Source organism: Somniosus microcephalus, chromosome 5 (genome assembly GCF_052327205.1).
Source record: "Somniosus microcephalus isolate GS21.2 chromosome 5, FLI_Smic_1.0, whole genome shotgun sequence".
Lineage (NCBI taxonomy): Eukaryota > Metazoa > Chordata > Chondrichthyes > Squaliformes > Somniosidae > Somniosus > Somniosus microcephalus.
This window is the reverse complement of record NC_140991.1, coordinates 199957849-200029937: the sequence shown is the minus strand read 5'-3', so window position 1 is coordinate 200029937 and position 72089 is coordinate 199957849. Positions and strand designations below refer to the sequence as shown.

General features: G+C 48.5%; 1 long non-coding RNA gene across 1 annotated transcript; it reads right to left on the bottom strand.

Moving 5' to 3' along the window:
- Positions 1–14632: 14632 nt before the first annotated feature.
- Positions 14633–70318, bottom strand: LOC147117518 (uncharacterized). The gene is made up of 2 exons (XR_015078461.1): positions 70157–70318; positions 14633–18396 (listed from the first exon to the last, which is right to left on the bottom strand). It is a non-coding gene; the product is annotated as an uncharacterized LOC147117518 (long non-coding RNA).
- Between the last annotated feature and the right edge of the window lie 1771 nt (positions 70319–72089).

The window sequence follows — 72089 nt, the reverse complement described above, 5'->3', positions numbered from 1 at the left end:
CCTCATCTCAGTCCTAAATGGCCAACCTCTTATTCTCAGACTGTGACCCTTGGTTCTAGACTCCCCAGCCAGGGGAGACATCCTCCCTGCATCTACCCTGTCAAGCCCGGTAAGAATTTTGTATGTTTCAATGAGATCACCTCTCATTCTTCTAAAATCTAGAGAATATAGGTCTAGTCTACTCAATCTCTCCTCATAGGACAATCACCCCAGGAATCAGTCTGTTGAACCTTCATTGCACTCCCTCTATGGCAAGTATATCCTTCCTTAGGGAAGGAGACCAAAACTGTACACAATACTCCAGGTGTGGTCTCACCAGGGCCCTATATAATTGCAGTAAGACGTCTTTATTCTTATATACTCAAATCCTCTTGTAATAAAGGCCAACATACCATTTGCTTTCCTAATTGCTTGCTGTACCTGCATGTTAACTTGCAGTGATTTGTGTACAATGACACCCAGGTCCCTCTGAACACAAACATTTCCCAATCTCTCACCATTTAAAAAATACTTTGCTTTTCTATTTTTCCTACCAAAGTGGATAACTTCACATTTCTCCACATTATATTCCATTTGCCATGTTCTTGCCCACTCACTTAGCCTGTCTATATCCCCTTGAAGCCTCTTTGCATCCTCCTCACAACTTACATTCCCACCTAGTTTTGTATCATCAGCAAACTTGGATATATTACATTTGGTCCCCTCATCCAAATCATTGATATAGATTGTGAATAACTAAGGCCCAAGCACTGATCCTTGCGGTACCCCACTAGTTACAGCCTGCCAACCCAAAAATAACCCGTTTATTCCTACTCTATGTTTTCTGTCCGTTAACCAATCCTCTATCCATGCTAGTATATTAACCCCAATTCCTTGAGCCCAAATTTTGTTTAATAACCTCTTGTGTGGCAACTTATCGAATGCCTGCTGAAAATCCAAATACACCACATCCACTGATTCTCCTTTATCTATTCTGCTAGTTACAACCTCAAAAAACTCTAACAGATTCATCAAACACTATTTCTCTTTCATAAATCCGTGCTGACTCTGCTCAATCCTATTATTATTTTCGAAGTGCCCTGTTACCACATCGTTAATAATAGATTCTAGCATTTTCCCTACTACTGATGTCAGGCTAACTGGTCTGTAGTTCCCCATTTTTGCTCTCCCTCCTTTCTTAAATAGTGGGGTTACATTTGCTACCTTCCAATCCACGGGAACTGTTCTCTAATCTTTGGAATTTTGGAAAATGAAAACCAATGCATCCACTATCTCTATAGCCACTTTCAAAACCCTAAGATGTAGGCCATCAGGTCCATGGGATTTATCAGCTTTCAGCCCCATTAATTTCTCCAGTACTGTTTTTTTACTAATACTAACTTCTTTCAATTCCTCAGTCTCGCTAGACCTTTCGTTCTCCATTATTTCCAGGAAGTTTTTTGCGTCTTCTTCTGTGAAGACAGACACAAAAAGTATTTGTTCAATTTCTCTGTTATTTCCTTATTCCCCATTATAATTTCTCCTGTCTCAGCCTGTAAGGGACCCACATTTACTTCACTAATGTTTTCCTTTATACATACCTATAGAAGCTTTTGCAGTCTGTTTTTATGTTTCTCGCTAGTTTACTCTCATATTCTATTTTCTCTTTCTTTATCAATTTCTTGGTCCTCCTTTGCTGAATTCTAAAGTCCTCCCAATCCTGAGGCTTACTATTCTTTTTGGCAACATTATAAGCCTCTTCCTTTGATCTAATACTATCTTTAATTTCCCTTGTTAGCCACGGTTGGACTACTTTTCCTGTCGGGTTTTTGTGCCTTAAAGGAATGTATATTTGTTGTAAATTATGTATTAATTCTTTAAATGCTAGCCATTGCTTGTCTACCATCATACCTTTTAATGTAGTTTCCCAATCTACCTTAGCCAACTCGCCCCTCTTACCTAAGTAATTTGTTTTGTTTAGACTTAAAACCCTAGTTTCGGATTTAACTCAATCACGTTCAAACTCAAAATAAAATTCTATCATATAATGGTCACTCTTCCCTAAAGGCCCCTTTACTACAAGGTTATTAATGAACCCTTTCTCGCTCCACAATAGTAGATCTAAAATAACCTGAACCCTGGTTGGTTCCTCAACATACTAGAAAATTATCTTGCATACATTCCATGAATTCATCCTCCACACTATTACTGCAAATTTGGTTTGCCCAGCCTATATGTAGATTAAAGTCCCCCATGATTACTGTATTGATTGAGTAGATTGGGCCTATACTCTCTGGAGTTTAGAAGAATGAGAAGTGATCTCATTGAAACTTATAAGATTCTGAGAGGGATTGCCAGGGTAGATGCTGAGTGGTTGTTTCCCCTGGCTGGAGAGTCTAGAACTAGGGGACATAGTCTCTGGATAAAGGGTCGGCCATTTAAGACTGAGATGAGGAGGAATTTCTTCACTCAGAGGATTGTGATTCTTTGGAATTCTCTGCTCCAAAGGGCTGTGGATGCTGAGCTGTTGAGTATATTCAAGGCTGAGATAGATAGATTTTTGCACTCTAGGCGAATCAAGGGATATGGGGATCGGGCAGGAAAGTGGAGTTGAAATCGATGATCAGCACTGATCTTATTGGATGACGGAGCAGGCTCGAAGGGCCGAATGTCCTACTCCTGCTCCTAATTCTTATGTTCTTATGTTCTTATGATCTGCCAGTGAGGCCTTGCACATGGTCACCTGAGGTTACAAAATTGTTACGGGCCAGATTTTACAAAGTACGATTTCTACCCTTGCCAAACCTTCCCCCATAAAAAGGTAGGTGGATGGGAGTAGGGTAGGCTTTTGCAAAAGAGTACTTAGAGGGGCAAAGAAAGACCTGCAGAAAGCATTGCAACTGAAGCTAAGCATAACAGTAAATAATTATTTTCATACCACAAAACCAAAAAAGCTGTCTGAGAAGAGGGGAATACCACAAAAGATGCAAACAGGCTCAAAACTGAGGATATTAATATTCTAAATGACTATTTGCTCCAAGCATGCACAAGGGAAGACACAAACAACATGCCCTCCCCAAAACAAACACGTCCCAAATAAAAAATAAATTCATTATAAATGAGCTGGAAACCATAGACAGTCTAAATGATCTCAAAACAAACAAATTCCTAGGGCTCAAAACAAGTAAATCTCCAGGGATAGATGTTATTTATCCCAGAGTGCTAAGAGACACTAGAGAGAAGATTTGTGAGGGACTGACGATTATTCTGGAGGAGTCAATGGACACTGGGCAGGTACCACTAGATTGGAAACTGCCTAATGTGATGCTCATATTCAAAAAGGGTGACAGAACAGACACAGGTATGTTGTCACACAATAATTGAACGCAGTCATTCCCTGCTGCCAATTCAATCTTTCAGAGATGGCACAAGTTGGTGATTATGAGCCAATATAGTGCTTCTTCATTACATTCAAGTAGCTGCTTCTTGGGCCTGGGGGTGGTTTGCGTGGTTGGCTGTCAGTCAGTCTTCTATGTTGCACTCACTCCCATTCTTTCCTCTGTCTCCTGCAGTGATGCAGGACAGCACATTTTGCAACTGGAATACTCACCATTGTGATTTCCTTTCCAGAAATGCAATAATTTCAACTACAGATTGAGAACACTAGGTACCATTGGAGAATTTATTGCCCCAGTCGTCATTAGGAGTCATTAACAATTCCATAATCGGCACAACCAAACAATGAGCAATACAAAAACGGCAGCAGGTTAGTGCTAATAAATTGGTTTTACGCAATGGTCTACGATATACCATCTCACAGATTGACATCCCCAGTGATGGATATTGAATTTCCTGGCAGAGCACCCAATTATTATTAGAATGGGGACAGCAATCTCCACCAGGTTTAGCCCAATGGCAGAAGTTCCCCAGGGGTCAATTCTCAGTCCAGTCCTGGTTCTCATTTATGTTAATGACATTTCAACACCCTTAAAAAGAACTGGAGCTTGCTCCCAGTTTGCAGATAACAATGTCCCTTTGGAGTTCATTAAAAAAAAAAATCAGTCTAACGGACTCACACAGAGCTCTTGGTGAGAATGTTCCATTATAATTTTTTATACTCTTTTGAAGTTTTATTGATGGTACCAGAATAAAGGTAAACTTACAAATTTTGCATTTGGTAGTATTTTATCAGTTGAACTTGCAAACTGGGAAACCTAGATATGCCTCAGGCTGCACTAATGGAAATTGTTGGATGGGGGGAATTTTAACCCCAAAGAACGGGTGGGTTGGGGGGTCAGGTGAGAAGTAAAAGTTGTAGAAATTTGAAGCGCGACCGTAACACACCTCAACGCAGCCACTTTAACATTTAACGGAGGCACGTTTAGCTGCGTGCGAGTAACCTGCACACCCGAGGCAGCACAATCATTAGGATAGGCGGTTCTGTAATTAGCACAGCCATTTACATCACTAGCACATGGTAATGAGGTGATTTAAATTGAATTAAACAGGGATTTGAATTTAACGCCTCCAGCACGGGTTTCCTGGGCTTGGGAAACTTGCCAGTGAAAAGGAAGTGAGATTGAGTGGCACTTCCTGAGACTGTTTAAAGGTCAGATTTACCAATCTCAATAAAGGCTTTCAACTGCTTTTTCAGCTCCATCTGGCAAACGTTTAGCAGAGAGTTCTTGTGAACATAGATGTTTTTGTTTGTAGGCTTTCAAATTGACAATATCAGGATGGGGGCACCATGGATGTTTACGATAGGACATCGGACAAGGAAGACACCCACCATCCATGGTAGCGACATTGTACTGAGGTGGAATCACCAGGTGCACAAGAGAGATGTGGAGAGCAGCAGAAAGAAGAACAGAGTGGAGAGCAACAGAGGGGCCAAGGTCGCAGGAGGCACTACCCACATGAGAGGGTCTACAGACAGAGGCTCAGCTTCCTTGACCTATCTGAGGAGCAGTGCTTCTGCAAGCTGAAATTGACATGGCAAGTGGTTGCAGGCATCTGCAGATTCCTTCCTGGATGTGGTGGCCATGTGTTGCCTGTCGCTGCCAAGGTCACCTCCACCCTCAATTTATTTGCCTCTGGCTCCTTCCAGTGTGCCAATGGAAACATCTTGAAGATCTCTCAGTTGACTGAATATAAATGTATAAGGCAGGTGACGGATGGGTTGTTTGCCAGAGCATCGACTTATGTCAACTTCCCCTGTGACGACAGTAGCCAGAATCCTTCTTCTTCTTCTTAGGCAGTCCCTCGGAACCGAGAATGACTGGCTTCCACATTAAAAACTAGCAGGGGAGCCCCGCGTTGCAGGGCAATTTTGGGGCTGGTGGCTGTGTGGGCCGGGAGCCTGGGACTGGATTTGGGTTGTCGGCAGTTTCCAGGGATTTTTTGGGCCTGGTGGATGTGTGGGCCGGGAGCCTGGGACTGGATTTGGGCTGTCGGCAGTTGGAGAAGCCTAGGCCCATTTTGCACTGTTTTTTAACCTAAACATTTCTAGCTTTTAATACCTTCAAAGATGAAAGTTAAAGTACTTATAAAACATTTCTGGTAAATCTTCTTTTTTTAAAAAAAGAAACTGACCTGGATTACCAAAGTTTTTAGCTGCCCTGGCTGCTGTATAATGGCTGACAGATCCCTGAGATGAAAACGATTAGTCCCGCCCACACACACACCGATTGGTCAACCATCAGGTGACTGAACTGTAGGATTGGTCAATCATGACAGCACAGGATTGGTTGACCTTGACGTCAGTCAATGCTAATGAGTGGATAATGAGTGGAATTTTGAAGGTTTTTTGTATAATGTGCGAACAATTTTTGTCCGACCAAAAAGTAAATATACCTACAAGAGTCCCCTAATGATGAGCTTTCTTTTGATATAACACATGTGTAGGTACGCTCTATAACTTTTGATTGTATAGCCGGACAGACAGACAGACAGAGAGACATGGGCCTAGAAATTCAGTTGGTTGCACCAGCCGGTAGCGCCTTAGGAGGAGTAGATGTCGGGCGCTAGGTGGCTAGCGGCCGGGCGCAGCGCAATCTGCGCCTCTCCCCAACTTCACTCACGATTTAGCGGTGGCACTCAGCTGCGCGCGCAGATCCTGACGTCATTTCCTCGTGCAACGCCCTTTGTGCGCCCCAAACCGGAAATTCAGTCGCGACGCCCCATTGTGCGCCTGGCGCCCCTAGCGACTGGTAGAGTGGAACGGTGCTCAGTCGATGCGGGGCGCGGGGGGCGCAAATTAAAGGGCACTCCTCCTGCACTATGAAAGGCTGCCATTTCGCAGCACTCCTTCTTGAGAGACGGATCTTTGCAGAGAGACCAAGGTAGAGAGCTTTCTGCTTTGGCTCAACACTCGGACAGGTACTTGTGGCTTCAGGCCACAGCTTTCCACTTGTCTTTGCCTTCATTGACATATCATTGTTTGCTAACATATTATGGGGGCTGCAATGGGTGCAAACGCTGGCTTTCTCCATTGCATCCAAAGGGCTCACAAACGCCGTGAGAGAGTGGCAGCCCTGGCTAGACGGGGAGGGGGCATCAGGCGTCGGGAAAGGAGGCCTTACCCACCCAGGGTATACCGCCAGCAGTTCTCCTATCTCAACATGTCTGACGAGCAGTGTGTTCGGAGGCTGCGATTCCGAAGGGAGGTGGTCACAGAGATCTGCCACCTGTTTGGCGGTGATCTGCAGCCACAGTTGATGAGCAGGACGTCTCTGTCGGTGGCAGTGAAGGTGACGGTGGCTCTCAACTTCTATGCCACCGGCTCCTTCCAATCCGCTACTGGGGACATTTCCAACATCTCCCAGTTCGCCATGCATTGCTGCATCCGCCAGGTGACCAATGCCCTTTTCAAAAGGAGACGTCAGTTCATCTCCTTCTCCATGGCCCTTGTCAAGCAGCAATAGCGTGCAATGAGCTTTGCAGCATTCGCGGGCTTCCCCATGGTGCAGGGCGCCATTGACTGCACGCATGTGGCTTTGCGGGCACCTCTGGAGAATTCCGAGGATTACCGCAACCGGAAGGGCTACCATTCGTTCAACATCCAGCTGGTGTGTGACCACAGGCAGCTCATCCTAGCTGTCAATGCCCGCTTTCCAGGCAGCAGCCACGATGCCTTCATCCTGCGCCAGACTTCTGTGGCAGACATGTTCCAGGCCCAGCCTCACCCACGAGGATGGCTTATCGGGGACAAAGGCTATCCTTTGTGTACCTGGCTGATGACCCCGCTCCGTGCGCCCAGCACCCCTGCTGAAGAGGGATACAACGATAGCCATCAAGCGACCAGGAACATCATAGAGCAAACAATCGGCGTCCTGAAGCAACGGTTCCGCTGTCTGGATCGTTCCGGTGGAGCCCTACAATATTCGCCGGAGCGAGTCTCCCATTTCGTGGTCGTTTGCTGCATGCTGCACAACCTGGCTATCCGCAGGACTCAGCCACTGCCACCAGAGATTGGAGGACCACCTGAGGAGGAGGAGGAGGACCAGCACAGGAGGGAGCCAGAAAGTGCAAGGGCCGCCCGTCGCCGGCTTATTGAATGTCGGTTCTAGGCCCCCTCTCAGGGAATGGCTTGTGCCAATGTCAGCAGATGAATGTAGCCGCTCCACAAGCCCTCAGCTGAGCAGGGCAACCAGGACTTGACAAAAAAACCATGCACAGTGCAATTTAAGAACATTAATTTATTGCAAACCTCTGCCCTTCCCACATTACAACCTCATGTGGAGAAGCCCCCTCCAAAAACACAAAACTAACAGTCTCGGCCTTACAAAAACTAAAAAAGACACCAGTCTCGGCCTTACAAAAACAAAGAAAGACACATAGTCTCGGCCTTACAAAAACAAAGAAAGACACCAGTCTCGGCCTTACAAAAACCACAAACCATTTGTGCAGACCTTCTACTTTTTGCCCTGCGAGGGCGATGCCTTTCGCATCCTTGCCTGGCCCCTGCCCGCCCTGCAGCTCCTCCTCAATGGGAGCCCAGTGGCTGCAGCAAGGCTGGGGGAAGGCTGCTGAGGGTAAGATGGCGAGACGGCAGATGCCCTTGGGGGTCGGCCTGCACCTGCTCTGGCCCTCGAGGGGCCGGCTGCTGACTGCTGCAACTCTGCTTGGGCGGCAGCAGTCTGTCCAGCGGCTCGTGGCAGCTGCAATGGCGGAGTGGCAGTGTCGGCTGCAGGAATGGTGCCAACCTGACAGATCGCAGGTGCTCGCTGGTCGCCTGATACAGTGGCACTCGCACGGGCCAGCACTGCAGCATGCGCAGCAAACAGCTGAAGAACAGACTGCTGGGCTGCTGCTGCGCGGCGAGTGCCCTGGCGATGCCTGGCTGATCCAGCGAGGGTGGCAGCAGTTAGTGCCCGTGTGGCCCTGGTCTGTGTCCGCATGACAACAGCCAGTAAATGGACGGCACGACTGAGCACTTGGCTCGAAGCCGTCTGTGCTGCCGCGAAGTCCTGTAGACTCCTGGCCTGTGCTGCACTGAATTGATCCAGACTCCTGGCCTGTGCTGCTCCAAATTGCTGCACACTCCTTGACAAAGACTCAATGGAGTCAGGCATCCTTGCCACTGCAGCCATGAGCTCATTGTGCCTGCGCTCAGCCTGGACGGCCATTTCCTCCAGGGGCCGCACCTCCTCTGCACTGACCGTCGCAGGACTGGAGGCCGCACTCAGCCTCTGGGGAGAAGTCCGCCGAGCTTCCCCACCCCTCCCGCGTTGCTGCAGGCCACTGGGCCCCGGAGCTTCACTCTCCTCCGACCCTTCCCCCCGGCTCCCCTCCAGGGAAGACGTGTCCCCTTCATCGCCATGGGCTGGCGCGGCTGAGGGTGGCACTGATGGGCCGGCTTCCTCTTCCTCCTCCTCTAATTCGGAAGCGCTGACAGTGGCATCTTGAGGGCCCGCCTCCTCACCTGGCGATTCACCATCTGAAAGCAGGAAGGCACAAGAGTAGCTTTAGAGTGAGGACAGGGCGGCAGCGAGTGCTGCCATTCACTGCATTGGTCGGACAGTGGCAAAGGATGCTGATCTGAGGCGCAAGTGGAACGAGAGAGGTCAAAAAGGTGATGCCCTTACCATTGGTGCCCAGAACAGGGTCGGCATCTCCACTGGCAACGGGGCCAATCAGCCAGCCTGCCATAATGCGCTCCACACGCTGGTCGAGGTCGGAGAGCTCTTTGACGTCAGGACGGCCTCCCCCGGTCTCAGTTTGTTTCCGCCGGTTGTGCGCCACCTTGGCCTGCAAGAGAAAGGACGGCCTCTAAGTACAGTGTGAAGCCCTGATCTTGTCTGCACTGCCTCCCATGGTCGAATAGCTTGTACAGTGTGAAGCCCTGATCTTGTCTGCAATGCCTCCCATGGTGGACTGGCCCTGACAGTGTGAAGCCCTGATCTTGTCTGCAATGCCTCCCATGGTCGAATAGCTTGTACAGTGTGTAAAGTGCTGAATGTGCAAGTGATTTTCATGCCAGTCCCATAGCTGCTGGATGAGGGCTGGCCATTAGGGCTTTCAGGTCCCTTTGCCCATAAAGTGAGGTGCACATACAGGGATGAGGAGGACACTGGAAAGGATACTCACCCTGACAACCCGAGTGAGGTCGCTGAACTTTTTCCGGCATTGCACAGGAGTCCTGGCAACCACGCTGTTGGAAGACACCCTGTTTGAGACCTCCCTCCAGGCTTTCCGGTAGGCGCTGGGCAGCGGCCTCTTGCCACCTTCTGGGAACAGAACATGGCGCCTGCGCTCCGCTCACCAACCAGCACCCTCAGGTCACCGTCGCTGAAGCGCTGCGCTCTCTCCCTGGCCTTCTCCATAGCCCTGGGCGTTGTGCAGATGAAGCTGAAGTGGTCAGGCCTAGGTTGAGGGCTGCAGTGTGCAGGGCGTGGCAGGCAAACAAATCCACCCTCTCCCTTTAAGAGCTGACCGGCGCCAGAGTGTCTGCCGTCAATCAACAACTCGCCGCACCGGCGCTGCGCCCGGCCTCGGGGGTATCGCTCTGCACCGCCGGCTTAGCGCCTAAAGATAGTCGTGCATTGCCTGTTTTAGCGCAGCAGCAACCTCTTGGGGCGATGCGACTGAATATCGGCGAAGGTGGCGCGACTTTGCGCCGGGCGCAAACTTTAGCGGCCGCCCGACTTTAGCGCCCCAAAAGTGGCTATACTGAATTTCTAGGCCATACTGTTTTATATATAGATGAGTTTGCAGGTGACTGATGAGTCCAATGCGGGACCTACAGTCTCTGTCACAGGTGGGGCAGACGGTGGTGGAAGGGGCGGGTGGGTGGGGTGCTTGGGTTGACGTGCGCTCCTTGCGCTGCCTGCGCTTGGCTTCCGCTTGCTCCCGGCGAAGAGACTCGAGTTGTTCGGCGCCTTCCCGGATGCTTCTCCTCCACCCTGTGCGGTCCTAGCCAGAATGAGCAGGAACTCACATTCATCTACAACAACAGAAAATGCTGGAAACACTCAGCAGGTCAGGCAGCATCGTGGAGAGAGAAACAGAGTTAATGTTTTAGGTCGATGGCCCTTCACCAGACCTGCTGAGTGTTTCCAGCATTTTCTGTTGTTGTTTCAGATTTCCAGCATCAGCAGTAGTTTGCTATTGTACTCGCATTCACCTCTCTGGTTGGCTTCCCACAAATACAGGGTGCCATCGATTACACACACATGCAATCTGAGGACAATCAGATCAACTAGGAGTTTTTATCAACCTCAAGGGATTTCATTCCATATATGTACAGCTGGTGTGCAACCACAAGAAGACTATCATGCAGGTGTGTGCCCAAGATTCCTTGGGAGTTGTCAAGGTGCTTTTATGCTGTGGGAGTACAAAATTCCAAACCTCTTTGTACCAGGAAACAGAATTAAGGGCTGGCATGTAGGAGACAAGGGATACCCCAATCAAACTTGGTTCATGATACCTGTGAGGAAACCCACCAATGAGGCCTAGGAGCATAACAATGACAGCCACATGACCACCAGGTGTGTCATCGAGCAAGCCATTGGCATTTTGAAGATGTGCTTCAGGTGCCTAGATAGGTCAGGAGGCGCCCTTCAGTACTCACCAGCGAGGGTCTCTAGAATCATATTGGTGTGCTGCATTCTGCACAACATTTCACAGCAGAGAGGATTAGAGGTGGAGTACAAGAAAGGCACTCATAGAATCATAGAATAGTACAACACAGAAGTAGGCCACTCAGCCCATTGAGTCTGTGCTAGCTCTTTCAAAGAACGTAAGAACATAAGAATTAGGAGCAGGAGTAGGCCATACGGCCCCTCGAGCCTGCTCCGCCATTCAATAATATCTTGGCTGATCTTTGACCTCAACTCCACTTTCCCGCCCGATCCCCATATCCCTTAATTCCCCTAGAGTCCAAAAATCTATCTATCGCAGCCTTGAATATACTCAATGGCTGATCATCCACAACCCTTTGGGGCAGAGAATGCCAAAGATTCACAACCCTCTGAGTGAAGAAATTCCTCCTCATGTCAGTCCTAAATGGCTGGCCCCTTAGCCTGAGATGATGTCCCCTAGTCTAGACTCTCCAGCCAGGGGAAACAACCTCTCAGCATCTACCCTGTCAATCCCCCTCAGAATTTTATATGTTTCAATGAGATCACCTCTCATTCTTTTAAACTCCAGAGAGTATCGGCCCATTCTACACAATCTCTCATCATAGGACAACCTTCTCATCCCAGCGATAAATCTAGTGAACCTTTGTTGCACCGCCTCTGTGCCAATTATATCCTTCCTTAAATAAGGAGACCAAAACTGTGCACAATACTCCAGGTGTGATCTCACCAGAGCCCTGTGCAATTGTAGTAAGACTTCCTTACTCTTTTACTCCAACCCTCTAGCATGGTTCATGATACCTGTGAGGAAACCCACCAATGAGGCCTAGGAGCATAACAATGACAGCCACATGACCACCAGGTGTGTCATCGAGCAAGCCATTGGCATTTTGAAGATGTGCTTCAGGTGCCTAGATAGGTCAGGAGGCGCCCTTCAGTACTCACCAGCGAGGGCCTCTAGAATCATATTGGTGTGCTGCATTCTGCACAACATTTCACAGCAGAGAGGATTAGAGGTGGAGTACAAGAAAGGCACTCATAGAATCATAGAATAGTACAACACAGAAGCAGGCCACATTCTATTTGCCTTCCTAATTGCTTGCTATACCTGCAGGCTAACTCTGTGTTTCCTGTACTAGGACACCTAAATCTCTCTAAACACCAACAATAGTTTCTCACCATTTGAAAAATATTTTGTTTTCCTATTCTTCCAAAGTGAAGAACTTTACAGTTCTCCACATTATACTCCATCTGCCACCTTATTGCTTACTCACTTAGTCTATCTATATCCCTTTGGAGGCTCTTTCTGTTCTCCTCACAGCTTACTGTCCCACCTAGCTTTGTATCACCAGTTTGGTTACATTACATTTGGTCCCTTCATCTAATTTATTGATATAGATTATAAATAGCAGCTGAGGCTCAAGCACTGATCCTTGCGGTACCCCACTAGTTACAGCCTGCCAACCTGAAAATGCCCCGTTTATCCCTATTCTCTGTCCATTAACCAATCCTTTATCCAAGCTAATACATTACTCCCAACCCCATGAGCCCTTAGCTTGCATAGCAACCTTTCATGTGGTACCTTATCAAATCACTTTTGGAAATCCAAATATACCACTGGTTCCACTTTATCTATCCTGCTAGTTACATCCTCAAAAAACTCTAATAAGTTCATCAAACACGACTTCCCTTTCATAAATCCATGCTGACTCTGCCTAAGCATATTCGTGCCCTTTTACCACTTCCTTAATAATGGATTGCAGCATTTACCTGACGACAGATGTCAGGCTAACTGGCCTGTAGTTTCCTGTTTTCTCTCTCCCTCCTTTCTTGAATAACGGGGTTACATTTGCTGCCTTCCAATCCATTGGAACCGTTCTACAATCTAGGGAATTTTGGAAGATCAGAACCAATGCATCCACTATCCTGCAGTCACCTCTCTTAGAGCCCTAGGATGTAGGCCAGCAGATCCAGGGGATTTGTCAGCTTTTAGTCCCATTAGTTTCTCTACTGATATCAATTACTTTACGTTCCTCACTCTCATTAGCCCCTTGGTTTTCCTCTAATTTTGGTATGCTTTTTGTGTCTTCTACTGTGAAGACAGATACAAACTATTTGTTTGAAGCTTCTGCCATTTCCTTATTCCCCAATATAATTTCTCCTTTCTTAGCCTTTAAGGGACCAATGCTTACTTTTGCTAATCGCTTCCTTTTTACATACTTGTAGAAGCTCTTACAATCTCTTTTTATATTTCTTACTAATTTACTCTCATATTCTATTTTCTTCCTTTTTATCAATCCTCAGACTTACTACTATTCTTCGAAAAATTGTAAGCCTCTTCTTTTAATCTAATACTATCCTTAACTTCATTAGTTAGCCATGGATGGATCACTTTTCCGATGAAGTTTTTATTTCTCAATGGAATGTATATTCGTTGAGAATTTTGGAATATTTCTTTAAATGTTTGTGACTGCTTATATCTTATACTGTCATACCTTTTAATCTAATTTCCCAATCTACCGCAGCCAACTCATCACTGATAACTATGTAATTGGATTTATTTAAGTTTAAAACTCTAGTTTTGGATTTAAGAATGTCACTCTCAAACTCAATGTGATATTCTATCATATTATGATCACTCTTCCCTAGTGGATCCTTTACTATGAGATTACTAATTAACCCTGTCTCAATACACAAAACAAGATCTAAAATAACCTGTTCCCTGGAGCAATCCAGTTAGTTCCACTTCCCTGTTCTTTCCCCATATCCCTGCAATTTTTTTCTCCTTCAAGTGTTTATCTAATTCCCTTTTGAAAGCTACTGTTGAATCTGTATCCACCACCATTTCAGGCAGTACATTCCAAATTCCAACCACTTGGTGCGAAAAAAAGTTTTTCTTCATGTCGCTTCTGGTTCTTTTGCCAATCATCTTAAATCTGTGCCCTCTCATTATTGACCCTACAGCCACTGGAAACAGTTTCCCTTTATTTACTCTATCTAAACACTTCATGATTTTAAACACCTCTGTCAAATCTCCTCTTAGCCTTCTCTGCTCTAAGGAGAACAACCCCAGCTTCTCCAGTCTATCCATGTAACTGTAATCCTTCATCCCTGGAACCATTCTAGTAAATCACTTCTGTACCCTGACAAAGCCTTCACATACTTTCTAAAGTGTGGTGCCCAGAATTGGACACAATACTCCAGTTAGGGCTGAACTAGTGTTTTGTATAGGTTCAGCATAACTTCCTGTCTTTTGTACTCTATGGGCTCGATGTTGCCAGGCCCGAGGAGGCGGGAATGGAGGCGTGTGGGGTGTTAAAATTGCAAAAAGTGGCGGGCGGGCCGGACCCCGCCTCCATCCTGCCTCCAAGCAATTTTTCCAAATGCGTGGTTTCTGATCCCGTCTCCGTCCCGCCTCCAAGAGGCGGGATTGGCCCTTAAGGCCCTTAACAACCACTGAATTGCCACTATAATCCCATTTTGAGAGGCCTTTCCGATTTTAACCCTTTTCCCACGTGATGCACGCCTCCTCTGAAACATGACGGTTGACGTAATAAAACTCACTACGCACTTGGTTTGAGCATAAAGCAAGGCTTTAATCAATTTGTTTCAGAACATGGAGGTCTAGTTGTACTTCATTAGTTCCTTGTCTTACAAAATGTCCCTGGAAAGCTGGGCCCACGCCCGAGTATTTATACTCCTTGGATGGCGCCATCAGCTGGCCGTCCAGCATTATTTCATGAGTGGTTTCTTGATGATGAGATTTATAACATTCTTCCTGCCTAAAAGATTTGGAAGTCCGACGACTTCCTCTTAACGGATTAGGCGGACCACGAATAGCTGCAGTCTTTTAGATTTTTGTTTATGGCTAGAAGGCACGTCTCCCCGGACCGTGTCTTGGTCCCTGGGCTGCTTGATCCATACCGGTGGATCGACAGGGCCCGTGTTGCTCTGATCGACCCGAGGGAGGCTGGGGAGCTCGTGACTCCGGGTGCGGGTCCCCACAGGCGCAGAACTGGCTTCATCCTGTTTGATAGCTGGGGATTGACCGGCGTCCTGGCCTCGGGTGGCCATCCCACGGGGAGCGCTCGGCTCCATGACTGGATCCAGTGGGGCAGCTGGAAGATCTCTCGATGTCCCAGGTAGGGAGTCATCTTCAGGGAGCGCAGAGTGTCGGCATCATCCCTGTGGGTCCCTCTATCAGTTGGGTCAATGGAACCGGCTGGACAGGGAGCCAGGTCCCGGAGCGAAACGGTGAACTCCCGGCCATCAGGGTACCGCACGTGCGTGTACGTGGGATTGACATCCGTGAGTTCTACCTCGTCGACGAGAGGATCGTTTTTAGACGATTGGATGAATCTTCGGAGCAGCACAGGGCCGGGAGCTGCCAACCATGATGGTAGAGACGCCTCATAGGTGGAGCGACGCTGGAAGCTGAAGAATCGCTCGTGAGGTGTGACATTGGTAGACATAGAAAGGAGAGACCTGATGGAATGCAACACGTCAGGGAGCATAGTTTCCCACTGCTGGTCTGGTAGGTTGCGTGACCTCAGCGCAAGATGAACAGCGTTCCAAATTATAGCGTTGTATCTCTCAACCTGTCCGTTACCGATGGGATGGTACGGTGTTGTTTTACTTGTGGCCATTCCCCGTTGGGAGAGATAACTTTTGAGTTCGCTTGACAGGAAGGAGGGACCCCAATCAGAGTGGATGAAATTGGCCGTACCGCAAAGGGAAAAGACTTGATCAAGGCATTTGATCACTGTGGAAGTAAGCATATTGGGACAGGGGAAAGCAAAGGGAAAACGTGAATATTCGTCCACCATAGTCAGTAAGTAGGTGTTTCACGTTGAGGAAGGCAATGGCCCTTTAAAGTCAATGCTGAGTCGCTGCATAGCGAGTATGAGCGAGCCATCCGATGGATGGAAGAATTGCGGTTTTAATTCAGCACAAATTCTACAGGAGGAGCATTTTCTTTTCACATCTTCCGTAGAAAATGGGAGATTTTTAGATCGCACAAAGTGCAACATATGGGTAACGCCAGGATGGCATAAGTCAGTATGAAGATCCGCAAGAGTCGAAGTTGACATAGAAGAGCAGAATGCCCGCGTGAGGGTATCCGGGGCCACATTCTCTTTGCCGGGTTGATAATGTATGGTATATCCAAAGGCAGCCAATTCCACCCTCCAGAGTTGTATTTTGTTATTCTTGATCTTAGTGCGTTTCCGGTTATCCAGCAAAAAAGGCCACGGAGCGCTGATAGGTTATGAGTGTGAAATGGCGACGAGCGAGAAAATGACTCCATTTAACAACAGCTTCGATGAAGGCTGTAGCCTCCTTCTCGACAGGAGGATAATGGAGCTCGCTACCCTGCAAAGTTCTGGACAGAAATGCAACGGATCAACCACCTTGATTCAAGGTAGCGGAGATTGCCACATCTGATGCATCGCACTCGAACACGAAAGGAAGATTTTCATCAATGGAACGAAGCGTGGCTTTTTCCAGTTGTCGCTTGAGGAGGTTGAAAGCTGAAATAGCCGTTGCCTCCAATGGAAATGACTTTGCATGAAGCAGGGGCTGGATCTTGTCAGAGAAGTGGGGTATCCATTTTGCATAATAGGCGAACATGCCGAGTGCCCGACGAAGAGAGCTGAGATTCGTAGGGGGAGGGAGCTCCTGAAGCAGATGAAGTCGCTCCGGATCCGGTTTGATGACACCGTTGCCCACCCAGTAGCCAAGGATGTTGACTGATGGTACTGATTTCACAGATTTGGACTCATTTATGGTTAAGTTGCGACAATGGGGAACATCAAAAAATTTCTGGAGGTTGGCATCATGCTCCTTCTGGTCATGATCAGCAATGGTGATATTATCCAGGTATGGAAAAGTGTCCGTTAAGTTCTCCTGTTTGACTCGGCTATCCATTGCCCGCTGAAAGACGGCCACCCCATTGGTGACCCCAAATGGAAGGCGACAAAACTGGTAAAGCCAACTATTGGCCTCAAAGGCCGTATACTTTTTGTCAGAGTCCTTTAACGGTACTTGATGATATGCGCTCTTTAAATCAAAGGTTGAAAATAACTTGTAGTTAGCAAGGTTATTGACCATGTCATTGATTCATGGTAGTGGGTAGGCATCCAGGTCGGTATTCTGGTTAATAGTTTGCAAGTAATCGATGCAAAGACATTTCTTGTGTTGCTTCAGAGGATTTTTGACAACGACGACTTGAGCCCGCCAGGAAGATGAACATGGCTCAATGATACCGTCAGCTAGAAGGCGAGAGATTTCTGCCTCGATACAGGATTGATCATCTTGGCTGAAATGTCATGATTTAGTGACTATGGGCTTACATCGGGGGGAAGGATTGGCAAACAAGGAGGGCTCGTCAAGTGAAGCCGCCGAAAGCGCACAAAACGGTACTTTGGAAATAGTAAGCTCCGGCTTTGACCCTCCAAACTCAAAAGTGAGTCTTTTGTGTTGTTTCTGGAAATCCTGTCCCAGGAGCACATCACTGCATAGGTTCTTGAGTACCCCAAGCCGGGTGGAGAAATAAGTGCAGCCATTGAGAATAAGGTCGACAAGACAAAAACTGGAAGAATTGGTGGTCAGTGTCGTCAGGGCCATTGCAATTTCCCTGTCCGAGGGGTAAATGCGCAGTTTTAACTTACTGACAGCCTGCTCACTAATGAAGCTGTCAGAGCTGCATGAGTCGATTAGTGCACTCAAAATGTGTCCATTTACCGAAACCTTCGTGGCTGCATGGGACAGACCTTGGGGAAAAACAGCTGTGATGGGAGGAGGGGCAGTTTTACCCTTGATAGCTGTAACCTTAGTAGTGGTTCTTGGGGGAGGAGCAGTTTTATAGATTGCAGCTGTAACATTAGTAGTGGCTCCTGGGGGAGGAGCAGTTTTATAGATAGTAGCTGCAAAACTAACAGGAGCTCTCGACCGGTATACCTTAGAAAAGTGGCCTTTCTTTCTGCAATGATTGCAGGTTGCGTTACGAGCAGGACAAAATTTACTTTAATGGAATGCACCTCCACAGAAGAAACACTTCCTTCCAGATTGCCAAGATGCCGCTAGGGCGGGGTCATCATCAGTGTAGGTTTCTAGGGTAGGGTTGTCATCAGCCAGGTTGGAGTCATCATCCGTGAGGGCTTCCGCCCGAGGCCTATCGAATGAGTCACTAAAAGTGATAGCAGCAGCCCGTGCACGTGGTGAAAGATAGGTATCTGCATTCCTCTTTGCTAAGTCCAGAGAACATGCCTGGTCATAGGCAGCCTGTAACTTCAGGGTTTTATTTTCCAACAGACGCTGACGTATGAAGTGAGACGCAATCCTATTAATAAAGGAATCACAAATTAACTCCTCCTGGTACTGCTCAGCTGTAACAGCTTTAAGATTACACTCCTTGCTGAGCCTGTGAAGTTTCTGAAAGAATTCATCAAGTGATTCCCCGGGTTGTTGTCGAGTTGTGGCCAGTAGATGCTGAGCAAAAGTTTTGTTTGGGGACTTGACATACAGCTGCTGTAGTATTTGGATAGCGGCGTCATAGTCTACACATTCTTCGATATAATCAAACACATGAGGGGATACATAATTAGCAAGTATCTCTAATTTATCAGGAACATTCTCACCACATACCCTGAGGAAGTTGCTGAAAGTACGATATCAGTGTTTCCATACCTTAGCAGCTGTAAGTGAATTCGGGTCCAGGTCGAGACGGGCGGGTCTGAGTAGTTTCTCCATGATGGATCGATTAATTGTCTGAGTTCCCTTCTATGGTTCGAGTCATAGCTGGCTGTTCCCGAAATTACCCAAAGCGTGGAGTCGATATCAAGTTGAATAAATTGACGTAATAAAACTCACTACGCACTTGGTTTGAGCATAAAGCAAGGCTTTAATCAACTTGTTTCAGAACATGGAGGTCTAGTTGTACTTCACTAGTTCCTTGTCTTACAAAATGTCCCTGGCAAGCTGGGGCCCACGGCCGAGTATTTGTACTCCTTGGACGGTGCCACCAGCTGGCCGTCCAGCATTATTTCATGAGTAGTTTCTTGATGATGAGATTTATAACAATGGTGAAACCTACCGGTAGCACAACTGGATTGCTGACTATCAGCTGCAGCTCCACCATTAAATAGGAGATTTGATCAGTCATCATTTGCAGGTGGCAGGACTTTGTTGTCTCAGGCCTGGGGGAGTTTTTAGCAGGCATAACCATAGCTGTGGAAGTTTGGAGCCTGACACCCATCTCCAGTGTGACCTCCTGGGAAACCCCTCTTGTCACCTTGACTGAGCGCTTCCTCAACTGAGGCATCTACCAGAAGCATGGGAACCATTTATTTCCTTTCCTCCTGGACATCAGATTCGGACGAAGACCAGCCGCGGCAGCAGCAGAACCATGAACAACAGCAGCACCAACAGCAGCAGCAACAACAGGAGTGCCAAGCTGCTGCTCACCCACCTGAAACAGCACAGGCCAGAAGGCGCAGCGCATGGAAGCCTGTCGGCGCAGGAGATACCCCCCAAATAGGGTCTACAGACAGAGGATCAGCTACCTCAACATGAGTGAGCAGCAGTGCCAAAGGCGGCTCTGACTTTTGTGAGAGGTAGTGGGTGACATCTGAGCAATGGTGCAGCAAGACCTGGAGCCCAGAGGACCAGGTGGACACCCCTTACCAGTGGCTGTCAAAGTCACCACCGCACTCAACTTTTTTGCCTCAGGCTCATTCCAGGGATCAGCAGCAGATATCAGCGGCATCTCCCAGGTAGCCGCACACACTTGCATCACGCAGGTAACCAATGCCCTCTTTGCCATCACGCACAATCACATCCATTTCTCCAAGGATCAAGCAAGTGTCACGGCATGTGCGGTTGGATTAACTAATCTGGCAGGCTTTCCAAGGGTGCAGGGCATCGTTGACTGCACACGTGACCCTTAAGGCACCCCATCGCAATCCAAGCACTTTTGTCAGCCGCAAGGGCTTCCACTCCCTCAACGTGCAGCTGGTGTGTGACCACAAGAAGGAAATTTTGCATGTTTGTGCCAAGAACCCTGGCAGTTGCCATGACTCCTTCATACTGCGTCAGTCTAGTGTACCTCCGCTCTTCAGTCCGCCAGACCAACTTAGTCATAGAGTCATAGAGTCATAGAGTAATACAGCACGGATAGAGGCCCTTCGGCCCATCGTGTCCGCACCGGCCATCAAGCCCTGTCTAATCTAATCCCATATTCCAGCATTTGGTCCGTAGCCTTGTATGCTATGGCATTTCAAGTGCTCATCCAAATGCTTCTTAAATGTTGTGAGGGTTTCCGCCTCCACAACCCTTTCAGGCAGTGAGTTCCAGACTCCAACCACCCTCTGGGTGAAAAAGTTCTTTCTCAAATCCCCTCTAAACCTCCCGCCCTTTACCTTGAATCTATGCCCCCTAGTTATTGACCCCTCTACTAAGGGAAAAAGCTCCTCAGCATCCATCCTATCTATGCCCCTCATAATTTTGTACACCTCAATCATGTCCCCCCTCAGCCTCCTCTGCTCCAAGGAAAACAAACCCAATCTGCCCAGTCTCTCTTCATAGCCGAAGCGCTCCAGCCCTGGTAACATCCTGGTGAACCTCCTCTGCACCCTCTCTAACGCGATCACATCCTTCCTGTAGTGTGGCGACCAGAACTGCACACAGTATTCCAGCTGTGGCCTAACCAGTGTTTTATACAGCTCCATCATAACCTCCTTGCTCTTATATTCAATGCCTCGGCTAATGAAGGCAAGTATCCCATATGCCTTTTTTACCACCTTATCCACCTGTTCCGCCGCCTTCAGGGATCTGTGTACTTGCACACCCAGATCCCTCTGACCCTCCGTCTTGCCTAGGGTCTTTCCATTCATTGTGTATTCCCTTGCCTTGTTAGTCCCCCCAAAGTGCATCACCTCGCACTTTTCAGGGTTAAATTCCATTTGCCACTGTTCCGCCCATCTGACCAACCCATCTATATCGTCCTGCAGACTGAGGCTACCCTCCTCGCTATTCACCACCCTACCAATTTTTGTATCATCCGCGAACTTACTGATCATACCTTTTACATTCATATCCAAGTCATTAATGTAGACCACAAACAGCAAGGGACCCAGCACCGATCCCTGTGGTACCCCACTGGCCACAGGCTTCCAGTCACAAAAACAACCTTCGACCATCACCCTCTGCCTTCTGCCACTAAGCCAGTTTTGTATCCAATGTGCCAAGGCACCCTGGATTCCATGGGCTCTTACCTTCTTGACCAGTCTCCTGTGCGGGACTTTATCGAAGGCCTTACTGAAATCCATGTATACCGCATCCACTGCGTTACCCTCATCCACACACCTAGTCACCCCCTCAAAAAATTCAATCAAATTAGTCAGACATGATCTTCCCTTGACAAAGCCATGTTGACTATCCCTGATTAATCCTTGCCTCTCCAAGTGGAGACAAATTTTGTCCCTCAGAATTTTTTCCAATAATTTTTCTACCACTGATGTTAGGCTCACTGGCCTGTAGTTCCCCGGTTTTTCCCTACTACCCTTCTTGAATAATGGTACTACAATAGTGGTTCTCCAGTCCTCTGGCACATCCCCTGTGGCCAGAGAGGTCCTGAATATATGTGTTAGAGCCCCCGCAATCTCTTCCTTTGCCTCACACAGCAGCCTGGGATACATTTCATCCGGGCCTGGGGATTTATCCATTTTTTGGCCAGCTAAAACCACCAATACCTCCTCCCTCTCGATGTTAATATGTTCGAGCATATCGCAGTCCCCCCGCCCTATTTCTATGTCTACATCGTCCTTCTCCATAGTGAAGACAGATGCAAAAAATTCATTTAGAACCCAGATTGCCACTTTTGTCCCTAATGGGCCCTATTTTTTCCATGGTTATCCTCTTACCCTTAATATACTTATAAAACATCTTAGGATTTTCCTTTATTTTGCTCGCCAGTGTTATCTCATGGCCCCTCCTTGATCTCCTAATTTCTTTTTTAAGTATCCCCCTGCACTTTTTGTACTCCTCTAGGGCTTCCTCCGTCTTTAGCCTTTTGTATCTACCAAAAGCCCTCCTTTTTTTCCTAATCCATTCTCGTATATCCCCTGACATCCAAGGTTCCCTGTGGTTTTTGGAACCACCCTTGACCTTTACGGGAACATGTTGCCATTGTATGATCTCAATCTCCCTTCTGAAAGCCTCCCATTGCTCCGATGCGGATTTTCCTACAAGTAGCTGATCCCAGTCCATTTTGGCCAGATCCTGCCTTATCCTATTAAAATCGTCCTTCCCCCAATTTAGAACCATTATTTCCGGCCCATCCCTGTCCTTTTCCATGACCACCTTAAATCTTACCATATTATGGTCACTATCACCAAAGTGCTCACCTACTAGCACTTTTTCCACTTGGCCGGCCACATTCCCCAGAATTAGGTCCAGTACCGCCCCCTCTCTTGTAGGACTTTCTACATGCTGGCTCAAAAAGCTCTCCTGGATGCACTTTAAGAATTCTACACCCTCTGAGCCTTAACGGATGGCTACTTGGAGACAAGGGCTATCCCCTGAAGACGTGGCTAATGACGCCATTGAGGAGCCCATCCAACGAAGCTGAGGAGAGCTACAACTACAGCCACATTTCCACCAGAGCCATAATCGAGCAAACCATCGGCTTGCTGAAGATGCGCTTCAGATGCCTGGATAGATCAGGTGGAACCCTGCAGTACTCAGCAGCCAGGGTCTCCAGAATCATCATGGTTTGCTGTGCACTTCACAACATGGCACAGCGTCGTGGCTTGCAGATTCCTGAGGACCAAGTGGCTCCTCACATATCCTCTTCAGATGAGGAGGAGGAGGAGGTGGTGGAGGAGGAGGAGAGCGAAAGCAAACATTTTGCAGAGGCCCATCAACCAGTGGCAGCAGTACGCGAGAACATTGCTGCCCAGGATGCAAGGAATGCACTCATCTTGGCCAGATTTGCTTAGCCTAGCCAATCAAGTACTTTTCCCTCGCAGCTTCTTACCAGAGCATCGATAATGGCCAAGGACCAATGGATTCCTAGCACTCTGACCACCATACTGACAATTGCAAGTAATCCTAAGCCCTCAATGCAGAAGTCCCATTAGCGAAATGACACATGCCACAACTGCAACAGTTGCCATCAGAATTTTTATTTACAATAACCAACTGATAGCTTTTCAACATTAAACATCACATTTCACCCAAGTGACTACCCTTGTGACTATTTGTGCAGCATCTTTCTCTTACGCGTGCTCCTACGTGCTGGTTCCCCCTTGGCATCAGCAGATGTGGAGGCCCCTTGCTCACTTTCTTGTTGCTTGTGTCTCGACACCTTTGGCGGGCGTCCTCTGGGGTTGCGAACCTGTGAGGGCTCGGCAACAGTCTGCTGCTCCTGCGGCTGTGCAAGGGTTGAGACGCCAATCTCAGTTGGGTGGGGACTCTGGTGGGGCTCTGACCAAGGACTTGGCAGTGGCATGGAAGTGTGAGCGCTTGGAGAGGAGCCCCCACTTCCTTGTTCTCTGCCACCAACATCCCTCTCATGGGTCAGGTCCACCTCAGCGCTTGCAAGTGGCTTGACAGCACCTTGCTGCACATCAGGAGGGCCACGGGGACCCGTATTTGTACTGGCAGTCTTACTCAGGACTTCCATGAAGGTCTGGTTTCTCTGTTCAATAGCTGACCATCGCTCCTCCAGAGATGTCAGTCTATTCTGAACACTCACCATGTTTTCTACACTCTGGCGACTTAGCTCCTCCATGGCCGTAGCCATCCTCTTGTCTACTGTAGCCATCCTTTCCACGGAGGTTGCCATCCTTTCCGTGGTGCTGCGTTCATGCGCCAATGACTCCACAAGGGCTCTGCTCATGTTCGTGATGGACTCCTCCATTCGCTCCACACTCACAGCGACCCTGGAGACAAAACCTGCCAGAGACTCCTGCACCTGTTCCTGCAGTTCCAGCACTGCTGTTCTTCTGGATGGACCCAGAGGCAGAGGGTCGACATGCAGCTGAGCTGAGCTGGGAGAGTCCTGCACCCTCCGACTAGGACTCTCCACTGCTGTCCCTTTCTCCACAATCTGCTGATGCTCACTTGTGAGCTGTGATACACCAGGTGACAACTGTACTCTATCTCGCGATGGTCCCACTGAGGTGTGAATGTCTGCGCTGGTGCTGGGTTGGCTGAATTCTGCTGACGCTGTGCCCTCAGAGGTTGCAGCTTCCTCTGAGGAGTCTGGAGGCTCAGGATGTTCCTCCTGGATAGTGGGGACGGGTGCTTGCGATGGTCCTGTGGGGGAGTAAAGGAAAGAGTCAGAGATGTGAGGCCAAGGTTACATGCACATTGCATATTGCAGATGATCATAAGTCAATCTGTTAGAGCTTCAGAATCATTATCAGTGACTCATGCAATGTCAATGAGAGAGATGAAAAACTATTCTGTCACCAGCTTTCTCTGATGCACCCGTCTGTTCATCCCCCACTTGCGCATCATCCTCGAGTCCCACGATCTCCAGGACCGCCTCCTCCCAAGGGGTGAGGTGGGCTACTGAGGGTGGCCCTCCTCCTGTCCTCGATCTTTCCCTCTTATTGTGAGCTCTCTTTTCCTGCAATGAGGGAGACAAGTGGAGTTGAGAATGAAGGAGTGAGTGTAGAGAATCCATATCATAGATGCTTAGAAGGAGACAAAGATGGAGTGAGGTGGCAAGACCAAGGGCCCTCCCTGTGTTTTGTAAGTTGTTTTCATAGCATCACAGCGATAGGGAGTGTGAGGGCTGCATAGTCGAATAGTTAGGTGAATGTGACCATAGAGAGAGAGAGGGAATAGGTAAGGGTGCAGGGATGTCAGTGTCAAGTGGGATGTGGAGGAAGAGGTTGCTAAAGCTGAGTGCTGGTGAGGAGAGGCAATGGGGATCAGATTGTGGGTGATGGAAAAGTCATACTCGCTTTTCCAGTGCGCAGAAGGTCAGGAAACCTCTTCCTGCACTGAAGCCAGGTTCTGCAGATCATCGACAATGAGTTGACCTCCTGGGCCACCTGGATCCGCACAGCCTTCATCTGCTGGGGAGGCTTCTTCCTCCCTGAAGAAGAGAAGAGCACCTCCTTACTAGCTCTTGCTCCCTCCATCAAAGCTTGCAGGGCGACGTCATCAAATCTGGGAGCAGACTCAGGTCTCCCGCTGCTCATTTTGCCTCCAGGTCCCTCTCACTGCACAGGCCGAAAGGTTGGCAGTCTACAGAAGAAGCAAAGCTTCTTGCAGACCTTAAATGCAGCAGCAATGATGACGTCATCGGAGGCAAGTTTCAGACTGAAAAAACTAATTTGGCCATGGGTTCCCACACGCTGGAATTCAAGTGCCCAATTAGGTGAAAATCGCATCATTCTCCCACATCAATTTGGAATCGGGTAGATAACACGAAAAGCGGATGACACGACCCCAGCCCGCCCCAATGTCAAAATCGAGCCCTATGCCTCTATTTATAAAGCCCAGGATCCCATATGCCTGATTAACTGCTTTGTTAACCTGTCCTGTCACCTTCAAAGATTTGTGCACAAGCACCCCAAGGTTGCTCTCTTCTTGCATCCCTTTAAAATTGTCCTCTTGAAGTCTAACACTATCTTAGTCACGGTTTACTACACTTCCAAGTTTCGTGTCAGCTGCAAATTTCAAAATTTTGCTCTGTACCCCCAAGTCCAGATCATTAATATATTTCAAAAACAGCAGTGGTCCTCGTACTGAACCTTTGGGAACTCCACTGTATATCTCCCTCCAGTCCGAGAAACAGACATTCACCACAACTCTTTGTTTTCTATCCCTTAGCCAATTTTGTTTCCATGCTGCTACTGCCCCTTTTGTGGTGTATGTAACCTGTACCACCTTAAGAGACTACCTTAAGAGATGGACTACTTTCTCTTGGCTACTGTATATTGTAGTACCGGTGGTGACCACACCGGTATATAAACTCTGTGTAGTAATTTGCTAAGCAGTTCAGCCCTGACCTTCGATTAGTAAAGACCTGTTTAAGTTATTCTTGTTGTCTGTGTCCAGTGATTTAGAATAAGCATATCTGGGACACTCAGACTCAACAGTGGCGACGAGTCCGATCTTACCCTGCGGCAGTTTTGCATCCAAGGCAGCTTCGTCCTCAGAACGGGCGTCGAGAAGAGGCATCCGCCCTCATCAGCCTGCTGAGCACTGCATCGCACGGGAGGCATCGAGAACCCGGGTTGAAATTACTGACCACGAAGTCCTCCATCAGCGACAGGCAGTGATCATCCTTCTACCACGGTGGTGGGTAAGCCGATCTAGCGACACGGGCAGAAAGTCGGCCGCGTTGTCAGTGGAGAAGGGGAGGGAAACCGGAGGAAAAAGGGCGGAGAACTCGACCGCAGCCGGTGAAAAGGGCCGGGCTGCAATCGGGGCCGAGAGGTGCAGCGACAAGGGCAGCGTTAATGCCACGAGAACCGCGGAGAACTCGACCGCAGCCGGTGTAAAGGGCCGGGCTGCAATCGGGGCTGAGAGGCGCAGCAACAAGGGAAGCGTTAATGCCCACGAGAACCGCGGGGGAACAAAAGCAGTGTCGGGGAAATTAAGAACCGCTGGGAGGCGAGAACGGCAACAGCGCGGTAATCGCCATTGTAGCCAGCGGGGGAAGAAGACCAGCGCGGGAAGCCGCCATTGTAGTCGGCGGGGGAAGAAGACAAGCGCGGGAAAAGCCGCCATTTTGGGAAAATAAAATATTTAAAGAAACTCTCAAGGATGCCTAAACACGGTAACATCACTGCTTTTGATAGCGATGTTGAAGATTGGGCCACGTATGTAGAACGCATTGGAGTTTATTGTACAGCAAATGAGGTACCAGATGATAAGAAAGCAATAACCTTATTAAACTCAATGGGTGCAAAGACGTACGGGTTATTGAGGCACCTTGTAACACCAGATAAACTGGTGGATCAGACTTTCGCGAATATTGTTACTATCCTGCAAGAACATTTAAACCCCACGCCGCTGCCGATAGCGGAACGATTTAAATTTTACAGAAGAACGCAGCTGAAAGAGGAAAGCAACGCTGAATTCTTAATTGAACTGCGCAAGCTATCAAAGTACTGTCAGTTTGGTACAGGACTAGCAGATGCTCTGAGAGATAAATTCGTGTGTGGATTATTAAAAGAAGGAACACAAAAGCGACTGCTAGAGGAAAAGGACCTTACGCTTGATAAAGCTGTCACCATTGCAGCATCGCACGAGGCCGCAGCAAGAGGCACCGCGGAAATGCAGCTAAGGTCATCGGAACTCAGCACCAATCAAATGGCATTGGGTGCAGTAAAGTGTTATCGTTGCGGAAGGACAACGCATGATCAGAACCAGTGCTGGTTCAAAAATCAGGAATGCAGAAAATGTGGCAAGCTCGGTCACATAGCTAAAGTATGCCGGTCAGGAAAGAAAACCAGCAACAAAAAGTCACCGCAGGAAAAGTGCAAAAAGGTACACAAGGTGACAGAGAACAGTTCGGATGAACAGAAGACGGATTCAGACTCCAGCAGTAAGGAACTGGGTTGTCTAAGAATACATAATGTGGGTAACACAGCAGACCACCAAACTACCTGGGTCACACTTCAGATAGCAGGAGTCCAAGTGAAGATGGAATTGGACACTGGATCGGCATTGACGGTCATGAATAAGCAAGATTACAAAAGGTTATTTCCACACATTCCCCTAAGGGATACGGAGATTGTATTGAAAACATACACGGGGCAAAGAGTATACCCCATTGGAAAGATAAAGGTAAAGGTGGTCCACAAGGGTAAAGAAAGCCGAGGAATGGACTTATATGTGTTACCTGAGGGAGGTCCACCACTACTGGGACGGGAATGGATCAGGAGAATAAATATGGACTGGCATTCCTTAAAAGCACTAACTGTAGTTTCCGGTAAAAAGGACAATGTCAAACCTAAACGACTGTCCAGAATATTGGACGATGCTAAAGAGGTGTTCCAGCAGGGACTGGGAACACTGAAAGGAATTACGGCAAACATCAAGGTTGAAGAACATGCAAACCCGAAATTTTTCAAAGCTAGACTGGTACCTTATGCGATACGACCTGCTGTGGAAGCTGAGCTGGAAGGACTAGAACGTTCTGGAGTACTGTCAAAGGTGGACTGGAGTGAATGGGCCACGTCCATTGTTCCCGTCATGAAGCGTTCATCGAGTAACAAGCCGGGGGAACCGGGGAAGGTTCGCATCTGTGGCGATTTCAAGATCACTGTTAATCTGGTGCTTCACACGGTGCAATATCCGCTTCCACGGATTGAGGATATCTTCGCTTCGTTGTCTGGCGGGAAACACTTCACCAAGATAGACCTGGCGCAGGCGTACTTACAGGTGGAAGTTGATGAAGCGTCACGCCAGTATCACACGATCAACACGCATAAGGGCTTATATCGGTATAATAGACTGGTTTTTGGAGTGGCATCGGCTCCAGCGATTTGGCAAAGGGCCATGGAGCAGGAATTACAGGGAATTACAGGCACACAATGCTACCTGGACGACATTCTGATTACAGGAGATGATGATGAGGAACACCTTGCAAATTTGGAACAGGTGCTCACCAGATTGAAAGAATATGGACTTCGAGTTAATCACCAGAAATGTGAGTTCTTTCAGAAGCAAATCTCGTACTGTGGTCACGTCATTGACCAGGAGGGGCTTCACAAGTCACCTGACAAGATCGAAGCTGTTGTGAAGGCTCCCGCTCCGGAAAATGTATCCCAGTTGAGGTCGTTCCTAGGGTTGATTAACTATTACCATAAGTTTCTGCCAAATTTATCCACGGTGCTACACCCGCTGAACGCTCTTTTGCAGAAGGGAGTGCCATGGAAGTGGAGCGAGGACTGTAAGCGGGCCTTTCACAAAAGCAAGGCATTGATCACCTCTAAGGAAGTGTTGGCTCACTTTAACCCAACGCTGCCTATTCGTTTAGCTTGTGATGCTTCTCAATATGGTATTGGGGCAGTGCTCTCACATAAGTTGCCAAATGGCTTGGAAAGACCAGTCGCATTCGCATCCAGATCATTGACCTCCGCTGAGCGCAACTATGCTCAGATAGATAGGGAGGCTCTCAGCCTTGTGTGGGAAGTAAAAAAATGTAATCATTACCTGCAAGGGCAAAAGTTTACGCTGCTGACAGACCACCAGCCGTTGGTTTCCATTTTTAACCCTAAGAAGGGTGTTTCGGTGATGACAGTGCAGAGGCTCCAGAGATGGTCCCTTTTCCTAGGGGCACATCAATATCAGATCGAATTCAAAGGTACAAAGCAACATGGTAATGCTGATGGGCTGTCGCGCCTGCCACTACCTACAGCGGAAGAGGCACCGACAGTTGACCCTGTTGAATTATTTCACTCAACCATCATCGAATGTTTACCAGTCACCAATGCAAGTATTGAGAGCGAAACCAGGAACGACCCGACACTGTCTCGGGTCTACGAATTGGCAGTGAAGGGATGGCCAGCTCATGGTGAACCACTATTACCGGCATTCTCAGCCAGACGAGAACAGCTGTCCGTCTGTCAAGGAACATTGATGTATGGAACAAGGGTGATTATTCCTCCTAAATTAAGGGAGAGAGTTCTAAAGGAACTGCATGAAGGTCATCTGGGGGGAGTCAAGATGAAAAGCCTTGCTAGGGCTTATGTGTGGTGGCCAGGTATCGACCAACAAATAGAGGATCTGACTAAAAGCTGCTCAGGGTGCCAAAAAGTTCAAAATGCACCTTCAATTGCACCGCTGCATCCATGGGAATGGCCTTCAACCCCATGGCAACGTGTACATATTGACTTCGCAGGTCCATTCATGGACTCCGTGTTTTTAATTGCGGTAGACGCACATTCTAAATGGCCAGAAGTGATTAAGATGGCGACTGCTACCTCGGAAAAGACGATCGCAGTTCTAAGAACGATATTCGCAAGAAATGGATTGCCAGAACAAATATGTTCAGACAACGGACCGCAGTTCGTGTCAGAAGAATTCCAGAAATTCATGAAGAAGAATGGGGTGAAACATTATACCTCTGCCCCATATCATCCGGCTACAAATGGGTTGGCCGAGAGATTTGTACAAACGTTCAAAAAGGCGATAAAAGCCATGAGCAAAGACCAGATTCCACTACAACACAAGGTGGACAATTTCCTAATGGCATATCGAAACGCCACTCATGCAGTGACAAATCAAAGCCCTGCCATGATGTTCTATAACAGGAGGTTGCGGTCCAGGTTGGACTTGTTAAAACCAAATGTGCGGAGGGAAGTCGAAAACAAACAGTTCCAGCATATAAATAACAAGACCATTCGGAGTTTCGAAATAGGACAACCAGTGTTAGCCCGGGACTATAAGAATGAGAAATGGCAATCTGGAACAATTCGTGCCAGACAAGGACCCCTGATGTACACGGTAGATATTGGTGAAAACGTAATACGACGTCATGCTGACCAACTTGTAGAATCGAGAACAAGGGTCGAACCCATGACTACGATAGAGACACCAGTGGAAGAAGTTAGTGAACCTGAAGCATCTACCTCAGGCACCAATGTATCTGATGATGTCCAATCCATAAGAGATCAACTAGATGAGTCACCCCAGCAACGAGAATCAGAGACCCCTGAAAGGCGTTATCCAACTCGGATCAGGAGGCCTCCTCAGAGACTGAATCTTTGAACAGTTTTGCATGAAGTTGTATATATGTTATCCATGTTATGTTTAAATTGGGATGTACACTGTTAAGCTAAAAAGGGAGGAATTGTGGTGTATGTAACCTGTACCACCTTAAGAGACTACCTTAAGAGATGGACTACTTTCTCTTGGCTACTGTATATTGTAGTACCGGTGGTGACCACACCGGTATATAAACTCTGTGTAGTAATTTGCTAAGCAGTTCAGCCCTGACCTTCGATTAGTAAAGACCTGTTTATTCTTGTTGTCTGTGTCCAGTGATTTAGAATAAGCATATCTGGAACACTCAGACTCAACACCTTTTATCCCTTGAGCTTCAATTTTGCTAAAAAGCCTAATACGTGGTACTATATTAAACACCTTTTGAAAGTCCATATACACATCAACTGCACTACCCTCATCCACCCTCTCTGTTACCTCATCAAAAAACTCAATCAAAGTAGTCAAACATGATTTGCCCTTAACAAATCCATGCTGGCTCTCCTTTATTAGTCCATGCTTGTCGAAGTAGTTGTTAATTTTCTCCTGGATTATTGTTTCTAAAAGCTTCCCCACCACCGACATTAAACTGACTGATCTGTAATTTCCAGGTTTAACCTTCTACCCTTTTTTGAACAAGTGTGTAACATTTGCTGAACAAGGGTGTAACATTTGCATCATCAGGCATATTCAGATGAGGAGAACATTGAAGAAGAGGAGGAGGAGAAGGAGGAGGAGGAATATGAAGATGGGGTGTCCATCGCTAGACCAGCCGTGTACATTACTGCCTGGGATGCCAGGGATGCCCTAAAAGCTCAAAGGTTCAGTTAATTATTTCAATTGCAAAAAAAAAATACACCATCACCAACCAACCCTCCCTTTGCACAAAATAGTCCTTCAACCATACATACACGCATTGCACATCTGCACAATGGGTCCTGTCATGGATTAATATTCATCATGAAGCAAGTTGGCACTCAGGGCGCAATAGTGGGCAAGACGTGGAAGTGGTGCTAACCAATACATTTTATGTGGCATTATAAAAAATTAAAACATAACAACATAACATTTTGTCAAACACCCATATGCATATACTTGGTAAATGACAACTGATTTAACTTACAGTTCCTAGCCCTTCTATGTGGTGCATCCCGTGTGGCTTCAGCAGAGATAGAGGCAGGCTGCTCAGATCCCTGCCCTGACTGCTGAGGTGCTTCTGGCCTATGACCTCTGGGTTTTGGAGCCCCTGAGGGCCCCCTACAAAGACTGTTCCACCTGCAGCTGTGCAGGGACAGACATGGTCATTGGGAGACGAGGCAGAGTGTCGGGTACTGGCTGATGTGGAGTGGCAGGGGGGTGACGGGCAATGAGTGCGATGTGGGAGCACTTTGAGTGGAGTTGCCACTTCCACATCTCCTTTCGCCATCATCACTCTCCTGGGCCAGAACATTTTGGAAGGGGAGAGTGAACAGCCAGTTGTCGTGGTGCATATAGGTACCAATGATAATGGTAAAAAATGGGATGAGGTCCTAAAAGCTGAATATAGGGAGTTAGGAGGTAAATTTAAAAATAGGACCTCAAAGGCAGTAATCTCAGGATTGCTACCAGTGCCACGTGCTCATCAGAGTAGAAATAGAAGGATATTTCAGATGAATACGTGGCTAGAGGAATGGTGCAAGGGGGAGGGATTCAAATTCCTGGGACATTGGAACCGGTTCTGGGGGAGGTGGGACCAGTACAAACCGGATGGTTTGCACCTGGGCAGGACCGGGACCGATGTCCTAGGGGGAGTGTTTGCTAGTGCTCTGGGGGAGGGTTTAAACTAAAATGGCAGGGGGTTGGGAACCTGAGCAGGGAGACAGAGGAAAGGGAAACAAGGATAGAAGCAAAAGACAGGAAGGAGAGAAACAAAGGTGACAGTCAGAGAAATCAAGGGTTTAAATCAAACATGGCCACAGTAAATAATAATTCTAAAAGGTCTAAGAGCATTAAAAAAACAAGCCTGAAGGCTTTGTGTCTTATTGCGAGGAGCATTCGTAATAAGGTGGATGAATTAGCTTCACAAATAGAGGTAAACGAATATGATATGTTTGGGATTACGGAAACATGGTTCCAGGGTGACCAAGGCTGAGAACTCAACATCCAGGGGTATTCAATATTCATGAAAGATAGGCAAAAAGGAAAAGGAGCTGGGGTAGCATTGCTGGTTAAAGAGGGGATTAACACAATTGTAAGGAGGGATATTAGCTCTGAGGATGTGGAATCTGTATGGGTAGAACTGAGAAATACCAAGGGGCAGGAAACGTTAGTGGGAGTGGTATATAGACCCCCAAAGAGTAATGCGGAGGTTGGGGATGGCATTAAAAGGGAAATTAGAGAAGCGTGCAATAAGGGCACAGCAGTTATCATGGATGACTTTAATCTACATATAGATTGGGCTAACCAAATTAGTAACAATACTGTGGAGGAGGAATTCCTGGAGTGTATAAAGGAAACTATGATGGTATGAGGTGCGAGTTGGATAGGATTGCTTGGGGAATGTCACTCAAAAGGTTGACGGTGGATAGGCAATGGCAAACATTCAAAGATCGCATGGATGAACTAAAGAATTTGTTCATCCCAGTTTGGCATAAAAATAAAACAAAAAAAGGTGACTCAACCATGGCTAACAAGGGAAATTAGGGATAGCATAAGATCCAAGGAGAGGACATATAAATTGGCCAGAAAAAGTAGTAAACCTGAGGATTGGGAGCAGTTTAAGATTCCGCAAAGGAGGACAAAGGGGTTTATTAAGAGGGTCAAAATAGAGTATGAGGGTAAGCTTGCAGGGAACATAAAAACTGACTCTAAAAGCTTTTATAGATATGTGAAGAGAAAAAGATCGGTGAAGTCAAGCGTAGGTCCCTTGCAGTCAGAATCAGGGGAATTTATAACGGGGAACAAAGAAATGGCAGACCAATTAAATACATACTTTGGTTCTGTCTTCACAAAGGAGGACACAAGTAACCTCCCAGAGATGTCGGGGAACATAGGGTCTAATGAGAGGGAGGAACTGAAAGAAATCAGTATTTGTAGGGAAATGGTGTTAGGGAAATTGATGGGATTGAAGTCCGATAAATCCCCAGGGCCTGATAATCTACATCCTAGGGTACTTAAGGAAGTGGCCCTAGAAATAGTAGATGCATTGCTGGTCATCTTCCAAAATTCAATAGACTCTGGAACAGTACCCATAGATTGGAGGGTAGCTAATGATACCCCACTATTCAAAAAAGGTGGTAGAGAGAAAACGGGGAATTATAGACCGGTAAGCCTGACATCGGTAGTGGGGAAAATGCTAGAGTCCATTATAAAAGATGTAATAGCAGAGCACTTGGAAAACAGTGACAGGATCGGACAAAGTCAACATGGATTTACAAAAGGTAAATCGTGCTTGACTAATCTACTGGAATTTTTTGAGGATGTAACTGGTAAAATAGATAAGGGAGAACCAGTGGATGTGGTGTATTTGGACTTTCAGAAGGCTTTCGATAAGGTCCCGCAAAAGACATTAGCATGTAAAGTTAAGGCACATGGGATTGGGGGCAAGGTATTGACTTGGATAGAGAACTGGTTGGCAGACAGAAAGCAAAGAGTTGGAATAAACGGGTCTATTTCTGAGTGGCAGGCAGTGACTAGTGGGGTACCGCAGGGATCAGTCCTAGGACCCCAGCTATTCACAATATATATTAATGATCTAGACTAGGGAACTAGATGTAATATCTCCAAGTTTGCAGACAACACAAAGCTGGGTGTGCGTGTGTGCTGTGAGGAGGATGCCGAGAAACTCCAGTGTGATTTGGACAGGTTGGGTGATTGGGCAGAAGCATGGCAGATGCAATATAATGTGCATAAATGCGAGGTTATCCACTTTGGTGTCAAAAACAGGAAGGCAGATTATTATCTGAATGGCAATAGATTGGGAGAAGGGGAAGTGCAACGAGACCTGGGTGTCCTTGTGCACCAGTCGCTGAAGGTAAGCATGCCGGTGCAGCAGGCGGTTAAGAAGGCAAATGGTATGTTAGCCTTCGTAGCGAGAGGGTTCAAGTATAGGAACAAGGATGTCTTGCTACAGTTGTACAGGGCCTTGGTGAGACCACATCTTGAGTATTGTGTGCAGTTTTGGTTGCCTTATCTGAGGAAGGATGTTCTTGCCATGGAGGGAGTGCAGCGAAGATTCACCAGGCTGATACCTGGGATGGCAGCAATGACGTATGAAGAGAGATTGGGTCGATTAGGCTTATACTCGCTGGAGTTTAGAAGAATGAGAGGGGATCTCATTGAAACTGATAAAATTCTAACAGGACTAGACAGACTAGATGCAGGAAGGATGTTCCTGATGGCCAGGGAATCCAGAACCAGGGGTCACAGTCTAAGGATAAGGGGTAAGCCATTTAGGACAGAGATGAGGAGGAATTTCTTCACCCAGAGAGTCGTGAGCCTGTGGAATTCTCTACCACAGAAGGCAGTAGAGGCCAATTCATTAAATATATTCAAGAAGGAGTTGGATATATTTCTTAAGGCTAAAGGGATCAAGGGATATGGAGAGAAGGCAGGGACAGGGTACTGAATTTGGATGATCAGCCATGATCTCATTGAATGGCGGAGCAGGCTCGAGGGGCCGAATGGCCTACTCCTGCTTCTATCGTCTATGTTTCTATGTTTCTATTACTCCTACCACACTGCTGGAGAGCAGCTTGGTGAAGACCAGTGAAACATTGTAAGGCCACGGATACGGTATCTGTCATCCTGTTTAAGGCAGCAGACACTCCTGCATAGCCGTGATCATGGCCTGCATAGGGTCATTTGGGAGCAGGCTACGACTCCACTGCAAACATGAAGGCAGCTTTGTCCTGTACCCTGACACCTACATGAGCAGCCTCCTGAGGTTGGCTGGAAAAGTCATATAAGCTGTCATCAGGGTAGAACGCAATCTAGCCACAGCGCTTGAGCTTGGTCCTGGATGTAAGTGACAACTGATCAACGAAAAGGCAGGCCTAAGGGTATTAGTCAGATCCTGCAGACACAGAGATGCTGCCCTAAAGCATTCAGAAGTTGCTTTACATCATTCTCTCCAAAGTCTCCAAAGGCTTGAAGAGTAGTGGTCAAAGCATTCATTTTGGTGCACTGGTTGGTCTAGACGTCTCTCTGTTGGGGGAATGGATGAAAATGTTCACGAGATTACCAGCTGCTCCAGTTGTGTCGAATCTTCTCAGGCATTGGCACTAAGGATGACATTGGACTTTGCCATAACCATTGCCATTTGTCTCCGGCCTTCTGGCTGCCAGCAGCTTGGTTTGCAGCTGCAATCCCCTTTTTTCCTCCTGTGCCGGTGCAAGGCCCTGCCAGGGGTGTGCCTGTGCCAGGGCTGTTAGTGGCTCAGTGCACGCTGGCCCTGTCCAGTGCTGGGCGGGAAAGAGGCAGGCAAGAAAATTGGCTCCATCGAGTGCAAGCCAAAGGCTAAATAAAGGTATTAAAAGATGAAAGATAATTCTATAGATAAATCTCATCATGTTATTTTGAAATATGCAATTGTTTGAACTTTTGATTTTATTTGAAACCTTATGTTGAATTTTAGACATTTCAGTCACAGAGAAAATGGAAGATGACATTTGTTTTCAAAATGCATTCTGAATGATTCCATTGGTTCATCAGCAAAAAGTGACGGTGAAATGTTTACAATATGCAAGAATGTTAATAACATATAAACACAAGTTGAAGCGTACTAGTCCTAGTACTGATCCCTGTGGGACTGCACCCAACACACCTCTTCAACCGGAATACCTCCCATTCACATAGATCCTCTGTCTCCTATCACACATCCATCAGCGCACTCCTACTAATACCATGTCTGCTAATTGTGTATAATAATTTTCCATGAAGTACTTTATCAAATACCTTAATAAAGTCCAAGTAGTAAGTCTACGAAAAAGGACAGAGGCAGTCAGTGCCCACTGGAAGGAGCACTTCGAAGATCTCCTTAACCGACACCCTGTCTTCGACGCGAGTGTCCTCAACTCCATCCCGCAGCATGCTACCCAAACCACCTCAGCACAACCTCAGCCCAGCATGAGGTTGAAAAGGCCATCCGACAACTGAAGAACAACAAGGCCTCGGGAGCAGACGGAATCCCCGCCGAGGCAATAAAGCATAGCGGAGAAGCACTATTGGTACGAATACATGAACTAATTTCTCTTATTTGGAAGGAGGAGAGCATGCCAGGAGATCTCAGAGACACCGTAATCGTGACCATCTTCAAGAAAGGTGACAAGTCCGATTGCGGTAATTACAGAAGAGTTTCCCTGCTGTCTGCCACAGGGAAAGTCATCACAAGAATCCTCCTCAATCGCCTTCTCCCAGTGGCTGAAGAGTTCCTCCCAGAGTCGCAATGTGGATTATGCCCACTAAGGGGCACAATGGACATGACCTTCACCGTGCGTCAACTACAAGAGAAATGCAGGGAACAGCACCAACCGCTGTACATGGCCTTCTTTGACCTCACAAAGGCCTTCGACTCTGTCAACCATGAGGGATTATGGAGTGTCCTCCTCAAATTCGGCTGCCCTCAAAAGTTTGTCACCATCCTCCGCCTGCTTCATGACGACATGCAAGCCGTGATCCTGACCAATGGATCCACCACAGACCCAATTCACGTATGGACCGGGGTCAAGCAAGGCTGTGTCATCGCACCAATGCTCTCTCGATCTTCCTTGCTGCAATGCTCCATTTCACCCTCAGTAAGCTCCCCACTGGAGTGGAGCTAATCTACAGAATAAGCGGGAAACTGTTCAACCTCCGTCGCCTCCAGTCCAGATCCACAGTCATCCCATCCTCTGTCATCAAATTACAGTATGCAGACGACGCTTGCGTTTGCACACACTCTGAGGCCGAACTCCAAACCATCGTCAACACCTTCACCGAAGCATACGAGAGCATGGGCCTTACACTAAACATCCGTAAGACAAAGGTCCTCTACCAACCTGCCCCTGCCACACAGTGCTGCCCCCCGATTGTCAAAATCCATGACGAGGCCCTCGAAAATTTGGACCACTTTCCATACCTCTGGAGCCTACTATCAACAAGGCCAGACGTCGAGGACAAAGTCCAACACCGCCTTCAGTGTGCCAGTGCAGCCTCCGGTCATCTGAGGAAGAGAGTGTTTGAAGACCAGGACCTCAAACCCGCCACCAGGCTCATGGTCTACAGAGCAGTAGTGACAACTGCCCTCCTGTATGCTTCAGAAACATGGACCATGTACAGCATGCACCTCAAAGCACTGGAGAGGTACCACAAATGCTGCCTCCGCAAGATCCTGCAAATCCACTGGCAGGATAGGCACACCAACGCCAGTGTTCTCGCTCAGGCCAACATCCCCAGCATCAAAGCTCTGGCCATGCTCGATCAGCTCTGCATGCCTGATACGAGACTCCCAAAACAAGCGCTCTACTCGGAGCTCCGACACGGCAAGAGAGCCCCAGGTGGGCAGAGGAAACGCTTCAAGGACACCCTCAAAGCCTCCTTGAAAAAATGCAACATCCCCACCGACACCTGGGAATCCCTGGCCCAAGACCGCACAAAGTGGAGGAGAAGCATCCAGGAAGGCACCGAAACCTCGAGTCTCTTTGCCAGGAGCAAGCAGAAGCCAAGCGCAAACAGTGGAAGGAGCGCACATCAACCCAAGCACCCCACCCACCGATCTGCCCCACCTGTAACAGAGACTGTAGGTCCCGCATTGGACTCATCAGTCACCTGAGAACTCATTTTTAGTGTGGAAGCAAGTCATCCTCGGTTCCGAGAGGCTGCCTAAGAAGAAGAAGAAGAAGAAAGTTCATGTAGTAAGTCTACGAAAAAATCAAAAATGGGTTTAGAATGCATGTAAACGCACAAAGTGTGGTAAATAAGGCTGGTGAGCTACAAGCACAATTAGCCATGTGGCAATATGATGTTGTGGCAATAACAGAAACATGGCTTAAAAACAGTGAGTACTGGGCACTTAATATTCAAGGGTACAAGGTGTTCAGAAAATATAGGGAAGGAAAAAGGGGAGGTGGGGTGGCAGTGCTGATTAAGGAAGACATTGTAGTGTTGAAAAGGGAGGATGTACTTGAGGGGATAAGGACAGAATCCATTTGGTTAGAGTTGAGGTGCAAACAGGGTATGATCACGCTATTGGGGGTATTCTATAGGCCTCCGAATAGTGAGAGGGAGGTAGAGGAACAAATCTGCAGGGAAATCGCAGAGATATGCAAGAGCTATAGAGTGGTGATATTGGGGGACTTTAATTACCCATGTATCGATAGGGATAATGCTAGGGTAAAGGGAAAGGAGGGGGAGGAATTTCTGAAATGTGTTCAGGAGAATTTCCTTGACCAGTATGTTCTTGGCCCAACTAGGAAGGAGGCATTGCTGGATCTGGTGCTGGGGAATGAGGAGGGCCAGGTTGATCAAGTGTCTGTGGGAGAACACTTGGGTACGAGTGATCATCGTATCATAAGATTTAGATTAGCAATGGAGAAGAGTAAGGAACAATCTAGAGTGCAACTTTTAAACTGGAATAGGGCTAACTTCAATGGGATGCGAAAGGATCTAGCCAGGGTAAAATGGAACCAAAGACTCACAGGAAAATCTGTAACAATGGGTGATCTTTAAGGAGGAGATGTTCCAAGTTCAGGCTAGGTACATTCCAACAAGAGGGAAGGGTAAGGGAACAAAAGCAAGGGCTCCTTGGATGACGAGGGAGATAGAGAAGATGAAACAAAAAAAGAGGGTGTATGATGCATGTCAGGTGAATTCTTCAAGGGAGAACCAGACCACATACAATAAGTTGAGAGGGGAAATGAAGATGAAAATAGGATTGGCAAAGAGAGAATATGAGAGTAGAATGGCGGTTAACATAAAAGGGAACCCAAAAATCTTCTACCGGCATGTAAACAGTAAGCGGGTAGTAAGAGGTGGGTGGGGCCTATTAGGGACAAAGAAGGTGATATATGCTTAGAGGTGCAGGGCAAGGCTAGAATACTCAATGAGTACTTTGTATTGGTGTTTACTAAGGAGATGGATGCTGACAAAATATCAGTAGAAGTGGAAAAGGTAGAAACAATGGAATGGGTGAAAATTGATAGACAGGTTTTACTAAAGACTGGGTATGCTTCGAGTGGATAAGTTGCCTGGTCCAGATGGCTTGCATCCCAGGTAGCTAACAGAATTGGGGGAGGAGATAGCAGAAGGGCTTGCCATAATTTTCCAATCTTCCCTAGATGCGGGGGAGGTGCCTGAGGATTGGAAAGTGTCAAATGTGACATCATTGTTCAAGAAAGGGTGTAAGGGCAATCCTAGTAACAGGCCAATCAGTTTAACATCAGTGGTGGGTAAAGTTTTAGAAACAATAATCAAGGAAAAAATTAACGGGCATTTGGAGAGGTTTAAGCTAATTAAGGAGAGCCAACACGGATTTGTAAAAGGCAGATCGTGTATGACTAATCTAATTGAATTTTTTGATGAAGTAACAGGGAGGATTGATGAAGGGAATGCAATGGATATTGTCTACATGGATTTTAGGAAGGCATTTGACAAATTACCACTTAGAAGGCTGGTTAACAAAATTGAGGTTCATGGAATAGGTGGGTCAGTGGCAGCTTGGATAAGGAATTGGCTTAAGGATAGAAAACATCGAGTTGGGGTAAATAGCTGTTTTTCAGACTGGAGGATGGTAGACAGTGGTGTTCCCTTAGGGTCAGTGCTGGGGCCACTGCTTTTTTTGATATATATAAGTGACCTGGATATTGGAATACAGAGTAGAATTTCTAAATTTGCTGATGACACCAAACTTGGGGGTGTGGCAAACAGTGAGTATGATACCAATCGACTGCAACAGGACATAGAAAGGCTAGCAGAATGGGCAGACAAGTGGCAGATGGAATTTAATACAGAGAAGTGTGAGGTGATGCATTTTGGCAGAAGGTACAGGGAAAGGCAATATACACTTAATGGCACAGTTTTAAAGAGGGTGCAGGGACCGAGGGACCTGGGAGTTAATGTGCATAGGTCCCTGAAGGTGGCAGGACATATTGAGAGAGTGGTTAACAAAGCATATGGGATCTTGGGCTTCATAAATAGAGATACTGAGTACAAAAGTAGGGAAGTTATGCTGAACCTTTATAAAGCGCTGGCTAGGCCACAACTGGAGTATTGCGTCCAGTTTTGGTCACCACACTTTAGGAAGGATGTGAAGGCCCTTGAGAGGGTGCAGAGATTTACTACAATGATTCCGGGGATGGGGTAACTTAGCTACAAGGACAGGTTGGAGTAGCTGGATTTGTTTTCATTAGAGCAAAGGAGGTTGAGGGGTGATTTGATAGAGGTGTACAAGATTATGATGGGTTTGGATAGGCTAGACAGGGAAGGCTGCTCCCACTAATTGATGGTATAAGGACTAGGGGACACAGATTTAAGGTTTTGGGCAAGAGATACAGGAGGGATGTGAGGAAAATGTTTTTTTATGCAGTGAGTTGTGAGGACCTGGAACTCGCCGCCGATGGAAGTGGTGGAAGTGGAGACACTCGGGGAAAAATTCAGTATCGCCACGTTTGGGGCGTTATACTCGAGCGGGTGCGAAATTTAGCGCCCGGCACAAATTATCGCCACCTACTGCTAAATTGACCTGCTTCGCCCCAGGAGGTGCTTGGAGCGCTAAAACAGGCGCTGCACGACTGTCTTAAGGCACTAAGCCAGAGAAGCGAGGCGCTACCACCGAGGGCGGGCGCAGTGCAGGTGCGGCCAGTTAGCGATTGCACGCAGGCACGCTGGCGCCGGTCAGCGCTTAAAGGGAAGGTTCGATCTTGGATCGCAGCCACACCCTGTGCATCGGAGCCCTGATTCTCGGCCTGGACAGACCTGCTGCCACATTCTAACGCCTAGGACCATGGAGAGGGCCAGGGAGCGAGCGCAGCGGTTCAGTGAGGGGGCCCTGCAGGTTTTGGTTGGCGCAGTGGAGTGCAGGCGATCTATCCTGTTTCCGGACAGTGGCAGGAGGCCGCAGCCCAACGACTATTGCAAAGCTTGGAGGGAGGTGGCTCACAGAGTGACCTCCAGCAGCATGGTGCCTAGAACCCCTGTGCAATGCAGGAAGAAGTTCAACGACCTCACTCGGGTCGTCAAGGTGAGTATCCTTTTCAATATCCTCTTCATCCCTGCATGTCCACCTCACTTTATGGCCAAAGGATCCTGGAAGCCCCAATGCCCAGCCCTCATCCAACACCTATGGGCCTTTCATGAAACTCACACGCACATTCAGCACTTTACACACTGTAAGGGCAAATCGACCATGGGAGGCAGTGCAGCCAAGATCAGGGCTTCACACTGTAAGGGCTAATAACCATGGGAGGCAGTGCAACCAAGATCAGGGCTTCACACTGTAAGGGCTATTCGACCATGGGAGGCAGTGCAGCCAAGATCAGGGCTTGACACTGTAAGGGCTATTCGAACATGGGAGGCAGTGCAGCCAAGATCAGGGCTTCACACTGTAAGGGCTATTCGACCATGGGAGGCAGTACAGCCAAGATCAGGGCTTCACACTGTAAGGGCTATTTGACCATGGGAGGCAGTGCAGCCAAGATCAGGGCTTCACACTATACTCAGAGCCCATCCTTTCTCTTGCAGGGCAAGCTGGCCCATAACAGGAGGCAGCAGCAACGGACCAGGGGAGGCCGACCTCACCTTCAAGACCTCAGTGATCTGGAGCAGCGAGTCCAGCGGATTATGGCAGGCCGGATGATTGGCCCCGTCGCCACTGGAGATGCCGACCCCGTTCTGGACAGCAATGGTAAGGTCATCACCTTTTTGACCTCTCTCCTTCCACTTGTGCCTCACACCAGCATCCTTTGGCACTATCGAACCAATACAGTGCATTGCAGCACTCATGCCTCCCTCGCTGCCGCCCTGTCCTCACACTAAAGCAACTCTTGTACCTCCCTGCTTTCAGATGCTGATTCGCCAGGTGAGGAGGCGGGCCCTCAAGCTGCCACTGTGAGTGATTCTGAAGGCGAGGAGGAAGAGGAAGCCGGACCATCAGTGCCACCCTCATCCGAGGCAGCCCATGGCCATAATGGGGACACGTCTTCCCTGGAGGGGAGCAGGGGGGAAGGGTCTGAGGAGGGTGAAGCTCCGGGGCCCAGCGGGCTGCAGCAACGGGGGGGGGGTGGGGGTAGGGAAGCTCGGCAGCCTTCTTCCCGGAGGGAGAGTCTGGCCTCCAGTCCTGATACAGTGAGCGCAGAAGAGGTGCGGCTCCTCGCTGAAATGGTCGCCCAGGTGGAGCACAGGCACACTGAGCTCATGGCTGCAGTGGCAAGGATGCCCGAATCCATTGAGTCACTGGCAAGGAGTGTCGAGGACTTTGGCGCAGCACTGGCAAGGAGTCTGCAGGCCTTCGGTGCAGCACAGGCAAGGAGTCTGCAGGACTTCAGTGCAGCACAGGCGGCTTCCACGCAAGTGCTTAGTGGTGCAATGCAGTCAGTGGCTGGTCTGATGCAGACGCAGATTGAGGCCACACGAGCACTGACTGCTGCCACCCTTGCTGGATCGGGCACGAATCACCGGGGCAGGCCAGCAGTCTGTGCTTCAGCAGATTGCTCCGCATGCTGCAGTGCTGCCCCGTGGGAGTGCCAGTGTGTCGTCCGACCAGGGAGTGGCTGTCCTCTGTCAGGATGGCAGCATTCCTGCTGCCAACACTGTCACTTCTCCACTGCAGCTGCCACCACCTGTAGGACAGACTGCTGCCGCCCATACAGAGTTGGAGCAGTCAGCAGCCGGGCCCTCCAGGCCCAGAGCTGGTCCAGCCCGTATCTCAAGGGCATCTGCTGACTCAGTTTTTGACACTCAGCAGCCTTCCCCCAGCCTTGCTGCAGCCACTGGGGTCCCATTGCGGAGGAGCTGCAGGGTGGGAAGGGGCCAATCTCACAAGCGAAGCAGATCACCCTCGAAGGGCAAAAAGTAGGAGGTGTGGCAAAATGCTGTAATTTTTTTTAGTAAAGGCTGAGGATCGTGGTCATTTTTTGGTTACTCTTTTGTTCATTGCCTCCAGGTTGTGAGAGCCAGTTATGTGTCTGACTGCTTTTTTGGGGGTTTCTCTCTATTACTTTGTCATGCGGGAAGGGCACACAGTTTGTTAAATAAAGAAGTGTCTTTATTCAGATTGTGCATGTTTGCTCTTTGAACTATTTGTTGCCTTGACCGGTTCCATTTATGTTCTTTCAAGGGCACAAGCCATTCCCTCAGAGGGGGCCTAGAACCGACTTGCAATAAGCTGCTGACGGACGGCCCTTGCACTTTGTGCCTCCCTCCCGTCCTGGTGTTCCTCCTCCTCCTCTTCCTCTGCTGGTGCTCCAATGTCTGGTGGCAGTGGCTGATTCCTGAGGATTGCCAGGTTATGCAGCATGCAGCACACTACAACGAAATGGGAGACTCGCTCAGGTGAGTACTGAAGGGCTCCACCGGAATGGTCCAGACAGCGGAACTGTTGCTTTAGCATGCCGATTGTGTGCTCAATGATGTTCCTGGTCACTTGATGGCTCTCAGTGTATCATTCTTCAGCAGGGGTGCTGGGCGCACGGAGTGGGGTCATCAGCCAGGTGCACAGAGGATAGCCCTTGTCCCCGAGAAGCCAGCCTCCTAGGTGAGCCGGGGCTTCAAAAACGTCTGCCACAGAAGTCTGGCGCAGGATGAAGGCGTCGTGGCTGCTGCCTGGAAAGTGGGCATTGACAGCGAGTATCAGCTGTCTGTGGTCACACACCAACTGGACGTTCAACGAATGGAACCCCTTCCGGTTGTGGTAATCCTCGGCATTCTCTTGCGGCGCCCGCAAAGTCACATGCATGCAGTCAATGGCGCCCTGGACCATGGGGAAGCCCGCTATTCTTGCAAATCCCATTGCGCGCTCTTGCTGCTTGTCCAGGGTCATGGGGAAGGAAATGTACTGACGTCTCCTTTTAAAGAGGGCATTCGTGACTTGACGGATGCAGCATTGCATCGCGAACTGGGAGACATTGGCAATGTCCCCAGTAACGGATTGGAAGGAGCCGGTGGCATAGAAGTTGAGAGCCACTGTCACCTTCACTGCCACCGACAGAGACGTCCTGCTCCTCAGTTGAGGCTGGAGATCTGGCTGAAGCAGGCGACAGAGCTCAGTGACCACCTCCCTGCTGAATCGAAGCCTCCAAAAACACTACTCCTCAGACATGTTGAGATATGAGAACTGTTGGCGGAATACCCTGGGAGGATAATGTCTCCTGTGCCGACGCCTGTTGGCCCTCCTCCGTCTGGCCATGATTGGCACTCTCTCTCGGCGTCTCTGAGTCCTCTCAATGCAATGGAGAAACCCAACGTTTCCACCCATTGCAGCCCCCATAGTATGTGGCCACTCAAGGTTATGCCAGTGAAAAAGCAAACCGACTACAAAGTTCTGGGCCGAAGCCAGAAGTACCTCTGCGAGCGCTTACTCAATGCAGAAAGCTCTCTCCCTTTGTCTCTCTGCAAATCTCTCTCTCTCTCTCACAGAAGGAGTGGTCCAAAAATGGCTACCACAAAGAAACAAGGAAGAGCCCCCTTTAAATAGCGCCCCCCCCAGCCCCACAGCGACTGGGAACCGTTCCAGCCAACCAGTCGCTGGGAGCGCCAGGCGGAAAGGAGGGGCGCGCCACTGAAGTTCCAGTTCGGGGCGCCCCAAGGGCGTTGCACCATGAAATGACATCAGGATCTGCGCGCGCAGCTGAGCGTGTGTTGCGGTTTTGCGCCACCACTAAATGTCTGCTCAATTTCGCGAGAGGCGCAGGTCTCGCCGCGCCCGGGCGCTAGCCGCATCGCGCCCCACTTATCGCCCTCTTAAGGCACTAACGGATGGTGCTACCAACTGAATTTCTCCCCCTCAATGTTTTCAAGGGGAGACTGGATAGGCACTTAAGGGAAATAAACTTGCAGGGCTACGGGGATAGAGCGGGGGAATGGGACTGACTGGATTGCTCCACAGAGATCCGGCATGGACTCGATGGGCCAAACGGCCACCTTCTGTGCCATTATGACTCTATGGGCTCAATTTTAACTCGGCCGCCAGGCGGGCTTTGAGGCATGTGGGGGGTTAAAGTCGCAAAACCTGGGGGTCGCGACCCCCCGCCTGGTTCCCAACACCTAGCCATTTTAACCCAGGTCTTTAGGGCCCTTAAACAGCACTCATTGGCCTTTATAATCCCATTTTAACAGGCCCTTGCCTGTTTAACCCTTTTCCCACGTAAAACATGCCTGGTGGGGATCACGCCTGTGAAACCTGGCGTGAACACTATTGACTTGCTGACTATCAGCTGCAGGTCAACCATTAAAGAGGAGATTTGATCAGTCATCATTTGCAGGTGGCAGGACTTTGTTGTCTCAGGCCTGGGGCAACTTTTACCAGGCTTAACCACACCTGTGGAAGGTTGGAGCCTCACACACTTCTCCAGTGTGACCTCCTGTGAAACCCCGTTCGCCACCCTCACTCAGCGCTTCCTCAACTGAGGCATCTACCAGAAGCATGGGAGGCCTTTTTTCCTTCCCTTCTTGGCATCAGAGGACCTCCAGCCCCATTCGCGAAATGACACACGCCACAAGTGCAGAAGTTGCCATCAGAATTTTTGTGCAAAACAAACAACTGATGGCATTTTTACAAAATACACAACATTTCACCCAAGTGAATACCCTTGTGACTACTTGTGCTTTATTTTCCTCTTACGCGTGCTCCTACGTAGTGGTTCCTCTGTGGCTTCAGCAGATGTGGAGGCCCCTTGCTCACTTTCCTGCTGCTCCTGTCTCGACACCTTTGGCAGGCGTCCTCTGGGGGGGCGAGTCTGTGAGTGCTCGCCAGCAGTCTGCTGCTCCTGCGGCTGTGCAGGGGTTGAGACGTCTATCTCAGTTGGGTGTGGACTCCGCCGGGGCTCTGACCGAGGGCTCTGCAGTGGCATGGAAGTGTGAGCGCTTGGAGAGGAGCCCCCACTTCCTTGAGGTGTGCCACCAACCTCCCTCTCATGGGTCAGGTCCCCCTCAGTGCCTGCAAGTGGCTTGAGAGCACCTTGCTGCACATCAGGGAGGCCATGGGGACCCGTATCTGCAATGGCAGTCCTACTCAGAAGGACTTCCATGAAGGTCTGGTTTCTCTGTTCAATAGATGCCCATCGCTCCTCAAGAGATGTCATTCTATTCTGAACACTCACCATGTTTTCCATACCCTGGCGACTAACCTCCTCCATGGCTGTAACCCTCTTATCCTTTACCGTAGCCCTCCTCTCCTCTACCGTAGCCCTCCTCTCCTCTACCGTAGCCAGCCTTACCATGGAGGCAGCAAACATTTCCACGTAGGTAGCCATCCTTTCCGTGTTGATGCGTTCATGCGCCACTGACTCCACAAAGGCTCTGCTCATGTTCGCTATGGACTCCTCCATTCGCTCCACACTCGCAGCGACCCTGGAGACAAAACCTGCCAGAGACTCCTGCATCTGTGCATGGAGTTCCATCACCTCTGATCTTACGGATGGACCCAGAGGCAGAGGGTCGACATGCAGCTGAGCCGAGCTGGCAGAGTCCTGCGCCCTCCGACGAGGACTCTCCACTGCTGTCCCTGTCTCCACAATCTGCTGATACTCACTTGTGAGCTGTGATACACCAGGTGACAACTCTACTCTATGTCCCGAAGGTCCCACCAAGGTGTGAATGTCTGCGCTGGTGCTGGGTGCGCTTATTTCTGCTGACGCTGCGCATTCAGAGGTTGCAGATTCCTCTGAGGACTCTGGCTGCTCAGGCTGTTCCTCCTGCACACTGGGGACGGGGGCTCTCGATGGTCCTGTGGGGGAGTCAAGGAAAAAGTTAGAAATGTGATGCCAAGGTTACATGCACATTGCATTTTGCAGATGATAATAAGTCTGTTATGTCCGTGTATCTTAATGTTGTGTCCTTCAATAATCAGACAACAAGACTGCAGGGAACGATTCAACAGGTGTTTACTGAATGAGGGTTACTCTAGAACTAATTGTACAGATCACTACTCAGGGTTTATATACAGGTGTGGTCACTGCCGGTACTACAGTATACAGGAGCTGTAAAAAGTAGTTCTCCCCTTAAAGGTACATACATTACAAAGTCCATATGATGTAGCTTCAGAATCATTATCAGCGACTCATGCAATGCCAATGAGGAAGATGGAAAACTATTCTGTCACCAGCTTGCGAGAATGCACCTGTCTGTCCTTCCCCAACTTCCGCATCTCTGTCAGCCCCGACAATCTCCAGGATGGCTTCCTCCCAGGGGGTGAGCTGGGCTAATGAGCGTGGCCCTCCTCCTGTCCTGGCTCGCTCGCTCCTGTTGTGAGCTCTCTTTTCCTGCAATGAGGGAGACAAGTGGAGGTTGAGTGAGAATGAAGGAGTGAGTGCAGTGATTGCATAGCATAGATACTTAGGAGACCAAGATGGAGTGAGGTTGCAAGACCAAGGGCCCTCCCTGTGTGTTGTCAGTTGTGTTCAAAGCATCAGAGTGAGAGGGAGTGTGAGGGCTGCATGGTGGAATAGTTATGCGAATGTGAGCATAGAGAGAGAGAGGGAATGGGTAAGGGTGCATGGATGTCAGTGTCAAGTGGGATGTGGAGGAAGAGATTGCTAAAGCTGAGTGCTGGTGAGGAAAGGCAATGGGGATCAGATTGAGGGTGATGGAAACTTCATACAGTACTTACTTTTCCAGTGCGATGAAGGTCATGGAATCTTTTCCTGCACTGCATCCAGGTGCGCCGTGTGAGCCCCAAGGAGTTGACTTCCCCAGCCACCTGTAGCTACACAGCCTTGGTCTGACTGGGAGGCCTCTTCCTCCCTGAAGAAGGGAACAGGACCTCCCTGTGGGCCCTAGCACCATCCAGCAATGCCTGGAGTGAAGCCTCATCAAATTTTGGGGCAGATCTGGCCCTCCCACTGGCCGTTGCTCCTGCCGGCTCCTGTGCCATCTTAATGGAAAAGTTTGGAAGCCTGCAGAAGAGGCAAGGCTTGCTGTGGACCTTAAAAGCAGCAGCAATGGTGACATCATATTCTGCGACTTTCTGACTGGAAATACTCAATTGCCAAGGCTTCCCACACACTGGAAATCAATTGGCCAATTGAGTTAAAATTGCATCAATCTCACAGACCCATTTAGATTCGTGTGGGAAACTCTAAATTCGGGGAACCCGACAATTCCCCGCACCTGAGTTAAAATCCTGCCCTATGACTCTAGGGGCTAGAAACTGCATAGTGTCCTGTTTGGGGCGATAACTTTTCAGGGAGTACGAAAGTATTGCCGGGTGAAAAAGATTTGCTGCTGATGAGAACTTCCGCTTTAGTGCTAGAAGAGGGAAGTGGAGCACTAATTCAAGTGCTACCACTTCCCTTCGAATGCCAAAGGGAGTTGTTAGATCTGTGTATCTTGATGTTATGTGTCCTTCAATAATTAGACAAGAGACTGCAGGGAACAATCAACAGGTGTTTACTGGATGAGGGTTACTCTAAAACCAACTGTACAGATCCCTACTCAGGGTTTATATACAGGTGTGGTCACTGCCGGTACTACAGTATACAGGAGCTCTAAAAAGTAGTTCTCCCCTTAAAGGTACATACACTACAATTTCTCCCCTTTTAGATTAACAGTACCATAACATTCATTTAACAATTAAATATCAACTAATTACAATTAACACTTTTAACATGCAACATTAACTGAAAATAGTCTATTTATAAATTCAGTCTTTGGGGGGGCTTCCTGATCCTTTCTGGATAGCACCTTTCCTGAGTGTCTTGCTCTTGGTGCGGAGGCGATTCTGGCCCCCTGTCGTCGGTTGGTTCATCAGCTTCCGATGCTACTGTTTCTGGGGTAGATGCTACCTGTATGTTGGGTTCATCACCAGGTACGCGAGACATGGGGTTGACTCGTTCCTGTGACTCTAGGATCTGGTCAACATGGCGTCTCACAATGTTCTCCCCAACATCCACTGTGTACATTAGTGGCCCCTGCCGTGTGCATATCGTTCCTGGTTGCCATTTCTCTGTTTGGTAGTCGCGGGCCAAGACTGGTTGCCCTACATTGAAGCTCCTTGTCGGCTTCTCATTGATGTGCTGGAATTGTTTATTCTCAACATCTCTTCGTACATTTGGTCTGAGCAAATACAGACGAGATCTCAACCTTCGGTTAAAGAACATCATGGCCGGGGTCTGGTTGGTGACAGCATGTGTCGCATTTCTGTAGGCTAACAGGAAATTGTCCACCTTATGCTGCAGTGGAATGTCGTCATCGCACATGGCCCTTACTGCTTTTTTAAAGGTTTGTACGAACCTCTCAGCCAATCCATTTGTGGCTGGATGATACGGGCCGGATGTTTAATGCCTTACCCCATTCCTTTTCATAAATCTTCGAAACTCTTCGGACACAAACTGTGGTCCGTTATCAGAGCAAATCTGCTCTGGCAAGCCGTTCCTGGCAAATATGGTCTGTAGGACTGCAATAGTTTTCTCCGTGGTGGTGGAGGACATTTTGATCACCTCAGGCCATTTCGAGTGCGCATCCACGGCTATTAAAAACATTGAGTCCATGAATGGACCAGCAAAATCAATATGCACCCGTTTCCATGGAGATGAGGGACACTCCCATGGGTGTAGAGGGGAATGTGGTGGTGCATTTTGGACCTTCTGGCATCCTGAGCAGCTCTTTGTCAGGTCCTCGATTTGCTGATCAATCCCCAGCCACCACACATAAGCCCTAGCAAGGCTTTTCATTTTTACCCCTCCCAGATGGCCTTCGTGAAGCTCATTGAGCACTTTCTCCCTTAACTTGGGTGGAATTACCACTCGAGATCCACACAGCAAGGTCCCCTGGCATACTGACAGCTGTTCTCTTCTGGATGAGAATGCTGGCAACAGTGAGTCGCCATGTGTTGGCCATCCCTTCACCGTCAAGTCATATACCCGAGACAGTGTCGGGTCATTTCGGGTCTCCTTCTCTATATCCACGTTAGTTACTGGCAAGCGTTCAATTATAGTCGAATGAACTATTTCGACAGGGTCCACTTCCGGTGCTTCCTCCGCAGTAGGCAGTGGCAGGCGTGATAGCCCATCAGCGTTTCCATGCTGTTTCGTGCCCTTATACTCGATTTCATATTGGTTTGCCCCTAGAAAAAGGGAACATCTTTGTAGCCGTTGCGCAGTCATCACCGGAACGCCCTTCTTTGGATTAAAGATGGAGACAAGTGGTTGGTGGTCAGTCAGCAAGGTGAACTTCTGCCCGTGCAGATAGTGATTGAACTTTTTCACTCCCCACACTAGGCTGAGGGCCTCCCTGTCAATCTGGGCGTAGTTACGCTCAGCTTAGGTTAGTGATCGTGACGCAAAGGCTATTGGCCTCTCTGAGCCGTCCGAGAATTTGTGCAACAGCTCCGCTCCAATGCCATAGGGTGATGCATCACATGCCAACCGAATTGGTAGTGCTGGGTTGAAATGAGCCAACACCTCTTTGGATGTGATCAATTCTTTGCTCTTCTGGAAAGCTCGCTTACATTCGTCATTCCACTTCCATGGTACCCCCGTTTGCAGTAGGGTGTTCAGTGGGTGTAGTACGGTAGACAAATTCAGCAAGAACTTATGGTAATAGTTCACCAGCCCAAGAAACGTCCTCAGTTGTGACACATTTTCCGGTGCTGGAGCCTTGACTACTGCCTCAATCTTTTCAGGGGACTTATGTAACCCCTCTTTATCAATAACGTGGCCACAATACGAGATGTGCTTCTGGGAAAACTCGCATTTGTGGCGATTAGCTCGGAGCCCATATTCCTTCAATCTAGTGAGCACCTGCTCCAGGTTGGCGAGGTGATCACTGTCATTTTCGCCCGTGACCAGGATGTCGTCCAAATAACACTGGGTCCCTGGAATCCCTTGCAGGACTTGATCCATTGCCCTTTGCCAAATAGCCGGAGCTGATGCTACCCTGAACACCAGCCGGTTGTATTGGTAGAGACATTTATGAGTGTTGATCGTGAGGTACTGTTTCAAGGATTCTTCTACCTCCATTTGCAGGTACGCCTGGGCCAGATCAATCTTAGTGAAGCGTTTCCCTCCAGATAGCGAGGCAAAAATATCTTCAATCCGCGGAAGCGGATATTGTACAGTGTGAAGGACTGGGTTCACTGTCACCTTAAAGTCCCCACAGATGCGAACCTTCTTTGGTTCCCCAGGCGTATTACTCAACGACCTCTTCATTACAGGAATGATGGGTGTAGCCCACTCGCTCCAGTCCACTTTGGACAGTACTCCTGAACGTTCCAAACCTTCCAGCTCTGCTTCGACAGCTGGGCGGATCGCATAAGGTACCGGTCTGGCCTTAAAAAATGTTGTGCTTGCATTTTCCTCTATTTTGATCATCGCTGTTATGCCTTTTAGTGTTCCAAGTTCCTCCTGGAACACTTCTTGTGCATCAGTTAGCATTTTTGACAGTCGTCCAGGTGTGATGTCATCATCCTTTTTGGCATCTACAGTCAGTGCTTGTATGGAATGCCAATCTAGCTATCTTCCGGATCCATTCACGTCCTAGTAGTGGTGGTCCTCCATCTGGCAATACATATAGGTCCATTTTTGGTGTTTCCTTGCCGTTATATATAACGTTCACCCTTATTTTTCCTTTGGGGTAGACTTTTTGCCCCGTGTATGTCTTCAAGACAATCTCTGTATCTCTCAAGGGTATATGTGAGAATAGCCGCTTGTAGTCCCTTCGGTTTATGACTGTTAGGGCTGATCCTGTGTCCAATTCCATTTTAACCGGGACTCCGGCTATCTTGAGCGTGACCCAGATAGTTTGGTGATCCTCCATTTTGATCACCTTATGTAGTTTCAGACAACCCAGCTCCTTGCTTCCGGAGTCTGTATCACTTTTCTGTTCGTCTGAACTACTCTCCGTCACCTTATGCACCTTCTTGTACTTCTCCTGTGGAGACTTCTTGCTGCTGGTTTTCTTCCCCGACCTGCAGACTCTTGCTATGTGTCCTACTTTCCCACACTGTCTGCACACTTTGTCCTTGAACCAGCAATCCTTATGGTCGTTGTTGTGTATGTACCTTTAAGGGAATAACTGGTCTTAGACTGCAGTACCGGCAGTGACCACCCCTGTATAAAAGGCCCTAGCAGGCTTCTGTATTTCAGTCTGACGTTGCCTCCTGTTCAAGTAAAGTACCTGTTAAACTGTTCTCCCGAAGTCCATGTATTATTGAGGCGCGGACATTACAGTGGCGACGAGTAAGTACGAACTCACCGGCAGTGTGGCAGCATCTCACGGGGATCTCGCCCTGAGAGGAGGGTTCTGGAAGGTCGTAGTCTGAGCAACGGGCGTCGACCGAGGGCAACCGCCCAAAGAATTCATCGGTGTTCGGAGAATTGCGGGAGAGACTGTGGAGAGCTGTGCAGTTAAGGTGTTCCAGCAAATCGTGCTGGTAGCAGGTAGCGCGCTGACCCTACCGGACTGCGGCGGGCACAAGCTCGATCGAGCGGCTCTACAAAACGGGCCGCGCAGCATTGCTGGGAAAAGAAAACAAGAGAGAGAGAGGTTGGAGCGCACAGGGCGCGGTCGGTGCTCAAGAACAGGGCAGCGGAGAGAAACTGAACGGGGGGAAGGAAAGCGAGACGCGCTGAAGCTGCGGGTCGCCACCATTACCCCGTAGAACGCTAGGAGCATCGTGGCAGCAAGGGGAAGAACCAAAGTGCGGGAGGCGCCATTTTATTCCATTGGGGAAGAAGCAAAAGTGCGGGAGGCGCCATTTTAAGTCACCCAAGATGCCGAAAAGTGGCAGTATCACTGCTTTCGACAACGAGGTAGAAGACTGGACCACGTATGTGGAAAGAATTGAAGTGTACTGCAAGGCAAATGAGGTGGCCGATGGAAAGAGGGCGTCGGTATTATTAAATCTGATGGGTGCGAGTACATATGGCCTATTGCGGAATTTAATTACCCCAGCTAAACCAATGGAGAAAAGTTTTGAGGAGATTGTTCATATCTTACAGGAACACCTAAGCCCTACACCACTGCTGATAGCAGAAAGATTCAAGTTCCATAAAAGAAACCAGCACAAAGATGAGAGCAATGCTGACTATCTGACGGAACTACGCAAGTTATCGAAGCACTGCCAGTTCGGAGCAGGACTGGCAGACACCTTACGGGATAAGTTTGTCTGCGGGCTCCAGAGTGAAGGAACCCAGAAACGACTACTTTCGGAAAAGGACCTGACGCTAGAACAGGCTTTCAGCGTGGCAGTATCCTACGAAGCAGCAGCACGGGGAGCTGCGGAAATACAACAGAAACCACAAGAATACAGCGCTAACAAAATGGCGTATGGAGCAGAAAAGTGCTATCGCTGTGGCAGAACAACCCATGAGCAGAAGGACTGCTGGTTTAAAGACAAAATATGCAGGCAATGCGGAAAAATGGGACATATAGCAAGAGTCTGCAGGTCGGGAAAGAAAACCCACACGACAAGAACTACTAAGGAACAGTAAAGAAACTGACAGACAGTAGTTCAGAAGATCAGGAGAGTGATAAGGACTCCGGGAGCAGGAGACTAAGTTGTTTAAAGTTACACAACGTGATCGCAAAGGAAGATCACCGAACCATTTGGGTCACCCTCATGATAGCAGGGTCCCCAGTAAAGATGGAATTGGACACAGGATCAGCCCTAACTGTCATGAATCGACGAGACTATGAGCGGCTATTCTCACACATACCCTTAAAGGACACGTCCATTGTATTGAAGACATACACGGGACAAAAGGTCTACCCCAGAGGAAAAATAAGGGTGCCAGTTGAATATAACGGAAAGGAAACATAGAAACTATACATGTATATACTACGAGATGGAGGACCACCATTATTGGGATGTGAATGGATCCGAAAAATACAATTGGATAGGCATTCCATTCTGGCACTAACTGTGACTGACAAAAAGGATGATGACGTCGCACCTGGACGTCTGTCACAAATTCTAGCTGACGCGGAAGAGGTGTTCCAACAAGGACTTGGGACTCTAAAAGGAGTAAAGGCAACCATAAAGATTGAGGATAACGCAACCCCAAAATTTTTCAAGGCCAGACCGGTGTCATACGCAATCCGCCCAGCCGTTGAAGCTGAACTGGAGAGTCTGGAGCGTTCGGGGGTGCTGTCTAAGGTGGACTGGAGAGAGTGGGCCACACCCATCGTTCCTGTAATGAAGAAAGCATTGAGCAGCACGCCTGGGGAGCCAAGGAAGGTTCGCATCTGTGGGGACTTCAAGGTGACTGTGAACCCAGTCCTGCACACAGTACAGTATCCACTTCCGTGGATAGAAGATATTTTCGCCTCACTATCTGGAGGGAAACATTTTACAAAGATTGATCTGGCTCAAGCGTATCTACAAATGGAGGTGGAAGAAGCATCTCGGAAATACCTCACGATAAACACTCACAAAGGCCTTTACCAGTACAATCGACTGGTATTCGGGGTAGCATCGGCCCCGGCTATTTGGCAGAGGGCAATGGAACAAGTCCTGCAAGGGATCCCAGGGACCCAGTGTTATTTGGACGACATCCTGGTTACGGGCGAAAATGACAATGAACACCTTGCCAACCTGGAACAGGTGCTCACGAGATTGCAGGAATATGGGCTACGAACCAACTGCCCCAAACGTGAGTTCTTCAGGAGACAAATCTCGTATTGTGGCCACATGATTGATGAGGAAGGGTTACATAAGTCGCCGGACAAGATTGATGCTGTAGTCAAGGCCCCAGCACCGGAAAATGTGTCGCAACTGAGGTCGTTCCTCGGGTTGGTGAACTACTACCATAAGTTCTTGCCGAATTTATCTACAATTCTGCACCCACTGAATGCTCTGCTTCAAACTGGTGTAACATGGAAATGGAGTGATGAGTGTAAGCATGCCTTTCAGGAATGTAAATGCCTAATCACTTCAAAAGAAGTATTGGCCCACTACAACCCAACACTACCGATTCGGTTGGCATGTGATGCGTCACCTTACGGCATTGGAGCGGTACTGTCACACAAATTCCGTGACAGTTCAGAGAGGCCAATAGCCTTTGCATTGCGCTCGCTAACCTCAGCCGAGCATAACTACGCCCAGATTGACAGGGAGGCCCTCAGCCTGGTGTGGGGGGTGAAGAAGTTCAATCACTATCTGCACGGGCAGAAATTCACCCTACTAACTGATCATCAACCCTTGGTCTCAATTTTTAACCCAACGAAGGGCGTTCCGGTGATGACGGCGCAACGGCTGCAAAGATGGTCACTTTTTCTAGGGGCACATCAGTACGACATAGAGTACAAAGGTACGAAACAGCATGGAAATGCTGATGGGCTGTCGCACCTACCGTTGCCTACGGTGGAAGAAGCACCTGCAGAGGACCCTGTGGAGATATTCCATGCGACCATGGTCGAATGTTTGCCTGTTACAAACGCAAGTATTGAGAAGGAAACTCGAAATGACCCGACACTCTCTCGAGTCTATGATTTGACGGTGAAGGGATGGCCAGCATATGGCGACTCACTGTTGCCAGCATTCTCGCCAAGGAGAGAACAGCTGTCAGTGTGCCGGGGAACCTTGATGTATGGATCCCGAGTGGTAATTCCACCCAAGTTGAGAGATAGAGTGCTCAATGAGCTTCACGAGGGTCATCTGGGAGGGGTAAAAATGAAGAGCCTAGCCAGGGCGTTTGTGTGGTGGCCGGGAATCGATAAAGAAATCGAGGATATGACCAAGAGATGCACAGGATGCCAGAAGGTCCAAAATGCTCCACCACAGGCCCCGCTACATCCATGGGAGTGGCCCTCATCTCCATGGCAACGGGTACACATTGATTTTGCTGGTCCATTTATGGACTCAATGTTTCTAATCGCTGTGGACGCCCATTCGAAATGGCCAGAGGTCATTAAAATGTCCTCCACCACCACGGAGAAAACTATTGCAGTCCTAAGGACCATCTTCGCCAGGAATGGGTTGCCAGAACAGATTTGCTCCGACAATGGCCCACAGTTTGTGTCTGAGGATTTCCGGAGGTTCCTGAAGAATAATGGGGTGAAACATTACACATCTGCCCCATATCAGCCAGCCACAAATGGATTGGCTGAGAGGTTTGTTCAGACCTTTAAAAAGGCCATAAAGGCAATGTATAATGACGACATACCACTACAACACAAGATGGATAATTTCTTGTTTGCTTACCGGAATGCGACACATGCAGTAACCAACCAAACTCCAGCCGTACTGTTTTTCAACCGAAGACTAAGATGTCGCTTGGATTTGCTCAAACCAAACATAAGACGAGATGTTGAGGATAAGCAGTTCCAGCACATAAATGAGAAGCCAACCAGGAGCTTCAAGATAGGGCAACCAGTCTTGGCCCGCGACTACCGAACAGAAAAATGGCAGCCTGGAACGATATGCACACAGCAGGGACCACTAATGTACACAGTGGACGTTGGAGAGAGCATCGTGAGCCGCCATGCTGACCAGATTCTAGAGTCACAGGAACAAGCCAAATCTATACCACAAGCAGGTGCACCTGGTAATGAGCCCGAAGTACAGATTGCGCCTACCTCAGAAGCAGGGGTATTGGAAGCTGACGAACCAACCAATGACAATGAGCCAGAATTGACTCCACCAGAAGAACAGGATACTCGAGAAAGGCGCTATCCAGTCGGGACCAGGAAGCCTCCTCAAAGACTGAACTTATAAATGACTATTTCAGTTGATGTATATAGTACCGAGAAAATTGTAATTGTAATTAGTTATTATTTAGTTGTTAAATGCATGTTATGTACTGTTTATCTAAAAGGGGAGGAATTGTTGTGTATGTACCTTTAAGGGAATAACTGGTCTTAGACTGCAGTACCGGCAGTGACCACCCCTGTATAAAAGGCCCTAGCAGGCTTCTGTATTTCAGTCTGACGTTGCCTCCTGTTCAAGTAAAGTACCTGTTAAACTGTTCTCCCGAAGTCCGTGTATTATTGAGACGCGGACTTTACAGTCGTGTGTTGTTCTGCCACAGTGAAAGCACTTCACTGTTCCATATGACATTTCATTTGTGCCATATTCTTGCGGTCTCCATTGTATCTCTGCCGCACCCCGTGCTGCTGCTTCGTGTGTGATGCGCTATCAATTACTCATAAAAGACTGAGAGTTAGAAGAGTAACTAAAAGCTTTTATTAACAACAGAATGGAGGTCTGCCTCGAGTGGTCGACCGGTCCAGGATACCAAGGGCTGGGGAGCAGTCACCTTTATACTAGGACCTGTGGGAGGAGTCACCCGAGGCATGTCCAGGCATGTACACAGTGGAATACAAACAGGACAAACAGGAATACAAACAGTGGTTTACCACATTCACCCCTTGTTTAAAATTGAGTCCGGCGGGGTGAAGTGTATTAAAAGTTAGTGTATTGGAGTCTCTCCGGAGGTCTTGTCTGCCGCTGTGATCGGCGTGGCGACGGCAGGGGTAGTGAAGCTTCCGGCGTCGAGTCCAGCGTAGGCTGTGGCACAGGCGTGTCGTCCTCGTAGATGTCGAGCGGGTCGCGGGGCCCAGGCCTGCCGTCTGCTGGGGCTGGATATCGGATCGTGGGGGGGGGTGGTAGTGGGTAGTGGGTTATTGTGGTCCCCGAGGGTGCAAGGTCTCTTATGGAGACTGTGTCCTCCCGCCCGTCCGGGTATGCGATGTAAGCATACTGGGGGTTGGCGTGGAGGAGGTCGACCCTCTCGACCAGGGGGTCCGTTTTATGGGTCCTCACGTGTCTTCTCAGTAGGACCGGCCCTGGGGACGTCAGCCATAGCGGTAGCGATGTCCCTGATGTGGACTTCCTTGGGAAGACAAACATTTTCTCATGAGGGGTGGCGTTAGTGGCAGTGCAGAGCAGTGACCGAATAGAGTGGAGCGCATCGGGGAGCACATCCTGCCAGCGGGAGGTTGGAAGGCCCCTAGACTTTAAGGCTAGCAGGACGGCCTTCCAAACTGTCGCATTTTCTCTTTCCACCTGTCCGTTCCCCCGGGGGTTGTAACTGGTGGTCCTGCTTGTGGCAATACCCCTAGTTAGCAGGTACTGACGGAGTTCGTCGCTCATAAACGATGAGCCCCGGTCGCTATGGATATAGCTGGGGAAGCCGAACAGGGTGAAGAGGTTGTTCAGACATTTAATGACCGTGGCACTGGTCATGTCCGGGCAGGGGAAGGCGAACGGGAAACGGGAGTACTCATCAATAATATTGAGGAAGTACACATTGCGGTCGGAGGAGGGGAGAGGCCCTTTAAAATCAACGCTCAGGCGCTCGAAGGGGCGAGTGGCTTTTATCAGGTGGGCCCTGTCTGGTCTATAAAAGTGTGGTTTGCACTCAGCGCAGACTTGGCAGTTCCTGGTCATGGTCCTGACCTCCTCAATAGAGTAAGGCAGGTTGCGGGCCTTGATGAGGTGGAAGAACCTGGTGACCCCCGGGTGGCAGAGGTCATTGTGGAGGACCCGTAGTCTATCGATCTGCGCGCTGGCGCAGGTGCCACGCGATAGTGCATCCGGGGGTTCATTTAGCTTCCCGGGCCGGTACAAGATCTCGTAGTTGTAGGTGGAAAGTTCGATTCTCCACCTCAAGATCTTGTCATTTTTGATTTTGCCCCTCTGCTTGTTGTTAAACATAAAAGCAACTGAACGCTGGTCAGTGAGCAGGGTAAATCGTTTTCCGGCCAGGTAGTGCCTCCAATGACGCACAGCCTCCACAATCGCCTGGGCCTCCTTCTCAACAGCGGAGTGTCTGGTCTCCGGGCCTTGGAGGGTTCGTGAAAAGAAGGCCACGGGTCTCCCCGCCTGATTGAGGGTAGCGGCCAGGGCAAAGTCGGACGCGTCGCTTTCCACCTGGAAGGGGATGGATTCGTCCACTGCGTGCATGGTGGCTTTGGCAATGTCCTCCTTGATACGGTGGAAGGCTAAGCGGGCCTCTGCCGTCAAGGGAAAAGAGGTGGACTTGATCAACGGACGGGCCTTGTCCGCATAGTAGGGGACCCACTGGACGTAATAGGAGAAAAACCCTAGGCACCTCTTCAGGGCCTTGAGGCAGTGGGGCAGTGGAAGTTCCATAAGGGGACGCATCCGGTCGGGGTCGGGGCCGATGACTCCGTGTTCCACAACACAGCCAAGGATGGCGAGGCGGTTTGTGCGGAATATGCACTTCTCCTTGTTATATGTCAGGTTTAGGAGTTGGGCGGTGCGGAGGAATTTTTCGAGGTTTGCGTCATGGTCCTGCAAGTCACGGCCGCAGATGGTCACATTGTCCAGATATGGGAAAGTGGCCTGCAACGCATTTTGATCTACCATCCGGTCCATCTCCCTTTGGAAGATGGAGACCCCGTTGGTGACGCCAAAGGGAACCCTAAGGAAGTGATAGAGGCGGCCGTTTGCCTCAAAGGCAGTGTACTGGCGGTCCTCAGGGCGGATGGGGAGCTGGTGGTACGCTGATTTCAGGTCAATGGTCGAGAAGACGCGGTACTGCGCGATCTGGTTGACCATATCAGCTATACGGGGGAGTGGGTAGGCGTCCAGCAGGGTGTAGCGATTTATTGTCTGGCTGTAGTCGATGACCAGGCGCTGCTTCTCGCTGGTCTTAACGACCACAACCTGGGCTCGCCAGGGGCTGGTGCTGCCCTCAATAATCCCTTCTTTCAGGAGCTGCTCCACTTCGGTTTTAATGAAAACCCTGTCCCCGGCACTGTATCGCCTGCTCTTTGTGGCGATGGGCTTACAGTCGGGGGTGAGGTTAGCAAACAGTGGTGGGGGGGTGACTCTGAGTGTGGAGAGGTTGCACCTGGTGCGCGGCGGGCAATTTGGAAGCTGCTGGCTGCGGACTGTGAGTGGGGGTAGGGGTCCACCGTACGCCATCGTAACACTTTTAAGGTGGCACTGAAAATCTAACCCCAGCAGGACGGCAGCGCAGAGGTCAGGCAGGACCAGAAGTTTAAAATGATCATACACGGTCCCGTCTACTACGAGTGTCACCACGCAGTAGCCGCCGATGTCCGCCGACTGGGACTCGGAGGCCATAGAAATCCGCTGTTGCGCAGGCAGGACTGGGAGAGAGCAACGCCGCACCGTGTCGGGGTGGATGAAGCTCTCCGTGCTCCCAGAGTCAAAAAGGCAGATTGTATCGTGACCATTTACCTTAATGTCCATTGTGGAACTGGCCAGTTGGTGCGGTCTCGCTTGGTCCAGTGTAACGGATGCCAGCGTAGGGGTCGGTGTGTCGCTGCGGGTATCAGATGAGGCGGTGTCGGGGGCCTGCTGCGTCCCGGCTGTCGTCCAAGATGGCGGCGTCCATGATCCCCATGTGGCTGGAGGTGTCCAAAATGGCTGCTGTACCGGTGATTCGCACACGGCCGGGGAGGTCCAAAATGGCGGCCCGCATGGCCCACACGCGGTGCTGCTGGGGTTCGGGGTGGCTTTGGCCCTGCAGACGCTAGCGTAGTGTCCCTTCTTCCCGCAGCCCGAGCAGATCGCGTTTTTCGCCGGGCAGCGCGCTCTGGGGTGTTTTGCCTGGCCACAGAAGTAGCATTTCTGGCCTTGGGGCACTGCTGTCTGGCCTTGGGACACTGCTGCGGTAGTTGGGCCGTTGTTGGGGTGGCACGGCGCTATGAGGCGGTCCTACCGTGTCCCAGGCTGTCATTCCCCGCGGCGTCCACGGTGCAGAGGAGTAGGCATCCATGCCCTGGTAGGCTGCATCCAACGATAGTGCGAGTTCAGAGGCCTTGTTGAGGTTGAGGTTACTCTGCTCCAACAGTCGCTGTCGTGTGTAATTGGATCTGTGGCCCGCTACAAAAGCGTCCCGGATAAGTTCCTCTGTGTACACGGCGGCCTTTACATCCTTACAACCACAGGCCCGGCCAAGCACAGACAGTGCCTGAAGGTATTCCACGGTCGATTCCCCAGGTTGTTGTTTACGACTCCCCAGGAGGTGCCTGGCGTACACTTTGTTCACTGGGCGCGTGTACTGGTCCTTGAGGAGCTTGATAGCATCCGCGTACGAGGTCGCGTCTTGGATGACCGAGTACACTCGGTGGTTCACTTTGGAGGTCAGGACATCCAGTTTGTCCTCGTCCGATTTGATTGCTTCGGAGGCGGTCAGGAATTTTTCGAAACACTTAAGCCAGTGAGTAAACTTGGTGGATGAGTCCGCCTCCCGATGATCTAAGTCCAGGCATGCTGGTGTGAGGATCTTCTCCATTATAAAAATGTTGTTAATAAAATTGATGCGCTATCAATTACTCATAAAAGACTGAGAGTTAGAAGAGTAACTAAAGGCTTTTATTAACAACAGAATGGAGGTCTGCCTCGAGTGGTCGACCGGTCCAGGATACCAAGGGCTGGGGAGCAGTCACCTTTATACTAGGACCTGTGGGAGGAGTCAGCCGAGGCATGTCCAGGCATGTACACAGTGGAATACAAACAGGACAAACAGGAATACAAACAGTGGTCTCCATTGTATCTCTGCCGCGCCCCGTGCTGCTGCTTCATGTGACACTGCCATGCTGAAAGCCTTGTCCAGCGTAAGATCCTTTTCTGATAGAAGCCATTTCTGGGTTCCTTCACTTTGAAGCCCACACACAAACTTGTCACTGAAAGTATCTGCTAGTCCCGTTCCAAACTGGCAGTGTTTCGATAGCTTGCGCAGTTCCGTTAAAAACTCAGCATTACTTTCATCTTTATGCTGGTTCCTTTTGTGAAACTTAAATCTTTCTGCTATCAGCAGCGGTGTGGGGTTTAAATGGTCCTGTAGGATTGACACTATGTTTTCAAAATCCTTTTCCACTGGCTTCTCTGGGGTTACTAGGTTTCGCAGTAAGCCATACATTTTTGCACCCATTGAATTCAACAATACTAGCGCTTTCCTGTCATCTGGCACTACATTTGCCTTGCAGTACACTTCTATGTGTTCGACATATGTCGTCCAATCTTCGACTTCATTGTCAAACGCTGTGATACTGCCACTCTTCGGCATCCCTGGGTGTGGTTAGACTTGCTCAAAATGGTGTCTCCCGCGCTCTCCCTTCTTCTCCGCTGCGGCTCAAAATGGCGTCTCCCGCGCTCTCCCTTCTTCTCCGCTGCGGCTCAAAATGGCGCCTCCCGCGCTTTCCTTTCTTCCCCGCTGACGCTGCTCGGCCCTTGAACACCGGCTGCACTCTGCGCGTTTTCCTGCGCGCCTCTCTCTCTCGTTGATGCTGCTCGGCCCTTGAACACCGGCTGCGCTCTGCTCTCTCTCGCCGACGCCGCTCGGTCCTGAACACCGGCTGCGTCCTGTGCGCTCTACCCTCTCTCTTATCCCGTAAACGCCGCTCGGTCCTGAACACTGGCTGCACCCTGTGCGCTCTACCCTCTCTCTTCTCCCGTCGACGCTGCTCGGCCTTTTTCTGTGCCGTCGGTCGGCTCTAGCCGCCGCTGTCCGGGAAGGGTCTGCGCCGTACCTGTTGTCAGCCCGTTTCGCTGGACCACCATGACTGGAGAACCAAGCCCAGCTCTCAACAGCCTCCCCTGCGATGCTCAAATCTCCGCTGGATGGTCGACGCCCGTGCTTCTGGACTCGGCCTTCTTCTTTCACTGTTCTCCAGGACCGAATCCCTGGGAGGTGATGCAGAGGTGCAGGTAGGTTTGAATCTTCTCGTCGCCAATGTTAGATCCGTGCATCTTGATGTTGTGTGTCCTTCAATAATTAGACAAGAGACTGCAGGGAACAATAAGAACATAAGAACATAAGAACATAAGAAATAGGAGCAGGAGTAGGCCAATCGGCCCCTCGAGCCTGCTCCGCCATTCAATAAGATCATGGCTGATCTGATCCTAACCGCCAATCCACTATCACAGAACCATCTCCTGAATCTAACAGAATTAGACACACGAAATAGGAGCAGGATCAGGCTACACGGCCCCTGGGCCCGCTCCGCTACCCACATGGCCATAACCGATCCGAACCGAGACTCATGTCCAAATTCCTGCCCGCTCCCCGTAACCCTTAATTCCCTTTACTTCTAGGAAACTGTCTATTTCTGTTTTAAATTTATATAATGATGTAGCTTCTACAGCTTTTTGGGGCAGCATATTCCATGGACCTAACACCCTCTGAGTGAAGTAGTTCCTCCTCATCTCAGTTTTGAAAGAGCAACCCCTTATTCTAAGACTATGCCCCCTAGTTCTAGTTTCACCCATCATCGGGAACATCTTCCCCGCATCCACCCGATCCAACCCCTTCACAATCTTATATGTTTCAATAAGATCGCCTCTCATTCTTCTGAACTCCAATGAGTAGAGTCCCAATCTACTCAACCTCTCCTCATATGTCCATCCCCTCATCCCCGGGATTAACCGAGTGAACCTTCTTTGTACTGACTCGAGAGCAAGTATGTCCTTTCTTAAGTATGGACACCAAAACTGTACGCAGTATTCCAGGTGCGGTCTCACCAATACCTTGTACAACTGAAGCAATACCTCCCTATTTTTATATTCTATCCCCCTAGCAATGAAAGCCAACATTCCATTGGCCTTCTTAATCACTTGCTGCACCTGCATACTAACCTTTTGAGTTTCGTGCACCAGGACCCCCAGATCCCTTTGTACTTCAGTACTTTCCAGTTTCTTGCCATTAAGATAATAACTTGCTCTACGATTTTTCCTGCCAAAGTGCATAACCTCACACTTTCCAGTATTGTATTCCATCTGCCAAATCTCTGCCCACTTACTTAGCCTGTCGATGTCCCCTTGCAGGTTTTTTATGTCCTCCTCACTCACTACTTTCCCTCCCATCTTAGTATCATCTGCAAACTTTGATATGTTACACTCGGTCCCCTCCTCCAAATCGTTAATATAGATTGTAAAGAGTTGGGGACCCAGCACTGACCCCTGCGGAACACCAGTAGTTACTGATTGCCAGTCTGAGAATGAACCATTTATCCCAACTCTCTGCCTTCTGTTAGATAGCCAATCCTCTATCCATGCCAGAATATTACCCCCAATCCCGTGATTTTTTATCTTAAGCAATAATCTTTTGTGTGGCACCTTGTCAAATGCCTTTTGGAAGTCTAAATACACTACGTCCACTGGTTCCCCTTTATCCACCCTATACGTTACTTCCTCAAAGAACTCCAGCAAATTTGTCAAACATGACTTCCCCTTCATAAAACCATGCTGACTTTGTCCTATTAAACTATGATTATCCAAATGTCCTGTTACTGTCTCCTTAATAATGGACTCCAAAATTTTACCTACCACAGATGTTAAGGCTAACCGGTCTATAGTTTCCAGCCTTCTGTCTACTGCCCTTTTTAAATAAGGGTGTTACATTAGCAGTTTTCCAGTCTGCCGGGACCTTTGCCGAGTCCAGGGAGTTTTGGAAAATTATTACCAATGCATCCACAATCCCTACCGCCACTTCCCTCAAGACCCTAGGATGTAAGCCATCAGGTCCAGGTGATTTATCCGCCTTGAGTCTCATTATTTTACCGAGTACCACTTCCTTAGTGATTTTGATCGTGTTTAGCTCCTCCCCCCCCTTTAGCCCCCTGTTTGTCCAGTGTTGGGATATTCTTAAGTGTCTTCTACTGTAATGACTGATGTAAAATATTCATTCAGTGTTTTTGCCATCTCCATATTTCCCACCATTAATTTCCCGGTCTCATCCTCTAAGGGACCAACATTTACTTTAGCCACCCTTTTTCTTTTTATATAACTATAAAAACTCTTACTATCTGTTTTTATATTTTTTGCTAATTTACTTTCATAATCTATCTTCCCTTTCTTAATCAATCTTTTTGTTATTTTTTGCTGTCTTTTAAAGTTTTCCCAATCCTCTATCCTCCCACTAGATTTGGCTATCTTATATGCCCTTGTTTTTAGTCGAATACTATCCTTAATTTCTTTACTTAGCCACGGATGGCTGTCTTTTCTTTTACACCCTTTTCTTCTCAGTGGAATATATTTCTTTTGGAAGCTGTAAAATAACTCCTTAAATGTACACCACTGATCATGTATCGTCTTACCCTTTAATCTATTTTCCCAATCCACTCTACTCAATTCCACTCTCATACCTTCATAGTCTCCTTTATTCAAGCTTAGCACGCTTGTTTGAGATCCAACCTTCTCACCCTCTAATTGAATATGGAATTCAACCATGTTATGGTCACTCATTCCAAGGGGATCCTTTACTAGGACATTTTTAATTAATCCTGTCTCGTTACACAGGACCAGATCTAAGGTTGCTTGCCCCCTGGTCGGTTCAGTTACATACTGCTCAAGAAACCCATCCCTAATACACTCAATGAACTCATCCTCAAGGCAGCCCTGCCCAATTTGATTTGTCCAATTAATATGATAGTTAAAATCCTCCATCATTATAGATGTTCCCTTATTACAAGCCTCAACTATTTCCTGATTGATACTCCGTCCAACAGAGTTGCCACTGTTCGGAGGCCTATAGATTATGCCCACTAGTGTTTTTTACCCCTTATTATTCCTTACCTCCACCCAAACTGTTTCATTATCCTGATCTTTTGACCCAATATCATTTCTCTGTATTACAGTGATTCCTTCCTTTATTAACATAGCCACCCCACCTCCCCTTCCTCCCTGCCTGTCCTTCCTGATCGTTAAATAACCTGGTATGTTTAATTCCCAGGCATTGTCACCCTGCAGCCATGTTTCTGTAATGGCCACAAGATCATACCCATATGTAGTTATTTGTGCCATTAACTCGTCTATTTTGTTACGAATGCTACGTGCATTCAGATAGAGAACTTTCAAATATGTTTTGTGACACTTAGTTCCTGCTTTTGCCCTTTTTATTACTTTACCTTTTACTCCATACCTTCTGCCCCTTCCTGACACGCTCTGGTTTTTAATTTCCCCACTGCTACCTAAGTCTATGACCTTCTCTGTTGTCATTTTTATTATTTGCTCTCTAAGAACCTCCCCCCGACTAGTCAGTTTAAAGCCCTCTCTACAGCCCTAGTTATATGATCCGCCAGGACTCTGGTCCCAGCACTGGCCAAGTGAAGCCCGTCCCAACGGAACAGCACCCTCCTGCCCCAGTACTGGTGCCAGTGTCCCAGGAAGCAAAACCCATTTCTCCCACACCAGTCTTTGAGCCACGCATTTAACTCTCTAATTTTATTTGTCCTAGCCAAATTCGCTCGTGGCTGAGGTAATAATCCAGATTATTACCCTTGTGGTTCTGCTTTTTAATTTGGCCCCTAGCTGCTCAAACTCCCTCAGCAGAACCTCCTTCCTTGTCCTATCTATGTCATTGGTACCAACATGGACCTTGACAACTGAATCCTCCCCCTCCCACTCCAAGTTTCTCTCCAGTCCAGAGGAGATGTCCTTAACCCTGGCACCGGGCAGGCAACACAGCCTTCGGGACTCTCGCTCTCGGCTGCAAAGAACTCTATCTATCCCCCTAACGATACTATCCCCTACCACTACAGCATTTCTTTTAACTCCCCCCACTTGAATGGCCCCCTGCTCCACGGTGCTGTGGTCAGGTTGCTTATCCTCCCCGCAGTCCCTGTTCCCATCCTCACAGGGAGTAAGAGCCTCGAACCTGTTGGACAAGTGCAAGGGCTGCAGCTCCTCCAACACTACCTCCTGGATCCCCGTACCTGCCTCATTCATAGGTGTTTACTGGATGAGGGTTACTCTAAAACTAACTGTACAGATCCCTACTCAGGGTTTATATACAGGTGTAGTCACTGCCGGTACTACAGTATACAGGAGCTGTAAAAAGTAGTTCTCCCCTTAAAGGTACATACACTACAGGAGTGAGAGGGGTGGTATCAGCAGAGCGTTGAGCAATGTTCGGGGCAGCGCTGTCATCTTTACAGGCTCCTTCACTCCCTTAAAGGGAAGGGTCAATGCTGCATTGAATGAACCCTCAGGCTGTGTCTGTTGGGTGACGGCACCTGCGCAATGCGCATAGCAGCCCCAAGCACTCTAAGAGAATGCAGGGCTGAGCAATCGCAGGGGCAAAAGAAAGCAGGAGGCAGCAGAATGGGGACATAAATAAATTTTGACCTACCTGACCGCCACTGCCTTTAAATAGCGCTCCCCAAGCAGCCAGCCGAGGTGACAACGCCTCCTGCAGCTGCCGTTGTTGACGTCCAGCAATGCTGCAGGGGGCGGGAGTGAATATCACTTCCTGGGCGCTACGCACCAGATGACATTACAATCTTCGGGGCGCAAGAGAGGGAGGCGGTAATTCTTAGAAAATCTGCTAGAGAAGTTCGCGGGCGTCAGTGAATTTGCCGCGCCCAGTCGGTAACCCCTTAGTGCCCCATTACCGCCCCCTGCAGGCGCTAATGGGAGGCGCAAACCAGGTGAATTTCTGCCCCCCAAGTATCTACATTCTCCCCCTTATCAAAAAATTATATTACATTGCTCTGGCGTGGATTCCCTTTTGTAAATCAATGCTGACTCTTTCCAATTAGTTCATTTCCCTCTAAGCTCTCCACTGCCTTGTCCATGATAATTGGTTCTGGAATTTTATTTGGTATTGATGTCAGACTATAGTTACCTGGCTCTCATTTTGTTTCATTTTTAACAAAGGGCATTGCCTTTGCCATTCTCCAGTCCTCTAGTTTGGCTCCCTTTTCAAGCAAATCCCTACAATTCTCTGCTAGTGGTGTTGCCAGATCATCTTGTGTTCTTAAGAATCCTTGGGTGTATTCCATCTGGCCCATTATCTTATTTACTTCGATCTTATTCAAGCATGCAGCTACCAGCTTAGTCATAATGTTAATTCTATTACACTCCTCAATCTGTTTCTGTTAAATCCGTGAATCTTGATGTATGGTGTCCTTCAATAAATAGACAGAGACTGCAGAGGAACAATCAACAGTGTTTACTGGATGAGGGTTACTCTAAAACTAACAGTACTAATCCCTACTCAGGGTTTATATACAGGTGTGGTCACTGCCGGTACTACAGTATACAGGAGCTGTAAAAAGTAGTTCTCCCCTTAAAGGTACATACACTACAATTTCCCTGGAATGTCGATTTTGCATCTGCCCCATACCGTCATTTTCACTGAACTGAAGAACTTGTTTAACTTTTTGGCTATGTCTATATCTTCACTAATATTGACTCTTTTTTCTGTAACCAGTGACCTTACGCTCGTGTGCATTTATTTATTTTTCACCAATATGCTTAAACAATATTTTGATATTTGTTTTAATTTCTCTAAGTTCCAATTTCATTTGCTTGCTTTGTTCTTTTAATAGTCCTTTTACATTCTCTGAGGTTTTTCTTATACTGATCATTACTATCCTCTGCCCTCAGTAACTTACAATATTGGAATGCCTTTCCTTTATCTCTAATAGATTTTGTTACCTTCGCTGTCATCCTAGCTGGCCTTCTTTGCTTACTATTCTTCCTACAACTCTTAATTATACATCTGCCACTGGCCCCTCTGTCAGGTTTTCACCCCACTTCCATTTCGCTCCCACTCAGCCCCAAACTCCACTTGTGTGTATGAATTGTATCAAAATCTGCCTTTCTAAAGTTCAATGATCTAATTGTTTTCCTTTCCTTATCATAAACGTTATGACCCTATAAACACTATTCCCCAGCTGCTGCCTTACCTCAGGCCTTGCTATAATGTCCTCATTGGCCAAGTACAACATCTATTTTTAAACTTAAATCTCCCTTATCACATCCAGAAATTCCTGACTCATTTTACAACTAGCATTTCAAACTGCATTCTATATCAGGGTAGTTAAAATTCCCCCTTTATTAAAACATTAACTTTGCTGGATGCTTTTCTTACTTTCTATAACATTTGATCAAAGTCAGCTGATTGGCCTGGTGATCTATAGCAAATTCCTAACAGTAGTTTATCCTTGCTCTCTTCATTTAAGCCTATCCAGAGTAAGTCAGCTTTCCCCGACTCATCTTTGATATCCTGCCTTTCCTGTACCTTTATGTTCTCCTTTTATCTATAATGTCACTCATTCTCTCCTACACCTTCCAGGAAGTTTATACCATTCACAAACCATATCCCATTTATGGTCCTCCCCAAACCAGGGCACTGGTCTTCATGGGAGGGAGAAAAACCAGAGATCAGGGCTTGTGGGCGTGGGGAGGGAGGTTGCTGATTGTGGCGGGGAGAGAGAGGCCGCAGTCGGCAGAGGGGAGGCCAAAGGTTTCTCTGAGGGGTCGTGGGAAGCACTCCTGCTCCTCTTAACCCATGAGGCATGCTGTAAAAGGCACTTACCTTCTTGAGCCAGCAGCTCCTGCCTCCCTTTTACTGCTGCATTTCCTGAGCCCTGGGAAACCCACACAGCAACTGTTAAATTTAAATCAGGCTCCCAATTGCACTGTGGGAGCCTGATTTAAATATGTTAATGCAGTGTCCCGCCTCTTGACAGCGGGACGCTCGCCGACACGAAACCCACCGCTGTAAAAATGCCGGCAGGTGCGTACGCAGCAAGTTGGGGACGCATTCCCCGTTTTAACATTTTTAACCTCCCGACCCTCTCCCACCCATCATGGGGGCGGTTAATATCAAGGCCCAAGTTTCCATTATATATTTGCTGTCGATTTCTAATCTACTTGAAGTAATTCAGTTCTTAATGGTTATTCCAGCATGTCTTACATAGCTGTGATATCCTATGCAGCACAATACATACACTCCCTACCCACCTGGAACCATGTAATCTCCTGGGAGAGGGGAAAAACCAGATAAAATCTCAGGTCAATTAGGGAACAAAAAACTGGAAAATTCCTCTCTGACTTCTTTAGGCAATTGAAACTAGTCCAGAAGATCACATTGGCCCTGGTTTATGTAATAGGATGCTTACCTCTTGATAATAGAATACCTACCTCTTGATAAAAGGATACCTACCAAAGTTGATGGAGCAGATGACTAAGATGTGACAGGCAAAAATAAGAGAAAGGAAACCCAAGGTGCAGGCAAGAGTCTGTTTGATGACTCCTGAATTGGAGGAGGTACTCCATGAGATGTTTGCGAGAACAGTGCTATTTCATGGCACCATACCCATAGGTCAGCTGTGGCCTGAAATTTGATTCTACCTCCGTGCAAGAAGAGCTTTTGTTACCTTTGCTGCAAGGAGGTGGAATCAAGCTTCAGCCAATAGTGACTATTGCTGTCACTCAGTGTGACAGCCCTCTGATATATGGTAGCTGCAAGTGGTACAGCTATGTATCTGACTCACTAATGACCCTGCCTTTGTCAGACACTTCCCATAGCCATTGACAGTTAGGTGTGCCATGGCCTGAAAGTATGCTTGGTAACCGCTTGGCAGGTGCAGCCAACATGCTGGCTGTTGTTCAAGGCCTCTTTCATGCAGTGCCACTAACAGTATAGTAGGTGATTGGGGAGTTTCCAAGAAAGCAACCAACATTATGATTAATCACATAACTTAGTGGTATTATCTGGACTCTAATCATCTACCAAACATAGAAACATAGAAGATAGGAGCAGGAGTAGGCCATTCGGCCCCTCGAGCCTGCGCCGCCATTCAATGCGATCATGGCTGATCATCCAAAATTCAGTACCCTGTCCCTGCTTTCTCCCCATATCCCTTGATCCCCTTAGCCTTAAGAAATATATCTAACTCCTTCTTGAATATATTTAATGAATTGGACTCAACTGTCTTCTGTGGTAGAGAATTCCACAGGGTCACCACTCTCTGGGTGAAGAAATTCCACCTCATCTCAGTCCTAAATGGCTTACCCCTTATCCGTAGACTGACCCTGGCTCTGGACTCCCCCGCCATCTGGAACAGATTTCCTGCATCCAGTCTGTCTAGTCCTGTTAGAATTTTATAAGTTTCAATGAGATCCCCGCTCATTCTTCTAAACTCTAGCAAATATAAGCCTAATCGACCCACTCTCTCTTCATACATCATTCCTGCCATCCCAGGTATCAGTCTGGTGAATCTTTGCTGCACTCCCTCCATGGCAAGAACATCCTTCCTCAGATAAGGCGACAAAAACTGCACACAATACTCAAGGTGTGGTCTCACCAAGGCCCTATACAACTGCAGCAAGACATCCCTGCTCCTGTACTCGAATCCTCTCGCTATGAAGGCCAACATACCATGCTTACCTTCAGGGACTGGTGCACAAGAACACCCAGGTCTCTTTGCACTTCCCCTTCTCCCAATCTATTGCCATTCAAATAA